The 72,089-nt window shown below is 36.0% G+C and overlaps 3 protein-coding genes across 3 annotated transcripts; 1 reads left to right on the top strand and 2 right to left on the bottom strand.

The window, feature by feature from the left end:
• The first annotated feature begins 10,783 nt into the window (after nt 1-10,783).
• On the top strand, nt 10,784-12,992 carry LOC127073274 (pectinesterase/pectinesterase inhibitor). The gene is made up of 2 exons (XM_051014423.1): nt 10,784-11,831; nt 11,935-12,992. The coding sequence occupies exons 1-2, from the start codon at nt 10,811-10,813 to the stop codon at nt 12,651-12,653; spliced, it is 1,740 nt and encodes a 579-aa protein (XP_050870380.1). The 5' UTR covers nt 10,784-10,810; the 3' UTR covers nt 12,654-12,992.
• Nucleotides 12,993-34,348: 21,356 nt separating this feature from the next.
• Nucleotides 34,349-35,711, bottom strand: LOC127073276 (RING-H2 finger protein ATL2). The gene has a single exon (XM_051014424.1). The coding sequence runs from the start codon at nt 35,501-35,503 to the stop codon at nt 34,691-34,693; it is 813 nt and encodes a 270-aa protein (XP_050870381.1). The 5' UTR covers nt 35,504-35,711; the 3' UTR covers nt 34,349-34,690.
• Nucleotides 35,712-63,213: 27,502 nt separating this feature from the next.
• LOC127135986 (uncharacterized) lies at nt 63,214-65,283 on the bottom strand. Its single transcript, XM_051062600.1, has 5 exons — nt 64,954-65,283; nt 64,604-64,806; nt 63,866-64,525; nt 63,346-63,673; nt 63,214-63,249 (listed from the first exon to the last, which is right to left on the bottom strand). The coding sequence occupies exons 1-5, from the start codon at nt 65,281-65,283 to the stop codon at nt 63,214-63,216; spliced, it is 1,557 nt and encodes a 518-aa protein (XP_050918557.1).
• Nucleotides 65,284-72,089: the final 6,806 nt, after the last annotated feature.

Genomic DNA, 72,089 nt, shown 5'->3' on the forward strand with positions numbered 1-72,089 from the left:
ACCAACTGATCCATCAAATCATCAATCCTCGGCAAAGGATACCGATTCTTGATCGTCACTTTATTCAGTTGCCTGTAGTCCACACACAACCTCATAGTACCTTCTTTCTTCTTAACTAACAACACTGGTGCACCCCACGGCGACACACTCGGACGAATAAATTTCTTATCCAACAGATCTTCCAACTGACTCTTCAATTCAGTTAACTCAACAGCAGACATACGGTACGGAGCCATCGATATCGGCCTAGTACTAGGTACCAATTCAATTGAGAACTCAACTTCACGCTCTGGCGGTAATTCATTTACTTCTTCAGGAAACACATCAGGAAAATCACACACCACGGCTAGATCGCAAATCACTAGTTTATCTTTAGCCTCCAAAGTCGCTAACAACATAAACAACTCTGCCCCATCTGCTACTGCTTCATTCACCTGCCTCGCTGATAGAAACAAACTCTTCCCTTCCTCAATCTCAGGAAAAATCACAGTCTTATCAAAATAATTGATATAGACTCGGTTAAACACCAACCAGTTCATACCCAGAATAACGTCAACCTGCACTAGTGGAAGACACATTAGGTCCATCCCAAAGTCTCTACCAAAAATACTCAAAGGACAATTTAAACAAACTGAAGTAGTAGTCACTGAACCCTTCGCAGGAGTATCAATCACCATACTTCCATGCATCTCAGATATCTCTAATTTAAGTTTCACCGCACAATCCAAAGATATAAAGGAATGAGTCGCACCTGTGTCAATAATAGCTACAAGAGGAAAGCCATTAATATAACACGTACCTCGGATCAAACGATCATCTGCAGAAGTCTCAGAACCCGATAAAGCAAAGACCTTGCCTCCCGACTGGTTCTCTCTCTTCGGCTTAGGACACTGTGGACTGATATGACCCACCTCTCCACAGTTGAAACAAGTCACAGTCTTCAACCGGCACTCTGCAGCCAAGTGACCACCTTTGCCACACTTGAAACACTTCTTCTCAGCACTGGTACACTCATGGACACGATGTCCAGCCTGACCACATCTGTAACACTTAGCAGGGGCACTAGAGTCTCCCCCACTAGGCCTCTTCATTCCACTCTGTCTCTGGAAACCTTTGCTAGCTGCATACGGTTTCCCACGATCATTCTGATTCTTGCCTTTCCTATCAACCCTCTGCTGATAGCTTTCCGCTCTGGCCTTGGTATCCTGTTCAAAAATCCTGCAACAGTCAACCAAGTCAGAAAACACTCTAATCCGCTGATACCCAATAGCCTGCTTGATCTCGGGACGTAACCCGTTCTCAAACTTCACACATTTCAAAAATTCCCCAGTAGCCTCGTTATAGGGAGTGTAATACTTCGACAGCTCTGTGAACTTAGCAGCATACTCAGTAACAGACCGGCTGCCCTGCTTCAATTCCAAGAACTCTATCTCTTTCTTTCCTCTGACATCCTCTGGAAAATACTTCCTCAGGAATCTCTCTCTGAACACAGCCCAAGTGATCTCAGCATTCCCAGCAGCTTCCAACTCAGTGCGGGTAGCAACCCACCAATCGTCTGCTTCCTCTGACAGCATATGCGTACCGAACCTGACCTTCTGGTTATCGGCACACTCAGTCACTCAGAAGATCCTCTCGATCTCCTTCAACCACTTCTGAGCACCATCTGGATCGTATGCTCCCTTGAACATTGGAGGATTGTTCTTCTGGAACTCACTCAGTTGACGAGCAGCTCCCATTCCCACAACATTCGGATTCCCTCCAAGTACTCCAGCTAGCATACCCAGAGCCTCAGCAATCGCAGCATCATCTCTACCTCTTCTAGCCATCTCTATTCTGAAAACCCAACAAGCTAAAACAATAAGTACTGATAGGGTTACACAACACCTATCCCGTACAGGGGAAACAGAATAATTACGACTCGACTCGACCGACTATGCTCTGATACCACTAATGTAACACCCTTCTAAAATACCCCAAATATTTAATTAAAATAGCAATACATCAATCAGAGTAATTATGCAATTAAGGGTGTCACACAATCATTTCACACCATTCACCATAATAACTGTCATGCTCTTTTATTAATTCAAAACATAAAGCATTTGCACAATACGCAGCGGATAGAAATCAATTCAATCATGCAAAACATGTAACATATTACATGTAAAATTATTCAACAAGGTAAAACATCCCGTCCCGATGTTACATCTATCAGAGCATGACCCACTAAGGAGACTACACTAGACTCCAAGCACTAGCTTCTACTCAATCACTGCTCGTTACCTGAAAAATAGTTGTAAGGGTGAGTTCCTCAATCGATATAATAAGCATTATAAAATATCATGTAATGCTAAGTAAATAACACATTAATCACCCTAATCATATCACACATTCGGTAACGGCACATCAACTCAAATGGCATACTCAATACCAACACAATTCATACTCATACCCAATGCCAACACAAACACACGTATAATATTGGAATACATCCATTCATATTATACGTCATACATACATTATGCAATGAGACTCCATGCATGCGGTACCGACTATTCGTGAACATATAGTTCACCTCACCGATCAAATCCAGATACGGCTACCAAGCCCACTAGTCCCACTCATTTGAGACCTAGTGACTCACTCACTAATTCCTCACCACGGAAATTAGCTACCACCAACTCACTAATTCCTCACTATGGGAATTAGCTACCACCATACAGACTACAATATGCATGCTAAATCACCTAGCAATGCAAAATCATCAACAATAATCCACAATGATTTACTCACTAATTCCTCACCATGGGAATTAGCTACCACCATAAAGGCCACAATATGCATGCTAATTCACCTAGCAATGCAACATCATTAACAACAATCCACAATGGACATATGCTCACACTCTAAGCCATAAAACAGTCCATTCACCAACACATGCATAATATATACGTTCAAAACATTATGCATATTTTCACACATCATCAGCACATGTATCAAAATATCGTATCATGTCAAATAATTAGTCACAGTATTAGCACACTCCACTAATACCTATACTGCTCAAAACAGCGGGAAATAATCCCTACTATATCACATACCGATATAGGCCAACCATCAAATATGTACACAACATTTAAATACCAATTTTCCCACTTTTCAACAGTGTTAACCGGTTAACGCCCTGGGTTAACCGGTTAACGCAGACCAAAACACGCTTCCTGGCAAAACTTAACAGTGTTAACCGGTTAACGCCCTGGGTTAACCGGTTAACGCAGACAGAACAGCAATTTCTCAGAAATCACAACAGGGTTAACCGGTTAACGCCCTGGGTTAACCGGTTAACGCAAGCAAAACAGCAATACTTCACAATTCCTAACAGTGTTAACCGGTTAACACCCTGGGTTAACCGGTTAACGCAAGACAGAAAGTTGTTCCTGCGCTAACACGAAGCAGAATGCAGAATTCTCCGCATTTTCCGCCGTTGGAGGACTTCCGGACCTCCGATTCCAATTCCGTAAAAAGCTACGTTTTCGGAAAATTACTACCCATCCAATTACAGATTCAATTTCAGTTTTAACACAACTTATCCAACACAATTTTTCAGCATTCAACATCCCAATTAGGGTCAATTCAACGGTTCATCACTACCCATTACATGTTAAACCATAATACCCATTAAACGACGATAAACCCCCCTTACCTGAGTTAATCCGGCAATCCTTTAGCCTCAAGCTCTTCTCTTCTCCAACCTTCTTCCTATTTCTCTGCCTCTTTGCCCTTTTCCTCTTTTTGAGCCGCTTCTCTGTTTTCACGTGAAAACTCTTTTTATCAAAATGGAACTCTTTTTCCTTATTTCCAACTTATATATTTTCCAATAATTATTATTCCAATAATAATAATAATAATAATAATAATAATAATCCAATAATTCCAATTATTTAATTAAATTAATAAATATAATATTAACTTAAATTAAATAATTATCTTATTTTTATCGGGGTGTTACAGCCATGGCGGTCGAATTCCGTAACCCGATGGCTGCTGGCTTTGGCAGATTCCTGCCTCATAAACTTCATGCAGGCATCACTATATACTTGACTCGTCTGCAACACTTCATGCCAACGCCTGCCTCTTGTTACGAACAACGTTGCCATCCGAAAATAGGTCGCACTCACCAATGCGGTTACCGGGAGGTTACGTATGCCCTTAAAGACGCCATTCATTGATTCCACAAGATTTGTTGTCATGTGGCCCCACCTCACCCCATCGTCGTATGATCTAGTCCACTTCGCTCTGTCGATATTATCGATCCACCTCCCTGCATCAGAATTTGCCAACACTATTTCCCGGCGGTAGTATTGGAATCCAGGTTGGTTTAATGCATACCCCGCGTTTATTAAATGTTGCTTCAAGAAGTTATCCTTGAACTCCCGCATAAAATTTTGAGCAATATGCCTGATGCAGTAGACATGGGTAGACGGGGGGTCATGCCAACCATTTGCTGGATTATTGTATGCACTGTCTATTGAAGCGTGCCTGTCAGAAATCACACAGATGCCAGCTTGTGGAGTCACGTGCGTTCGGAGATTCTTAAGGAAGAAACTCCAAGCAGCAGCCGTTTCTCCTTCTACCAATGCAAAGGCTATTGGGAAAATATTAGAATTTCCATCTTGCGCGACCGCCATCAGTAACGATCCTTTGTATTTCCCATACAGCCAAGTTCCATCGACTTGAACAAGTGGTTTGCAGAATGTAAAACCGATGATGCAGGGACGGAATGCCCAGAAAAGTCTATGGAATATTCCATTACCTTCTAGACGAGTTCCGTCAGGGGATTGTGCCGGCAAGGTCTCCATTATAGAAACCGTCCCAGGTGAATACAATCGTAGTGCAGCCAGGTAACGTGGTAGTTGTTTGTATGACTCCTCCCAGTTACCGTATACCAGTTCAATTGCATTGGTTTTCGCTAACCAAGCCTTTCTGTATGACGGTGTATATTTGAAAACAGCCACGCAATGGGAGATAATTGTTTTGACCTTCAGTGACGGGTCAACCTCAACTAGAGGTAATATGGAATGGCAGATCATATCATGGCTAAGTTTGCGATGATCCTGTGCCATGTTGGTGTTGACGCAAATGTGAGCTTGAGAAATGGACCCTATCACCCACGCATTATGTTTCTTCTTGTACGATGCCATCAACCTATACCCACACTCCGGATTTTTGCATACAATAACGTATCTTTCCGGATTTGATTTGATAACATCGTAGTCAACACAGTTTTTCAAGTGCCAGTTCTTTATTGCTAACAGACACTCTTCCTTGGTCCGAAATTGGTCACCCTTCTTTAAGTCCTCATCAGACCTCATATATGGGTTGTAGAACATATCTGATGAGGGCTCATCCTCGCCCAAGTTAAGTGTTGTGAAGTGCGCAGGCGGTGAGTAGCGTTGCGCTATAGGTATTTGAACTTGGTCTTCGTCTTCAGAATCACGGTTCACCAAGTCATCAACCACGTCTTCAGCATCATCAACCACATCGTCTTCAACGTGGTGCTCAACATCTTGTTCGTCATCAATCACAGGATCAATAACCTGTGACTGAATATTCTGAGTTGGTTGAAATTGTTCCAACACAATGTACAACACTATGTATTCGTAACCAGAATACTCATGGTTACGAAACATGTATTTTGTCTCCATGTCATTTTGAATCAATGACTTATAAAACTTGACAGAGTTGTTTTCTGAAAAAAAAAGGTTGTTGATAAAAAATTTGGGACACGTGTTGTCTTAGTTTGGACTCAATCTTTTTCTTCAGATAAGAGAAGTCAGCTCCTCTATTTAGACAAAAACGAGTGCATTCGGTGTTTCTAAATAGGAAGCCAGACATATCACATTCATAAGTCTCACCATTGACGTGAGCTTTGATTTTGTATTGTGATGAAGATGCCATGTTTTGTGAAGGTTTTGTGAAGATATTGTGATGGTTTTGTGAAGATATTGTGAAGGTTTTGTGAAGGTTTTGTGATGATATTGTGAAGGTTTTGTGAAGGTTTTGTGATGATATTGTGAAGGTTTTGTGAAGATTGTTGTGAAGATATTGTGAATACCTTTGTGAAAATGTGTGTGAATATTTATACTGCAAGATTCCGACACATCTTTGCATGCATGTCTTCAACCAAGCCTTCCCCAAGAGCAACGCATGCAAAAGTTGGACAACCTGATTATTCCCGCGCATGCCTGATTATTTTAAACAACCTCTTTTATTCAATTTTATTTAAGCTTAATTATTTATTTTAAACAACCTGATTATTTTAAACAACCTAACCTGATTATTTTCTGCAAGATTCCCACGCATGCCTTCCACGTGTCACACCTTTGCATCATCAGATTCCACCAAGTCTTCTCCAAGACAAGACAAGTGCAACCTAGTCTGCACCAATGCATGCCAACACTACCACCTAGCCTGCACCTATTCTGCAAGATTCTCACGCATGCCTTCCACTTGTCACATTTTTGCATCATCAGATTCCACCAAGTCTTCCCCATGACAAGACAAGTGCAACCTAGTCTGCACCAATGCATGCCAACACTACCACCTAGCCTGCACCTATTCTGCAAGATTCCCACGCATGCCTTACACGTGTCACACCTTTGAATGCAACACTCCCACCTAGTCTGTACCAATGCATGCCAACCTATCCACCTAGCCTCCACCTAGTCTGAACTTAGACTCAGAGATTCCCACGCATGCCTTACACTTGTCACATTTTTGCATCATCAGATTCCACCAAGTCTTCCCCAAGACAAGACAAGTCCCACCTAGTCTGCACCAATGCATGCCAACACTACCACCTAGCCTGCACCTATTCTGCAAGATTCCCACGCATGCCTTCCACTTGTCACACCTTTGCATATTCAGTCTACTTGAAAACGAGTATAAATAGAGGGTCATTCTTGCAAGTTTTCATCAACCACTAACACTTTTATTCAGAGAAATCCGGCGAAACTTCTCATCCACCAAGCTTCGTTCTACATTGCAGTCATGTCTCTTCTTACCATGGGCCAAGAACACAGAGGCACTAGGGCAAACATTGCCTCATTCGTAAGTTTTTCTTGAACATTGCCTCTTTCGTATGTTTGTAATTTGTTTTTTAAAAGTCCAATCTAATGATTGTTTATATTGTTTGTTTTTAAAGGATCCCAAGAAATTTCGTCAACGTTCACACCCTATGCCTTATCCAGACCCATGGTGCGTACCTTACATAGAGCGTGCGGGTTTCGGTCATGTTATGCATGTCGTAAATGCCACAATTGATGTCAAATTCATTTTGGCTCTGTGTGAACGTTGGAGACCTGAGACACACACTTTTCACCTACCAACTGGTGAATGTACCGTCACATTAGAGGACGTGTACATGCTTTTGGGTCTTAGAATAGATGGTAAGCCTGTGACCGGAAATGTTCAACAGCCTAACCAAATATGTGTTCAAATGTTGGGGGTAGATCTGGTCGAGGGTGAGGGATCTGCCAAAGCAAGGGGTCAGGGTATTAAATTATCTAGCCTACAATTGTACCACGACTCCATAACTTTGACTGAGGAATCCTCCGAACAAGAAAAAGTCATAAAAACCTGGGTTTACATTATGCTATTGTTTGGGAACTTGCTATTTCCCGAAGGGACGGGAAATAGCATAAACTTTATGTACTTGAGTTTGCTCGGGGACATTGATAGAATAAGCACATATAGTTGGGGTTCTGCTGTATTAGCATTCCTATATAGCTCTTTGTGTAAAAATGCACAAAATGAGCACTGTACATTTTCTGGATGTGCTTTTTTGCTCCAAACATGGGGGTGGTGGAGATTGCCGAGGCTAGCCCCAGAAAATCCTAATGTCTACTCCTTCCCCTACGCAACTAGGTAAATTTATGATGTTATTTCATTTTGTATATTTATTCTATAAATATTTGTAAATAATATTATTTATCTTTTTTTGTTTAGGTTCATTACAACCGGACTGGATTACAGTCTTACCCCCAAAAATAAAATTATATTTTATCGTCAACTCTTGGATCGTCTCCGAGCACAAGATGTATTACCACTAAATCAGTCAGCTTCTAACTGATTTATTAATATCATGCATTCTCGATAAATAACATATTTGCTTTTTTCTTTGCAGTTTATTTGGAGGCCATATTTGGGATTGGAACATCAACCCAACCCCAAAGATGCAGCTGTTTGGACAGCAAAAACGGCCATAATGCGGTTCACCACTGTGGAGATGCACCAAAGTGACCGTGTCAAGCTGCAATTCGGAATGCATCAAGAAATCCCAGGCCCCCCAATGTCTATGGAACCTTGGCATCTAAAAAAAGTCAGCCACCAGTGGTATGCCCAAAATTGGAAGGAATTTGCTAAGGAGTTTCGTAAAATGTGGAAAGACCGTGCCCACTATGTTCTACAATTTCCGGTGGCGCCCAACGAAATGAAGCCGACAAGGGAATATGTGGATTGGTATAGAGCAAATACAAATCCAGAAATGATTGTGTCTGACCAGTTCTATTTGGACGATCCCTGGATGCAACAGCCATATTTCCAACAACAACAACCACCACAATATTCCCAACAACAACAACCACCACCTTATTACCAACAACAACCACCACCACCATTTTACCAACAACAACCACCACCACCTTATTACCAACAATAACCACCACCACCATATTACCAACAACAACCACCACAACACATGTCCACCCCCCAACCAAATCAACAATACATACCACAAACTCAACCCCAATACCATGAAGACTACCAACACCAAACTCAACATTCCCACCACCATCAACAGTCCCAACACCTACCACAATATCAATCCCCCCACTTCCACCAATCCCAACACTTCCATCACGACAATGTCCCGAGCTCTTCCAGTCCTCCACCTAGCCCCGACACGGGTATACAAGAGGACTACCAACAAGACTACTACACACCACAACAAACATTGTACTTTGGCCAACCCGATTCAACCCTAAACTACCAAAGACCGCAATTCGAGGGCGCACCCAGCAGTAGTCAGTTTGTCCCACCGAGACAAAGCTTTAAGGGCGCAGAGGGGACCCGTCTTTCCTACAGCACTGAAGGGACTTCGACCCAACCACAACGGCAAACGGCAAGGGGACGCGTTAGGACTAGGGGTGGTAATAGGGAAGCACCACCACCACGTGAACCGTCTAGGCGAGTAATTAGACCTCCCCCGTGCGGATCGTACCAGGGACCGCATCATATGTGATTAATCATATCTTTGTAATATTTGTCTTGTCTATTATTTAAATAAAAATATTTTCTATTTATTATCTTTATATCTTTAACTTTTTCTTTAAAGATATTGTCTACCATATCTTTATATATATATATATATATATATATATATATATATATATATATATATATATATATATATATATATATATATATATATATATATATATATATATATATTAATTTACATGTGTATAAATATTTATTTACACTTATATAAATTAATTTTTTTTCCAAAAATTTACAAATAATATTAATTACTTATAAATTAAATTAATATATATATATATATATAAATTAATATATATATATATATAAATAATATATATATATATATATATATATATATATATATATATATATCTTGTAAATAATTTTATTTATATATATGTGTTAATATAAATTAATATAATTTATAAAAAATATAAATTTAAAAATTTAAAAAAAAATTAAAAAAAAAATATAAAACATATTAAAAAAAAAAAAAAAAAAGGGAATGGGTGTAGGCGCCACTCCTAGTGGCGACTTGCCCTACCCATTAAGGGTAGGCGCCAACTAGGGTGGCGCCTAGGTTAAATTTAGGGCCAAAAATGGCCATTTGTGTAATTTTTTTGAAAAATGGTGTATTTTTGAAATTTTTTTTAAATTTCTGGATATTTAAAAAAAAAATTCATAGTTAATTTGCAACATAAGAAGGTAGTTACTTATCAAACAAATAATTAACTAACTAATCACTTTAAACTTTAAACGTAGTCAAATTAAACATATATTCAACTCAATTAATCATAATATCATAGATGTAGGCAATATGGATGTATACCATGAATTACTCAATTTTTTATCCACTTAAGAGTTAAATATTGATAATTAACGCATATCATTTTCAATTATCCCAGTCCTAACAGTTCAATGTACCTTCAACCAATTACAAGATATCATTTAATTTTAACACATTTAACTATTCATTAACTAATATAATCTATTTTTTTTTTCAAAATACTTTACATTAAGGATACCCTTACCCAATTTTTCGAGTTGGTTAAATAAGAATTCACCTTAATAAGTTTAATAAATGGAACCAATTACACCAAAATCACAACCTCCAATTTTTCCATTTTGATATTAACCATTCCTTTATATGTCCATGATTCAAGGATCTCCTCTAAATTTAAACAATTAAACCATGATTTTCTCAAATTTAAATGGATCAAAATAGTCAACAACTCTATTCATATGAGCATTGCATGCCAAGTTTAGAAATTGTGTTACCACCTTTCATTTTTAACAACACTAATAATTTTCAGAGAACTCATGTCAATATAAATAGCATCACACATCTCAACACAATTCAAATCAAAATCGTAGTTTGCCCAGGGCATTGAATAAACATTGCCCAAGGGCTATTAAGTTTTGATATTCCTTAGAATTTTTATTTTTTAATATTAAAAAAAAATTAAAAAAAAATCATTATATCATAGGGATGACAGGAGCAATTGAAAACAAACAGCATGACCAAAAGAAGAGATTCGCCGTTCTCGGTGTGTCTTCGATCTTACTTATCGCAATGGTTGCCGCAGTGGCAGTCGGTGTTTCCAACGGCGGAGACGCGGGTGAGTTATTAGGAGGTGGTGACGACCAAATTGCACAATCACAAAGGAATGTTCAAGTACTTTGTGATGCAGCCGAGTACAAAACAACCTGTGAAAAGAGTCTCTCAAAAGCTTCAACGGAAACCTCAGACATGAAGGAACTGATCAAAGCAGCATTGAATGCCACAGCTGAAGAGTTTCTCAAACAAATTGATAACTCAACACTTTACCAGGAGTTAGCTACCAATAACATGACAAAACAAGCTATGGATATTTGCCATGAAGTCCTTGGTTATGCAGTCGATGATGTTCATCAATCTATCCATACATTGGATAAATTTGATCTGACTATGATGAATGAGTATGCTTATGATCTCAAGGTTTGGCTTGCAGGTACACTTTCTCATCAACAAACATGTTTAGATGGATTTGAGGAGACAGCAACAGAAGCTGGACAAACCATGGCTAGGGTTCTTAACGCCTCTTTGGAGCTAAGTTACAATGCTTTGGATATCATTAATGGAGTTTCCGGATTCATGAAAAGTCTTAACTTGAGCTCTTTTTCAAGTGCTGCTAACAGGAAGCTTTTGTCTGAAGATGGCTTCCCAATATGGGTTAGTCAGAGTCAAAGGAAGCTTCTTGTGGCTCCTGAGAGTATTAAACCTAATGTCATTGTTGCTCAAGATGGTACTGGACAGTTTAAGACTTTGACTGAGGCTCTTGAACTTGTTCCTAACAAGAACAAAACTCCTTTTGTTATTCATGTTAAAGCTGGTGTTTATAATGAGTATGTTTCTTTGGATAAACATAAGAGTCATGTTGTTATTATTGGTGATGGTCCTACAAAGACCAAATTCACTGGCAACAAAAACTATGTTGATGGTGTTCAGACCTACAACACTGCAACATTCGGTAATTATGTTTCGAATATTTTGTTATAAACATTAAATTTCGTGGATTCGACTGTCAAATTAGAGGTTTTTATTTAACCTATTGTAATTCTTTTTATTGATAGGTGTGAATGCTGCTCATTTTATGGCTATCAACGTCGGTTTCGAGAACTCAGCAGGAGCAGAGAAGCATCAAGCAGTTGCCCTCCGTGTCACCGCCGATCAAGCAGTGTTCTACAACTGTCAAATGGACGGTTTCCAAGATACACTCTACACACAATCCAAAAGACAATTCTACCGCGACTGCACGGTCTCTGGAACCATCGACTTCATCTTCGGTGACGCTGTCGGAGTTTTCCAAAACTGCAAACTCATTGTCAGGATGCCAATGGAGAGTCAACAATGCATGGTAACAGCCGGAGGAAGAACCAAAATCGACAGTCCATCAGGCCTTGTTTTCCAAAGCTGTCACTTCACCGGAGAACCCGAAGTTCTTACCTTGGACCCCAAGATAGCTTATTTGGGAAGACCGTGGAGAAATTTCTCTAAGGTTGTTATCATGGATTCTGACATTGATGATATCTTTGTACCAGAGGGTTATATGCCATGGATGGGAAGTCTTTACAAAGAAACATGCACTTATTATGAATACAACAACAAGGGTCTTGGTGCTAAGACTGACGAAAGAGTGAAATGGCCCGGTGTTAAAGCCATAGCTGCAAATGTTGCTGCTGATTATTATCCAGGAAAGTTTTTTGAACTTGCAAACTCAACTCTACGTGATGCTTGGATTGTTCAATCTGGAATTCCTTATTCAATTGGACCACTTGCAGCTACGGCATAAGCTACGTGTCACAAGTGCGACAAGTGACAGCAAGAGCAACTTCTATTATATATATAACTATAACTATATAGTGTATGTATAGCCATCCCTGCATGCATGCATGCTCAACGCTAAACATATTTTGACATTTTATAATATAATGTCTCTGATCAAGGAAAGTGATCATGCAGTATTGGTGTTTGTTAATGATTGAGTTTCTCTTCGATTTTTACTCAATTAGTTTTATTGCTTCAAATTATTTAGAGAATTCTAAATGACCAATTGTGGTCCTGAATTCTCCTTTTATTTTGACTCTTAATATTAGCTCTCCTTATGAATTTTACTTCCACATATGGAATTGAATCTGGTTATTCAAGATGAATCACAAGAGTAATAGAACAATATATGCATAAATTTCAAAAAAAAACTGAACAACAGCTTGTAAAATAACATAACTAACTCAACCAACTTGTTGCTTATAAAGCAAGTAACACACTGAAATCACTTATTTGAATTATATTTCAACATTCTCTCTTAATTCAAAGTATTTAAGCTAAGTACATTAAACATCGATCTTGCTCACTTTCCTTGATTTTTTTAATCTCCAAAGACTTGGTTAGAATATTTTCTACTTGATCAAGATGATCCCTGTATAAATGGAACTTGGTCTCTATGTGTTTTCTCCTCCCATAACCTATGGGATTTTCGGCAAATTCGATTGTTGATTTTTTTGTCTACCATATGTTCCACTTCTTATTCCTTGCAAATCTTCATTTCTCATAACAAAAATTGCAACTAAACACCTTGACATACTGCATTGCAAGATGAGATGTATTCTAGTTCACATGATAACAAAGCCACCATAGTTTTCTTCTTGCAACAACATCAGATTAGAAAATTGAAGAGTTTGAACACATCATCCTTTGTATTTTTCTTTTTCACTTTCTCTCCACACCAATTTGAATCTCAAAATTAATTAACTTTCCGCTTTCACCTTCATGTTTCAGACACACCATTATGGTTAATGGTGTCTTAAAGGTATGTCGTGATCCTTTTAATTGACGTTAACAATCCGGCATAATATTTTTACCACGCTTAAAGCATGAAATATGTCCACAGTTTATTTTAGTTTTTAAAAAAATAATTTTTTTTATATTTTTAAAAATGAATTTTACAAAAAATATTTTTTTAAAATATTACAAATTTTTTATATCAGTTTTTTCTAAATTAAAAGATTAATTTTGATATTCTATACATTATTGAAGATCAAAACATAGTCAAAATCACAATTTTTTTTAAAAAATTGTATTTTAAAAATTATTTTTATGAAAAGCTCTTTGAAATAACTTTAAAATTAAGTGTTTTTTTTATTTTGATATCCAAAAAAAGTTTCGATAAAATGATAAAATACTTAAAATAACATTTTAAGAATAATTATTCAAACCAAATTTAAAATTTGAAATTTTTATGAAAAATTTCTTTGTAATTATTTTTTACATCATAATATGTAACACTATAAAAATCATTTTTAAAAAAAGTCTAAACAAACAGACCCTAGAATTATCGATATACCTCAAGCATCCCACCATATATTCTCGTACAGAGTGGTGCCAAATGCCTTGTCATTTTCATCTTGAACTTAGCATAATTCAAATTTCTTCCAAAGAAGTACATGTTGAGTTAACATGTCAAATACTTTTAGGATATCAATTATGTACTTTCAATGATGGATTATCATTCCTTTTATAGTTTCAGCAAATTCAAGACTAAAAAAAATACATCGGTTCTCCTAAATCCTTAATCTCAAAACTAGTAATCATTTGATGTTAGAGATTCTCGATATCACTATGATTACTTCTATTTACAAGTAGATCATCCACATACAAGCACATTATGTTAAAATTGCCTTTATTCAAATCTTTGACATAAACTCTATGTTCCACTATGCATTTAGGATAACTAATGTGTTTGAGAGAAATTATTCAATTCTCTTATTCCAAACAATTAGAGCTTGTTTCAGGTTGAATAAAGTCTTATTAAGCTTCAAGAAAGAGGCAAGAATGTGACAATGATGATTACATTTGCATAGGTCATATTCTCAACGGTATGTCAAACTATTTGTTTGATATCTATCAAAACAGTCAATCCACAAAAGATCTATAGGATAAACTAGAGTCAAGGTTCATACAAGAAGATGCTACGAGTAAGAAATTTCTTGTTTTCCATTTCAATAATTATAAAATGGTAGATAATAAACCTGTTATGAAACAATTAAATGAAATTGAATGTATTCTCAATAATTACAAACAACTCAAAATGCACATGGATGAAACCATCATTGTGTCTTTCATAATAGGCAAACTCTCACCTTCGAGAAAAGATATAAAAAGGATCCTAAAACATAAAAAGGAGGATATATCTCTTGAGCAATTCGGTAATCACCTTTAATTAGAAGAAGAGTATCGTAAAGAAGAAGACAATAAATACCAATTTACTTATGAGAAAATACATGTTGTGGAAGATGGAAAATATAAAAGATCTAATGATAATATGAAAATAGATGGTGAAGATGTTCATGACAATAATGGAAATGGACAAAGGAAAAGAAAGAAAGAAAGTTGCTTTCACTGTGGCAAACCGGGACATTTTAAAAGTGAATGTAGGTTCTTGAAAAAGAAGAATAAAGAGAAGAATTCAAGTGCACAAAAGAATTATCTTGTTTCATAGAAGAAACTTCTAGAAATTATTCACTTTTAAAAATGTATATTTGATGTCGGAAAAAGTTATAATTAAGTTTGTGTTATAGGTAATAAAGTGTGGTTTTTTTTGGTTTGTATGTGTTTTGTGTGATATATTTATATGATAGTGAGATTTGTATTTATTTACAAAGAAATTTAATATGAAATTTTGTTGTTAATATTTTCATAAATATTGATCATAAAATATTGAATTTGTCTTTAATAAAATTTATGGCCTAAAAAATATACATATAATGAGTTTAACATATTTTAGATTAATGTCATTTGATTTATGTTAAAACGAAAAATATTGTGTTCTTTATTTTATTAAATATATTTAAGTGTTATGACTTAAAATTCAATCTTATGCCATTTAAGTTTAAAGTATAATGATTGATATTGTATAATAAATTTCAAGTGTATGCATGTATGTTTTGTATGTTATGCAAATGATAAAATTCTATTTAAGATAATTAAATTAATCTGACTACTTAAACTTAATTTTGATATGTGTTTATGCTTAACATGACTGAACTATCTTGATAAGAAAAATATTGAATATGATAATCTATGGTCATGATTGATTCGTGTATATAAATTTGATAAATCATGTTTATTGTTGTTTTACATGTTTCTTGTATTAAGTAAATTGTGTTGTGTGCTTATTGAAAAAAAAATTTAAATCATATTGCTTGTTATTAAATGATTTAATAACAAACGTTGAAGAACTTAAAATGTTAGTACCAGATACAAAATTAATTCAATGACTACATTATCATGGTTATGTCATGGTTTATTAAACTGTCAAAAATAAATAAAAGGCATAACTATGTGTTTGTTTGAATATTCAAAATTACTAAAATAGAAATGTCTTGCAATTATTTGACGAAATGATTGACAATGATATGATGTTGAAAGAATCGTGTAGGGATGTGATACAATTTCGTATCTAATTAATCACCAATAATGAAAACTTAACTAACACTTGATTAGCATCAAGTATTGAGTTCAATTATGAAAATACATTATTACAGTGATTGAAATATTTTACAGAAGATACACTCCAAGGGATAAAAGTACTTGAACCATAAGAATAAATATGGTAGAATGAGGTTTTCCTCTTAATAGACATATAACATATGTTTGTTGGAATGCATAAAGTAGGTCCGCTTCATAGAGTTAAATGATTTTACTATGGTACGTGACAGAAGCCTTATTAAATGTATCAATTTTTATAATGTTTTTTAGGGTATCAAAATTTCATGTGTAAATTATGTAGGCTTGTTCTAATGAATAATAACTCTTGTTTAGGGTTCAAAGTATGTCTACCAATCTATTCGGGAATGAGTGAAAATTTAATTTACTAAGTAATTGTTCAAATCGTAAGATACTATTATCTGAAACCATGATATTTGTAGAAATAATGAGATTTAGTTATATTTTATAAATGATGGGGGATTATAAGAGATTTCCAAAATATTGTTTGGAAGTTTGTATTTCTATAATTGCAAACAAGTTTGTGATATTGTGATTTGATGACCTACTGGTAAAGTGTGTTTTATTTTGTCATAATGGTGTTGGGTTTGATTCTGGAATGTGTCATTTTTTTAATAAATCATGTTTTGCTAACAATAAAAATAAAATAAAATGAACGGATGCAAGGATCAAAAACACAACCTGGTGGTTGCCAAAACTCACCATTATCAACTGAGTTGACGCATCAGTTTGTGATTATTTTGAATGCCAAACAATTTAAATGTTCATTACACATATGCATAATTCATTTTCAAAAGGTATTTGTGTTCGTCAAGTGGCATGAACTTTTCTATAAATAGAGACACTTGAGGAGTAGAAAACACACGAAAATAAAATTATATATATGACATACAACATTTTATAATTCATTTCTCTCACATTACAACTATTATAAGTCATTGCTTACTTTATTAATGCATGAATAAAGTGTAGAAAACATTTTTGTATAACCGGTGATCAAAAGATATGCTTAGTGTGTTTGTGCAATTCACATTAAAGAATTCAAAGTATCATGAATGAAATTAACTTTTAATCTCGATTGCATAAAATATAGTATAATTGGTGGGGAAGAATTAAACCTAAAGGTTAGTGGGAATTCACACGCTTTGAATTTTCAAGTGTAATCTTCATCAACACTTCTTTATTCTAGTGTTGTAACATCCATCCAACAACCACAAATATCCAACATTTTTCATGTATGAAACATTTCTCAGAAACTATTCTAATTACACAGGATACATTTAAATTTACTCACTCTTTAATAGACATTCATCATGTCTAAACATCAATTACCTTAATATCATTAAATTGGTTTTTATTATGATACTACTAACCATAAAATAGAAGAATCCTCTTGAGTATAATTAGTTTATTATGATATTGCAGTTGTGCGTCTTTATGCAAGTAAGTTTTCATTAACCATCTCTACCACCATAGAAGAGCATGAGCTAAATGGAATTCCTTGTATCTGTCTTTTATTGTATAAGTTGCAAGTTAAATACTTATGTACTATTATTGCACATGAGAGTTAACCCCAGAATTATTGCACAGTTATACACTTGGTTTCATAAGATTATTCTAGTTAAAAATGCCCGACTAATTTTCATATGTGAAACATCAACTTCATATTAAAGGAGTGTTAGACACAAACATAAAACCAATATGCTTGATTATAAACAATTCAATTTTCCCAAATTATTACTAGTGTGGGTGTGATAGTGTTGTGACAAAGAAATGTCTAATTAACCAATTTTAGGTATCAAATAAACATAAACTAGTGTCAAATTAACCAACAGAAATATTACCTCGGGTGTTAATTTAAAACTAACATGGCGCAACTATGTAAAATCAGCTCAATTAGAATTTAACTTAAAACTAACAAGACACGTATTGTTAGGAGGCTCAATTTATAAGCCCAAAAAGAAAAAGAAAAAGAAATTATCATAACTTAGATAATACTATCAATTTTAAAAGGGGTGTAACATAAGTTGTCTTTACAGTTTCTTTAGTGGTATTCTCTAAAAGTGACTCAGACTCATATATATCTAGAAAACTCTGACTATTTAAGTGTAATGGTGTTGACTTATCGGAGGTTAATGAAAATTCAGATGTTGTTCGTTTATGCATTTTTTTTCTTTGCTACCTAGATATAAAATATTAGCCCTAGCAATAAATAATCTACCATTCGTGATTTTATTACTTGATTCAATGTCTTGTAGACCTACAAACTCTTCCTCTAAGGAGTTAGATGATGTTATTCAAACTGCTCATAAATATATTGAAGATACAATCAACCACACTCATCATCAAATGGATGAACAATTTCATGAAGCAAGTTAAAATTTGGAATAGAAATTAGGGAACATAAACACTAGAATGGATAATCAGTAACAAATTTTGAATTTTTAGACATGAATCTATCATGAGAATTCTCACAAATTTGATGGCTCAAAGTGAACTGCTACAAACTACCAACAACTTCATCAGGTATAACTATCAACTTTCAATCTCCCATGGTTATGGACCTGTTATTTGAAGGATAAGAGCGATCCCAAACGCAGCGGAATTAAAAAAAATCTCCTTTAGTGATCCTTACGAATGGGCATGATCAGTGATAGAATCGTTACCTCTTGTGGCGATTGTAACCTTTGATGCAGATCTACGGAGCGATCACAAATGTTGAACGATGACAACGCCTCTACTCATTCCACACGAACGGATTCCTTCAATCTCAGTGTTAGCTGCTACGAATGAAGGCTTTGAGTGAGTGAGCGAGAGAGAGAGAGAGAGAGAGAGAGAGAGAGAAACGAAATTGCAACTGCACAAATGCTTCTGCACAAGGGTTCTATTTATAGAACTACTTGTGTGGATTGCAAGCTAAAAGGCCCACTTAAGTGTATGTGGCCCATATCTTATAATATGCCAAAATCACTTAAGCGCGTGGTACCTTACCATATTTCATATTCTACTTAAGTACACCGTACCTTACGATGTCCTACAATTCACTTAAGTGCACCGTACCTTACTCTATTCCTTAGTTACTCTATCTCTCATCAATCCGTCCTTTTGTGTGTGACCTTGTAGGTTTTCGCGGCATTAGTAATTATATTAAATCACGTATTTAACATAATAAACAGTGAGCGGTATCTAACAACACATCACTTCTACCAAAGATACGAAAATGTCATGTGATTTGAGAAATCCTTTTATGATAATACTTATGTGTACAATTACCCTTTTGCCCTTATGTCTATATTGAACACAAGGCATAGACTGTGTCATCCTTGTCCAGATCAATATTGGGCCCATAGACATTTATCCTGTTACGCAGGATGGGAAAATTCCATCTAGGTCACTCATATCCCTTAGCATGCTTAGTGGAGTACCCATCAACTGTCTTTATGGTCATCCAGTTACGGACAATGTTTGATCAGCAATAAGGCACTCGACTCTACATCTAGGGTCCATAGTGGTTTCAGGTCGAAGGGTGGTGTACACCATTATCACCATGAGAATAACTTATGACACTTTGCATAACATTCTATATAGTATTCTCATAGCGGGTCAATCCAGTATAAATATTACTCTTAATATTCATACCTATGTTTAAGACTTGATAACTCCTTATCCATGATCCATGAGATGTGATCATCAGTCTATATACATAATAGTCTTAATGCTTTAATGTTATCCCACTTCACAATAAGGCTCGACTATGGATACTTTAAGAATAATGTCCTTATGTTTAATGTGATCTCATGATTAAGTCACACTTGATACATTAAACGAACTAGTTATTCTAGGGACTTTATTAAACAACCATAATAAAGAAAAAACTTTTTATTATTAATAAATAATTCGATACAAGTACCAAAAGTATTGGCCTCTAGGGCTTACACCAACAATCTCCCACTAGCACTATAGCCAATCAGGCATACCCCTAATGCCCATAGATCTAGTATGGCCATCATGCTTCAGTTGCGCAAGAGGCTTTGTCAGTGGTTCAACAATATTGTCAAGTGTAGGTACTCTGCATATTTTCACATCTCCTCTATCTATTATCTCTCGAATAAGGTGATAACGCCTAAGTATGTGTTTGGATCGTTGGTGAGATCTAGGCTCCTTAGCTTGTGCGATAGCACCATTGTTATCACAATAGAGACCAATGGGATCCACAATGCTATGAACTATGCCAAGTTCACTAATGAACTTTTTGATCCAAACAACTTCCTTTGCTGCACTTGAGGAAGCAATATACTCGGCCTCGGTTATAGAATCACAATTGTATCTTGCTTTTGAACTTTTCCAGCTCACAGCGCCACCGTTTAAGCAAAACACATAACCAAATTGCAATTTAAAGTCATCCTTATCTGTCTAGAAGCTAGCATCGGTGTACCCAATTACTGCAAGCTCTTCCTGACCTCCATATATCAAGAATGAGTCCTTAGTCCTTCTCAAATACTTAAGGATATTCTTTACAGCTACCCAATGAGCATCATCGGGATCAGAATGGTACCTACTCGTTGCACTTAAAGCATACGAGACATCTAATCGAGTACATAACATGGCATACATGATAGATCCTATTGCATATGCATATGGAATCTTATTCATAAGATCCCTTTCTTCCTTGTTTGAAGGGGATTGTGTTTTTGATAGACATGGGCCATGTTACATAGGTATGAATCCTTTCTTGGAATCATGCATATTAAAGCGTCTCAACACTTTGTCTATGTATGTACTCTGACTTAGGCCAAGCAGTTTTTTGTGATCTATCTCTATAGATTTTGATTCCTAATATATAGGCTGCTTCACCTAGGTCCTTCATAGAAAAGCATTTCCCCAACCAAGACTTTACTTGTTGTAGGGTAGGGACATTGTTTCCAATGAGTAATATGTCATCTACATATAATACCAGGAAAACGATCATGCTCCCACTAACCTTCTTGTAGACACAAGACTCATCTTCATTCTTGATGAATCCATATTGTTTTACTGTTTCATCAAAATAAAGATTCTAGCTTCTGGAAGCTTGCTTCAATCCATAGATTGATCTTTGTAACTTACATATCTTTTGGGCTTCTTCTGGTATGTCAAATCCTTGAGGTTGTGTCATGTACACATCCTCAAGAAGATTCCCATTAAGGAAAACAGTTTTGACATCCATTTGCCATATTTCATAATCATGATATGCATCGATAGCAAGTAAAATCCGAACAAATTTAAGCATTGCAACTGGTGAAAAGGTTTCATCATAGTCAACCCCATGAATTTGTTTATATCCTTTTGCAACCAGTCTTTACTTATAGGTATGTACCTTACCATCCATGTCAGTCTTCTTTTTGAAGACCCACTTGCATCCTATAGGGTTAACTCCTATAGGAGGTTCTACCAAGGTCCAAACTTAGTTTGTCTACATGGAATCCATTTCATATTTCATGGCTTCTAGCCACTTCTCAGACTCGAGACCAGCTATGGCCTCTTGGTAGGTCACAGGCTCATCTTGATCCATGAGTAATACATCAGCTTGATCAATTATGAGATATCCATATCTCTCAGGTAGGTGACGTATCCTGCTTGACCTACGTTGTTCTTGTTCTACTTTAGCAGGTTGCTCTTCCATAACTACTTGTCTTTCCTGCTCTAATTCCTCCATAGGTGTATCAATGTTTTGTGATTCTTGAATTTCTTCAAGCTATACTTTCCTCCCACTGATTCCTTTGGAAATAAAATCCTTTTCTAGGAAAACTCCAGTTCGAGCGACAAACATTTTTCCCTCAGGAGGATTGTAGAAGTAATACCCTCTTGTTTCTTTAGGTACCCCACAAATAAGAATTTGTCAGATTTGGGCTCAAGCTTAGTTGAAATTTTTCGTTTCACATAAACTTCGCAACCCCAAATCTTCATGTAAGACATATGTGGTTTCTTACCACTCCATATCTCATATGGTGTTTTCTCAACCTTTTAGGATGGAACACGGTTAAGTGCGTAAGCGGCTGTCAATAATGCATGTCCACAAAAGGAGTTTGGAAGATCGGCGTGACTCATCATGGATCGGACCATGTCTAACAGGTTCCGATTTCTTCTCTCAGATACACCGTTCCATTGGGGTGTTCCAGGAGGAGTAAGTTGGGATAGGATCCCACACTCTTTCAGATGGTCATCAAACTCTAGGCTTAAATACTCACCACCTCGATCTGATCGGAGAGTTTTAATATTCTTACCTAGTTGGTTTTGTACTTCATTCTTGAATTCCTTGAACTTTTCAAAGGACTATGATTTGTGTTTCATTAAGTACACATAACCATATCTACTGAAATCATCAGTAAATATGATGAAGTACTGAAAACCTCCTCTGGCTGGTATGTTCAGTGGTCCACATACATCAGTATGTATGAGGGCCAAAAGATTATTAGCTCTTTCACCTTTTCCTGTGAATGGAGACTTTGTCATCTTTCCAATTAAACAAGATCTGTATGTCTCATATGATTCATAATCAAAAGAGTCCAAGAGTCAATCTTTATGGAGTTTGGAAATGTGTTTCTCATTTATGTGGCCTAATCGATAATGCCAAAGGTAAGTTGGATTTAACTCATTAGGTTTCATCCTTTTAGTATTAATGTTATAAATAGACATTTCAAGATCAAGGACATATAGTCCATTGTTTATTTGTGTAGTAGCATAGAATATATCATTCAAATAAATTGAGCAACAATTGTTCTTTATTACAAATGAAAAACCAAACTTGTCCAAACAAGAAACATAAATAATATTCCTGCTAATTGCAGGTACATAATAACAGTTCTTTAACTGAATTATTAAACCACTAGGTAAAGTCAATACATAAGTTCCTACTGCTAAAGCAGCAACCTTTGCTCCATTGCCAACTCGTAGGTCAACTTCACCTTTTGCCAAATCTCTACTCCTTTTTAGCCCCTGCACATTGGTACAAATATGAGAACCGCATCCATTATCTAATACCCATGATGCAAAAGTAGATAAATTAATTTCAATATCAAAAATACCTGAAGTTGATGTCTCTACTTCATTCTTCTTATCTTCCAGGTACTTTGGGCAGTTTCTCTTCCAGTGTCCGGTCTTACCGTAATGGAAGCAGGTGCCTTCCTTTGCTATGCCTCCACTAGGCTTCAAAACAGTAAGAATGGGTTTTGGTTTGGCAACTTCTTTGCTTTTCCCTTTATCACCCTGCTTGGTGGGTCTTTTGTTCTGTCTCTTTCCATTTCTGATCATCAGAATGGATTTTCCTTTTGAATTCAGATTCTGCTCAGCAGTTCTTAACATGGCTAGCAGTTCAGGAAGAGATTTGTCCATATCATTCATATTGAAATCAAGGACAAATTGACTGAACCTATCTGGCAACTATTGCAAGATCAAATCAGTCGCAAGTTCCTTTCCGAGGGGAAAACCCAACCTCTCAAGGTTTTCCACATACCCAATCATCTTGAGCACTTGGGGACCTACAGGGGCTCCCTCAGCTAACTTGCCTTGATAAATGGCTTTTGAAACTTCAAACCTTTCATGTCTTGCTTGCTCTTGATAAAGCATCTTCAAGTGTTCGATCATATCGAACACTGCCATATTCTTATGTTGCTTTTGCAACTCTGAGTTCATGGTAGCTAGCATGAGGCAAGCAGTTTCATTGGCATCATCGACATGCTTCTTATAAGCATCTCTTTCTGCCTTAGGTGCAGAACTAGGAGGTTCCTCTTCAGGAACAGGTTTCTCCAAGACATACAACTTTCATCATGTTTGAGGACAATCCTCAGATTTCGGTGTCAATCCATAAAATTTGTCCCAAACAATTTTTCCTTGTCAAGGATTGATCGCAAAATGTTGTTAGAGGTGTTTGTTGTCATGGTAATCTACATGGAAATAATGAAAATATAAGTATCAATAACATATTTAATTAGGCCTTTAATTAAATATGCTCCCACTATTTTACTCAAAATAAATGACTCTCACCATTTGATTCGGAAAATCCCGTTAGAAGATTTTCTAGTGGGTCAAGATCCACATTTCACTTTTTTTTAAGTCCGCGTAGGCGGATTACACAAAACTAGGTTATTTAGGTAGGAACTCCTTCCAATTGTATCTAATACAACTCTCGAATATTTTAGTTGGGTGAATAACTCTTTATTCCAATCCATCACATGAATCATTTCCAACTCTTGCTTCTAAACATATATAATCTTATTATAATTTGTTTAGTTATGTTTGACCCATTTTTTTAGCAATTGGATATTACAATTATCCCATCGCACCTTACTAATATAGAACATGCACCTCGCGTAGGCGAAACCTACATTATCCGATACTAGTCTTGATGAGTGTTAAAACTTGGAAAGCATAAACTTAATATTTAATTTGAGGGAATTTGCAATTATTCTGATCTCATCGGCTTATTTATCATATAAATAGTCTCTCACATGCATCAACGTACATTCACATGCATCAGCATACATAATGAAACAGTTATGTCCCCTAGCGCAATTGTTCTCCCAAGCCAATGAGAGAACCTAAGCTAACTTAATAACGATCTAAGCTTCTCCAAGCAAGATCTTCAAGGTTGTTCTCCTTTGATATTATATTCTTCTCTTTCTTCATAACATTACATTACATAAAAGAAACTCGTTTTACATACGAGGGAGTGAGATGAGAAAAGAAGTTACATTAAAAGACTAAAAGAGAGGCACGACACGCAGGTCGTATTTTAAAATCCCAAAACAAAATAAAGGAAAACTAAGGCCATAACCAATCACCACAAGACAATAATAATAAACACATTATTATTATTAATTTAAATTATGTTAGTTAATTAAAACCAAATTAAATTTCGGCGACCGATCACACTACGCAGAGTTTTCGACTCAAATTTTAATGAATAATTCATTTGAAATCGACGTTGTTTTTCGCATCAACACTTGATACTTTAAAGCACAACTCTTGCGCAGTTACAACCCTAATCGCATAACTCTTTGACAACACAACCCTTGTGCCGTCATTTACCCTAATGCACCAATTTCAGACCGTCAAGCACACCTCGATTGTTAATTCAGTATGATTGATCAACACGTCATTGCTTCACCATACTAATGTCGGATCAAGAAGCAAATGACCATTGATCGCTCAAAGGAAAAAACCATTAAGTGTTTGAATGAACGAAACAGAAACAATATATCATATATACCGTATTTTGCATCAGGATTACTTATATCATATATATAACTTGATCGATCTCAATTGCGTAACCTATGGACGATCGATGTATCACTGCTTCACCATACTAATGTCGGATTCCGAAGCATAGTCAACATCAACCATCCAAATCGTACACACATGATGCCAAATTTAATTACTCGTTTATTCTTTGATTCGTTCTGTCTTTTAATCATATTAATACGAAAAATACAGAAAATAAACAGCTATCAGATGCATGGTCTCGTAAGTGGCTCTGATACCACTGAAGGATAAGAGCGACCCAAAATGCAGCGAAATTAAAAAAAATCTCCTTTAGTGATCCTTACGAATGGGCATGATCAGTGATAGAATCGTTACCTCTTGTGGCGATTGTAACCTTTGATGCAGATCTACAGAGCAATCACGAATGTTGAACGATGACAACGCCTCTACTCATTCCACACGAACGGATTCCTTAAATCTCAGTGCTAGCTGCTACGAATGAAGGCTTTGAGTGAGTGAGTGAGAGAGAGAGAGAGAGAGAGAGAGAGAAATAAAATTGCAACTGCACAAATGCTTATGCACAAGGGTTCTATTTATAGAACTACTTGTGTGGGCTGCAAGCTAAAAGGCCCACTTAAGTGTATGTGGCCCATATCTTATAATATGCCAAAATCACTTAAGCGTGTGGTACCTTACCATATTTCATATTCTACTTAAGTACACCATACCTTACCATGTCCTACAATTCACTTAAGTGCACCGTACCTTACGGTGCTCCTTAGTTACTCCATCTCTCATCAATCCGTCCTTTTGTGTGTGACCCTGTAGGTTTTCGTGGCATTGGCAATTATATTAAATCACATATTTAACATGATAAACAGTGAGCGGTATCTAGCAACACATCACTGCTACCCAAGACACGAAAATGTCATGTGATTTGACAAATCCTTTTGTGATAATACTTATGTGTACAATTACCCTTTTACCCTTATGTCTATATTGAACACAAGGCATAGATCGTGTCATCCTTGTCCAGTTCAATATTAGGCTCATAGACATTTATCCTGTTACGCAGGATGGGAAAATTCCATCTAGGTCACTCATATCCCTTAGCATGCTTCGTGAAGTACTCATCAACTGTCTTTATGGCCATCCAGTTACGGACAATGTTTGATCAGTAATAAGGCACTCAACTCTACATCTAGGGTCCATAGTGGTTTCAGGTCGAAGGGCGGTGTACACCATTATCACCATGAGAATAACTTATGACACTTTGCGTAACATTCTATATAGTATTCTCATAGCGGGTCAATCCAGTATAAATATTACTCTTAATATTCATACCTATGTTTAAGACTTGATAACTCCTTACCCATGATCCATGAGATGTGATCATCAGTCAATATACATAATAGTCTTAATGCTTTAATGTTATCCCACTTCACAATAAGGCTCGACTACGGATACTTTAAGAATAGTGTCCTTATGTTTAATGTGATCTCATGATTAACTCACACTTGATACATTAAACGGACTAGCTATTCTAGGGACTTTATTAAACAACCATAATAAAGAAAAAGCCTTTTATTATTAATAAATAATTCGATACAAGTACCAAAAGTATTGGCCTCTATGGCTTACACCAACATTATTACACATGCTCTCTCCCTTCTACCCCTATTTTTACCCATACTAGTTTTATCCATATCCATAATGCTTCACTTTCTAATAATCACATTCAACCTAATTTTCCTGCTACTATGAGAATCATATAAGCACAACCACCATCACCACCAAGGCAACTTAAATTTCTCTCATATTTGAGCCCTAATATCTCATCAAAGAGAGGTTAGAGGTCTAGGATTTTAGTCTCTTCAATAGGATGGGTTTCTTGTTTGTATTATTATATATGAATGATGTTATCCTCTAACGTTTGGTTATGGTGACGTAAGTTATCAGTGGCAACATGCATTTCTGCAATGGCATTCTCATTATCACCAATTGGATGGAGTTGTTACCTTCTTATTCACCATGCAAGGTAGAATATTTAGAGACGTCAGTAACAGTCTAGTTGAACAATACTACAAATAATATATTTCACGATAATGATTCCACCTCACGTACCAAAAAACTGAGGTATAATTCCTGGATGCGCCCTGTTTTTTTTTCTTAAAAAAAATATACAATATATTTTGTCGGTTATTTGAAAAACCGAGGGATAAACTTATTCAATGTACATGCTTCGAATCCCAGCAACTTCAGTTTATGTTTTTATCTTATTAAAAGTGACGCCTTCTTGAATATTTTCTTTTAAATCTAAAAATATGTCAGTTTTCATCTCACACTACGCCAAATAAGGGAAAAGAGGGCGCTTTTTTTGGCCTATAACAGCGCTTTAAAGCGCCTTCTAATCTGGCGCTGGTATAGGTAAAGACAGCGCTTTTTTTCCTGGTGAAAGCGCTCTCTAAAGTGGCTGTTTAAGATCTTTAAGGGCCACTTTAGAGGGCGCTTTTTAAAGAAAGCGCCCTCTAAAGTGGAAACTTTTAAGGGTTTAGAGGGCGCTTTTACTGGAAAGCGCCCTCTAAAGTGGAAATTTAAAGGGTTTAGAGGGCGCTTATTTTGGAAAGCGCCCTCTAAAGTGGGTGGTTATTTAATTATTTTTTTTAAAAAGCGCTATATTTATTTATTTATTTTAGACAACCTGTATATTGAAGCAGTACACCTAAAACTGTATAATTTGAAGCCCTTTTTCACACATTGCATTCAACAAGTCTTATATACAACAATCCATACATATACAACAATCCACTGATATATAATCGTTTAACTTCTAAAGATTCTAAATATACAACCAATTCATAACTTAAAAAGAAATAAAACTAAGTAGCAAAAGCATCTCTGAGATGTATGTTTTTTTTGCTAGCCGCAGTCTTCTTAGCAACAACCTCTTTTTGTTCAATATCAATAGCATGAACCTAAAATATCATAAAATTAGTTAGGTGAAGTATAAGATCAAGAATTAACATTTTCTATGCATAAATATCATATAATTGTGTTTATACCTTTTTTTTTTATGCAACTGACTCGATTTGCTGTAATAAAAGCCATTTTACCTGTAATAAAGAAAACAATTAAAATCATTTGACCTGTACCTTTTTCACTAAGTTCTCTTTCTTTTCTTGGTTGGAATATGTTCTACATGTCTCTTAACAACACGGACGGTTGGATTGATCCAAATACCCTCATTATGATCATTTCTAATATATGAATCATTTGATATAATATTCTCATCTTGATCATTTCTGGTAAACGATTCAATCTCAACATCAATATCACCTTGATCTCCAGTGTTTTCATCAATTACTTTGTTGGAAAAAAGAACTATAGACCATTTCGTACTTTTCGGATCATTGACATAGAACACTTGTCTAGCTTGAGTGGCTAGAATAAAAGACTCATCTTTGTATCCCACCCTATTAAGATCCACATGCAAAAATCCTGACTTATCCATTCGAATGCCGTTATTATTTTCAACCCACTTGCAACCAAATATAGGAATCTGAAACTTCTCATAATCAAACACCCAAATGCGCTCGATAACACCAAAATACGACAGATTTGCAAATTTGGGGTTTAAGTCCTTCACACTTGATATGTGCATTGCTTCAGCATAGACAACATCATGTACTTACGATTAAGGGCTTCAAGTACACGTCTATGTTATTCCCTGGTTGTTTAGGTCCAGAAATCAACATAGACAGCATCATGTACTTACGCTTCATACATAGCCATGGAGGTAGGTTATAAATCATAATAATCACAGGCCATGTATTGTGTGAGATACTCTGGATACCGTGTGGGTTCATTCCATCAGTAGATAATGCCAAGCGAAGGTTTCTTGATTCTTCTCCAAATTCAGGATAATCATTATCAATTTTCAACCACTGTGGTGAATCTGCCGGATGTCGATACTTTCCATCTATAATTCTTTCATCTGCATGCCAGGTCAAGTGTCTTGAATCGGTTTCACTACGAAACATGCGTCTAAATCTCGGAATAACAGGAAAATACCACAAGACTTTTGCTGGAGACAACTTGTTCTTATATCGCGAGACACCGCATTTAGGACACTCATTTAACGATGCATACTCATTTCGAAACAAAACGCAATCGTTTGGACATGCATGTATCTTATCATAGCTCATGCCAATAGAGCACAACATCTTTTTGGTCTCATATGTTCGATTGGGAAGAACATTATCCTCAGGAAGCATATCTTTCAAAAGGGCTAATAACTCTGTGAAACTTTTATCCGACCATCCATATAATTTTTACAAAAGATAAACATTGACTAGAAAATATATATGTAGAATTGTATAATGGTCTAACTGAAAGCTAACAGAAGAATAGTCGACTCTAATTTACTCTATCAAATAACATCCATACCTAAACTTCTTAAGTTACTAGCTACGCTATGTATGCTAGAATAAATACATTCATAAGCTGCATAATGTATCTTTGATTGGTAGAAGGTGTTTTAGATATTGCTGCCTCTTTTTTCTACATCGAGAAACAAATGGAATAGTTGGTGAAATTTAACCCATAATGCCTAGTCTCCATTGCTAGCATTGCAACACAATAATTATTGTTGAGAATACTCAATAAATGTATGAACCAAGAAAAATGAAACCAAAAATGAACAATAGCGAACGTCAGAAGAGAAACCAAGTAATATGAAGATTAGAAAAATATCTATGGTGTCAAAATCGAACAGCTAACAACGAATTAATAGAAGGAGGAAACGTCGTAGATCTAACAGAGGTGGAAGGAGAACGCCTTAGAAGTAGCGAAAATCGTAGCAATGAGAACCCTAACGTCAAAAAGAACGAAAATAACAGAGAGTGAAATAACAAAACGCGCAGTATGTTATAATTTTAATGTTTACTAAAGGGGACCTTAGAGGGCGCTTGTGGAAAAAAAGCGCCCTCTAAAGGGGGCCTAAGAGGGCGCTTATGAAAGCGCTCTCTAAGGCTTTCCAAAAGCGCTTTATAAACTGGAAATGCACATGGACTTATAGAGCGCTTTTTTAAAAGCGCCCTCTAAGGGTAACCTTAGAGGGCGCTTTCTAAAAAGCGCCCTGTATTGTTGTCCCTCTATCTCCTCCTTATTTTTTCGCTTCACCTTAGAGGGCGCTTTATTACAAAAGCGCCCTCTAAAGTGCGCTGTCTATTCCAGTTGTTTGCTCCTTATTTTTTCGCTTCACTTTAGAGTGCGCTTTTGTAATAAAGCGCCCTCTAAGGTGCGCTGTCTATTCCAGTTTTTGGCGTAGTGTCAGTTTTCTTTCCAACCGAGGTGAATATGTTTCTCTGGTATATATATATATATATATATATATATATATATATATATATATAGTTTGTAGCATTCAGTTTCACTTGTCTAAACACACAAACAGAATCTTAACGAAAAGTCTTTAACAAAAATGTCATAAACAACGAGATCCATAAACACATATCATCTTCAATACAAAGATGTTATGTGTTTAGTACTCTTGTTTATTCTTCAGAGATCCAAATATTTTTCTTGTACTTCTTCTTCAGATATCTGGTATGTCAAACATCATTACTCATATTGTTGTCATATTGTTATTGTTGTTGTTGTTGTTGGTGTGTTATTGTTGAGATCTGAAACCCACTACTACGAAAAACGCCTCTCATAACTATTGGAAAAGGGATACAACCAAGTCTGACCAACCGTTGTGAGGTAATGTATGATTGTATGTATGATTCTTTCCATCACAGTCATGCGACCATGATTATAAGCTAAGTAGCACGCAACCTGTCACACCAGTTACTTTAAACAACCGTTATTGTATGTTTCAACCTATCACAACACTTACTTTAAAAAACCGTTGTTGTATGTCTTCTAATTAAATAAAATAAATACAGTAGTAGAACAACAACAACAACAACAAAAACAACAAGAATAACAAGAAAAAAACCAAGAACAACAAGGATACAAAGAATAACAAGAACAACAACAAAAACAACAACAAAAACAACAACAATAACAACAACAAGAATAACAAGAACAATAACAACTACTACAACAATAACAACAACAACAACAATAAAAACAACAACAACAATAACAACAACAACAACAACAACAACAAAAACAACAACAAAAACAACAACAATAACAACAACAAGAATAACAAGAACAACAACTACTACTACAACAATAACAACAACAACAACAATAAAAACAACAACAACAATAACAACAACAACAAGAACAACAACAAGAACAACAAGAATAACAACAAGAACAACAAGAACGAGAACAAGAAGAAGAAGAAGAAGAACAACAACAACAACAAGAAAAAGAACAATAAGAGAAATAACAAGAACAACAACAACTAATATTGATAACTTGAATCCATGTTTTCCTTGTCTCATTCAAGTTGGAGAAGAGGTGGTGGAGTTGTGAAATTTATTAATGAAAGAAATGATGTTTTCGAGTTTTGTTTATGGAACAAATGATGTTTTCGTGCTTTGTTTAGCAGAGAAATACAATGTCGTAAATGGAAGAGGATGTTTGGAAGTAGAATATGAAGTTCGTATAAGTTAGAAGTTCATCTAAGTTTTAGGTTTCATGCAGATCACTAATGGTAGTGTCTTGAGTGTTGATACCCATTAAATGAATAACAAATATTTGTGTAAGAACGATGAAGAAACTCAATAAATACGCTTAGGTTTCCCCATGACCCTGAGTGAATTTTCACCACAGTTGCAAGTTTCAACCGTGGTAAAAAGTGGCTTAAAAATAAATAAAAACAAAACTGTAGGTGTTAGGATTCGAACTCATGATCATGCGCCACTTTTCACAACCGTGGTAAAAAATAACTTTAAAATAAATAAATAAAAGCAGTAGATGCTAGAATTTGAACTCATGACCATGTTCTACTTTTCACCACGGTTGGAAGTTTCAACCATGGTAAAAAGTGGCTTAAAAATAAATAAAAAACAAAACTGTAGGTGCTAGGATTCGAACTCATGATCAGACGCCACTTTTCACCACGGTTGGAAGTTCCAAACGTGGTGAAAGTGACTTAAAATGAAAATAAAAGGAAAGCACCTAAGTGAATAGATTCTACCACGGTGGATACTTTGGCCGAGGTGAAATGGCGTTAGGAAAGGTACTTTTCGGAGTAGTGACCCTAGAGACTTTCTTGTTGTTTTTGTTGTTGTTATTGATGTTGCTTTTGTCGATGTTGTTATTCATGTTGTTGAAACCCTAAACCCTAGAGGTTGTTTATTGACGTTGTTGTTCTTGATGTTGTTGTTGTTTGTGTTGTTATTGACATTGTTGCTCTTAATGTTTTTATTGTTGTTGTTTTTGTGCAGCTCCCATCTTGTTCCGTCGAGTGAAGTTTATTATATCTAATGTGGATTATTTATTTCACTAACCCCTCTTTGAACATATAACATATTAAATTTATTTTTTAAATAATCATATGAAAAATTATGTTGTATCTGAACCTTATCTTACATTGATTAATTATTTTCTAACATTCTACAACTCATCATTTATCTCATGTTGTTTTATCGTTAAAATCTCTGAAATACTTCTAAATTCGTTCAATCTTCTTTCATATTTGTTCATTTTTCAAAGCATCAAATTTTATGCTTTCAAGAATGAATTAGTAGAAAAAGAAGTGTTGAATAAAGAATTTGAAGCATTGAAGATATTTTAACCATAAAAGAGCGTGAGATGAATGATGAGTTGCAGAATGCTTCAAAGTCACTAATCAATGTAAATTGTTCTTCAAATATAACACAATTGTTCATATAATTATTTTCCTAACCAATTTTAAGAAGTTATATGTTCAATATAGGATTTAGTGAAATAAGCAATCAACATTAGATCTAACAAACTCAAAAATTGTTTTATCCATCAATTTTATGAGATAATTGAGATGAAAATGTGGTATATCCGTCGGTGAAATGTCAAAACCGAGTGACATGTGTTTTCTCCATTTTAGAATTTCAAAAAGGTCTCCATGGTGATCGAATCCATGACCTTTACACAATACTCGTCTATTTTTTTAAAACCGAGAGGTAAAGTGTGAACTTTTCATGACGCCCTTCGTTAACTCGCCTCTGAAATCGAGTTAAGACCTCTTTTTCAACCGATGTCAAATGCGTTTTTGTAGTAGCAGAATATTATGGTGGTGGCCCAAGCCAGTTTTATCGAGTCACGCAGTGGGCGTCAATTATATTTGCTAAAAGTACAATGCGTGACACCCCCTTGTGGAGTAAGTCTATCAGAGGTTTTTAGGATTGTTACATAGTCAAAGCAACCTCATGCGAGGTGAAGATAAGCTTTGTATAAAAATCTTTTACATATGAAATTGAATATTTCTCTCAACCTCAAGTTTGAGGTATTTATAAATAAAAAATTAGGATTGAATCTTAGACTTCAAGAAAATAACCTCGTACTTTTCACTTCGGAGAGTATGGAAAGGAGGTAGTTGTTTTCCATATGTCTTTAGAGAACATGGCTTCCTCCTTTTAACTCTTTACCCCATACCATTATGAATAGAGACATATTACCTTCACATATATGTTAGAAGGGCGGGTGATAGAGAAAATGAGCTATATAACCAAATGATAGATGCTCATTCCAATAAATAAATCGATAGAAAACTATCAAAAACAATATATTACATCATCACCTCTTAGAGACATTCCTACGTCGTCAATTGTATGACTTATATGAATTTACTAATAGAAAGAACTTTCAACTTTCCAATATTTAACCATAAAATTTTAATTAATAAACTTCTAGAAGAAAAAAAGAGACATCAAGATTACTTACTACCTGAGTAGCAATACCTAGGTATTTTCCAACATTGATTTATCAATACATTTTCCTAAAATTATATCAAATTCTGTATAAAAAAAATGTGATTGAAAAAATATATTTGTTCTGTCACCTACAAGGCCTACTAGAATCATCCTCATCATTGCCATGTCACGCCACTTCGAGTCATCTCCTAGCACCGTTATCACAATCAACTCAGTGAGTCTCCTCCCTTCCACCTCGTTCTGCATCTAACTCCACTACACAGTCCGACGTAGCAGAAACGCTCGATTTCCTCTCTCTGCTAAGAACTCTCGTGAACGACAACACACGACTCAACGGCGACCGAAAAGACGAAGACGACGGCTTACACTCGCTCGTTCCCGGAACTTCAACTGTCACGCCAACTAACGAAGATTGCTTCTCAGGAGAATACGAAGATGTAAACTCCGGTACAACCCGGTCGGATTCTTCCCCAAAACTCGAACCCAAAACCAGTTCCGGTTCACCCACATCCATAGTCACTTCCGGTTCCGGTTCAGTTTGATGAACCGGAAGAAGCTCCACTGATTTTCTACAAAGCGGACACGTAGAATGAGTATGAAACCACATATCAATGCAATCAACATGAAAACTATGATTACACTTCGGCAAAACCCGACCCGTTTCTCCTTCCTCGAACTCCGACAAGCAAACAGCGCAATCCACCGGCGGTTCCTCAGAAGAATACTTAAACACCGGGAGAGACGAGATGACAGAGGGATCGAGGCCGCGAGAGACATCAAGCCTAAGTGAGGAAGGAATGTCGTGCTCGAAGTAGAAAACAAACGACCGACGTCGAATGTGGCGTGTCCGGCTAAGGTTGTGTTGACGGTCGCGATTACGGAGAAGGTACCATCGGATAAGGAGGTGAAGAGAGAGGAGTGTGACGGTGATGATGAAGAGAATGATGACGGTGGATAGCATTATCTTTCCGCCCTGTGCATAGTAGTATTGGGATTCTCTATCGTCTTCCATGCCCGAATCCATTGGAAATGGGTTGGCTTGATTTGTTGAAGATGAAGTGACTTGGTTTTATTTTTGAAGCTGGGTTTTGTTATTGTAGTACTTCATCAGTTCCTTAATCGTTTCTTGCAAGGTTTTAGGAACAGATTTAAAATCTACTGTTTACGCGGTTTAAATAAAATGAGGTTTCCTACCCATTTTGGTAATTTTGATTTTGCGGTTACTTCTGTTGATGACTCCATCACAGTTTTTAATTTGGTGATGGTTGAATATATCCTGTTTATACATTGGATTGACTCTCTTTAAAGCATTCTCTAGAATTCCATGTTAAATAAATTGTTTATTTTCCATAAAAATTATCTTACTCTAGTCTCTATTCAATGTTTTTAAAGTTTATTTATTATATATTTATTTTTCCATTTTAAACTTTTATTTATGATTTTGACCGTATAATAAAAATGGTCAAAATAAATAAATATACAACTTATAATTATATGTTATTTTGGAAAAAAATGACTTTATTATTTTAGAAAACATTATAATTATATGAGATTAATTATTATGTCCCGTCAATCGTAAAACTTCTTACACGATCAATACATCAAAAAAATTAATTCTTTGTGTTATTTTACATGTGATTATAATAAAAGTCAAATTTCTATAGCAAATTAATGATTGTGATTAACTTTTACATTATTACTATATTTCAAGTAAATTCTAATTTTAATTCTTTTTACCAAATGAGAAAATGGGATATACATTAAAAAAAAACTTTACACTCTCAACTAATCACCAACATTATCATGCCACGTTAAAATGTAATTTTTAAACTAATGATATGACTTGGCTTAATAATGAACGCTACAAAAAAAACAGTCATTTGCGATGTAATTTTCACACCACAAAGGTGAATATCACATCACAAAGCCAAATTAGTATCGTAGATTTTCACGAGACGGTAGCTGGTGTCGCAACTTTTTTGCCACATGAAAATCATATCACAAAGTTGCATCGTGATTTTCATGTCACAAACATTTGCCACGTGATTTTAACGTCACAAACTTCTGCTGCACAACAGGTTTGTTGGTCAGACTTGCAGGTTTGCCACGTGAAATTCATGACATTAATATCATTTTTGCATCGTGTTTTCCACGCCACTAAATTGAAAAATTAGAAATGATTAGCGTCGTGTTTTCCATGTCATAAATTAATTTTTTATTAAGAAAATATTTAATAAATAATTAAAATATGAAATTAATAACTAAAAAATTATAAATTTATTTACAATAATAAAAATTAATTTCAAATAATAATTAAAAAATACTAATATTTTCAAATAATAATTAGAAATATAAATTTCAATTAAAATGATTAAATTCAAAATAATTCCAAATATTTTACAAAAATTAATATCTAAAAGTAAAATACCAATAAAAAAATCAATCAACATCATCTTCATCGTCATCCATAACTTCGTCCAGATCATCATCATCCACATCACCGTCCATTGAATTATTTGTTTGGTTTCCTTATTGTTAGAGCAATTGTTGCATTATTGCCTCCGTCTTAATTTGTCTCTTCTTCATTTCCTTCATTTGAGCATTATCGTCGCCTCACGTTCTGTCTCCTCGCGTCTCGTCTCAGTTAGCGCCAATTGTCGCACAATTTCCGTCATTTGAGGTATCAATTATTATGGACGTGACGATCCTTCCACATCCGCAATTCTTTCAAATAATGCTTTATTCCCTAGTTTGTAGTTCCCGACCAAAGATCCAGCACCAAATAAACACCCGTTAGATCATTTTCCGCCAATTACTAAATTCTGAATATAAAGATCAACACGATCATCAATCGGGTTTGAACCTATCAAAATATACTGAGGATTTTGAACTAAAAATTATGCGAGTAATGTGTCATAGTCCTTCTGCACACATAAGAAACAAATTTAAATTAAATATAATTTAAACAATATATAAGAATTAAATTAAATTAAATAATGAAATATAGCAACGTGATTTTCACGCTACAAACATTAAATTAGTTTCCACAAGAAAATCATGTCACAACTTTGGCATTAGATGTTAAAAAAACTTAAACAATTAATTCATATACAAAAATTAATTTAAATAAAATAATACAATATAAATAACTTATCAAAGCTAATTTGGTACGTTGGTCAATAAATTCCCCCGATTTTTTGGTACGAGCCTTTGCAACCAGCTCATTTATTTGTGGGTGTCTCCCCAAATCCTTAGACTAATTAATAAAATTAATTTGATTTTAAAATATATAGTAAATCAAAATATAACTTAAAGAAGTAGTTATAATTACCATGCATCGAGCATCATCGACGATACTGATGCTTCCAATTGTACTGAGGTGACCCCCTTTTCAGATGCTCTTATTTTCTTTGCATTTTCAGATCTTGCCTTAAAGCTAGGTGAATCCCAATAGACAAGAAGTTCTTCAAAAAATTCCTTGTCTATCCAGTTAAGACGAATGCATTGCTCTTTTCAACCATGTCTAACACGTTGCTGCATGTTAGAAAGTCGGACTGCTGTTGTGCCTTTCCAATTTTTTCCAATCCTAGCCTCGTCAATTTTATTCCATATTTTCCTTCAGTGTTGTATAACATTCAAATTAATTGTTAGATAAATATAATTAAAAAAAAGTAATTGAAATAACACTAACTTAAAATAAATTCATAATACTTTAAATTTGCTAAACCGGGCATCTTTATCATTTTTGGAAAGTTCTCAAAATCTCTTCAAAATATTTTTTATACATTTGTTGAATAGCATAACTTATACATTGGGCAACAATCCGACTCGACTCAAAACTAAATAATAAAAATTTGAATAAGTATTATTAAATTTAAAAAAAGGCAACATGTTTACTTAAATTAAAATTTTATGAATTAGAAACTTACGATTTTCCATTGGGTCAAATGTAGTATCTTCCATTAATAATATCATACTCACTTGAATGTGTAGCACGATCATGCTCTTGATGGTCGTCCTCATCCTGCCCCTGATGATCGTCATCGTCCTCCCCCTCATGATTCTCCTCATGCGCAGGTATGTGTGTTCTAGGTGAGGTGTAGGATCCCTCATGATACATGGATGAGGAAGGTATATGTATGGTAGGTGAGGTGCGAGATTCCCCAACCTGCATGGATGATGATGGTATGCATGAGGGATGTGGGGTGCGGGATCCTCTAGGCTGGATGGATGGTGAGGGTATATGTGAGGGATGTGGGGTGCGAGATCCCCTAGATTGCATGGATGGTGAGGGTATGTGTGAGGGATATGGGGTGTGGATGAATGGTGAGTATATGTGTGAGGGATGATGAGGGTATGGAAAGCTAGACACCTCAGTTTGCTGGTGTGGAAATCTAGACACCCAAGTCTGCTAGTATGGAAAGTTAAATCCACCAATCTGCTGGAATGGAAAGATAGATCCCCTAGATGGACTAATAAAAGTTGGGGGCCCATATGGGAACATATTATAGTCATGAGGGGAAAGTATTAACATAAGAGATTGAGAACTAGACATAGACATCAGATCTACCTAACTGTGTGGGGGAGGACACATAACCAACTGAGGTGCCTCACATATGATTACCTTCGGGCGTTGGCGATGATGCTGGGTCTTACCCTTACCCTTATCAGTTCAAGGTGACATTTTATCTATTTTGAGAGAATATACATATAATAAATTAACACAACATATACAACTAGTTCATCAACACAATTAATAAATCAACAAAACATATTATTTTCTATAAATCATTAAGTAAAATTTAAAAAACAATCAATTCAAACTCTTAATGCTCTTCATCCATATCATTTTCATCATCTAATCTGATATTATCCTCGGATCCAAACTCATCATTCTCTTTATCCACATTGTTTTCTTCCAACAATATAAATGCACCAACTTGATGACCCTCAACCACTGTATCACTCAAACTTATAATTTGTTCAACTTCAATCACATCATTAATTTGAGAAATTTCATTAACTTGGTAAGCAACGTCTTCCACTAGTTTATCAATTTAAATATGACCCAATGGTTTTGTTTTGATTATAACACATCACCCTCATTTACGTGGCACAATTAAAGGATAAGGAACGTAATAAACTTGCCTAACAATATGTGACATTATGAAAGGGTCATACTCTTTGAACCTTTTATCCATTCTAATCTCAACAGTATTATATTTCTTATCTATCTTTGTGCCTTTGTTAGATGGATCATACCAATTACAATAAAACAAGACAAATTTATTTTCCAAGTCCAAGTAATTATATAGCAACTCGTAGATATCTGTAACAATGCCATATAAGTCATCTTCACCATCACATGTAACTTCTTTTACAAATACACCACTATTTATGTTTTTTTTCCTTCAGTCCATGTCTCAGTGTGAAATTTATATCCGTTCACAAAGTATGTGTGAAATTTATTTGCGCTTTGAGCAGGTCCTTCAGATAAGTTTCTCAAATGGAGTATTTCTTGATTCGATGCAACAATGCATGACAATTGCTCCTTGAACCATGCTGAAAAATATGCATGAATGTGATTGGTACTTGCTTGTTCACTAGTGCTATGAAAATAGGAGGTGTTAAACGCCTTATAAAGAAACACATTATAAGTTTGAATGTAATAAGTTTTATATTCATAATGTAAAGATAAATAGGTAGTTGGGTATACTTACTCAAGATATGGTTTAACTTCAGCGTAATTAATCAAGACATGAACATGCGCAAATTACATTTCTTTTTGGGTCAGCCAATGCACATTCTTCTTTCTATAGGGACGAACTGGAAGACCTAACTATGCTAAGGTAAATTGAATTCTTCCGTTAACATTTATTTCATTCCTTATGACTCTTTTAGTTTACATCAAGTGATTTAAATAATGACTGCAAAAATGTGATGTTTCCTGATGCAAGTAATGTGCACATATTGATCCTTCAACTTTGGTTTTATTTTTCACTGACCGCTTTGAATCACCCATGAACCATACATCCACCTATATTATACAGGGCCGCCAAGATAAACTTCATATGTAAGATGCACAATTAGATGTTCTATAGAGTCAAAAAAACCAGGCGGAAATACTTGTTCCAACTTACAAAGAATGACTGGAATATTTTAGACCAACTTAATGATGTCATCCACTCTTAAAGTTGACGCAAAAGTATCTCTAAAAAATAGACTAATTTCAGTTAGTGGATTAAGCACATGTTTGAGTAGTAAACCAAACGCAATTGGAAGCAATCGTTCCATGAAAACATGACAATCATGACTTTTCATTCCATGTAACTTTCCAGTGTTGGGGTCGGCACACCTTGCTAAGTTTGAAGCATAACCATCAAGTATTCTCAATTCATTTAACGATCGACAAACTGCTTTAGCTTCTTGGGAAGTTAGACTATAAGTAGCCTTGGGTTTTAATAATTTTTCATTCGGTTGAGGCTTCAACTCCAACTCTTTTCAATTACACCGACCTTCCATGTCTTTTCTAGCATTCTCATTATCTTTTGTTTTGCCTTGAACATCCATCACTGTGTTAAATACATTATCAAAAAAATTCTTCTTGATATACATAACATTAAGGTTATGTCGCATCAAATTATCCTTCCAATATGGGAGGTCCCAAAATATACTTCTTTTTGTCCAATTGTGTGTGACCCCATATCCTTGAATTATGCATGCTTTACCATTATCTATAAATTTTGACAATTCACAAACTCAGTTCTATACTTCACCTGGTAGTTCACCAGCCTCTTTGCATCATAAAAACTTGAAGGCATGTTGTCTTTTGTAGGAGTCACATTCAGCATCATATTTGCAAAAAACTCCAAACACTGATTAGGAATGTTCCAATTTAACATGGCGACCAATAATCTTATACACATTGATGATTTTGATTCCGACGAACCCTCAAACAACGGCATATTCATTTCTTTCAACAACTGATATTTTACTCCTCCTTCGCTTCGACAATATTCTTGAGCAAATTCCCACGTGATAAAGCCTTTAACTCCTGCCTCAAAATTTGGTTTAATTATACGTTTTCCTGGATACGCCCTATCGTACATTCAACTATGATAGTATCGATAATATTCCATACTGGACATTTTTACAATCATTACCATTTAAATTTAAAATGTGATTTTAATATATGCGAAATAATGTAATTTCTTTTCACATTTCATATATATATATATATATATATATATATATATATATATATATATATATATATATATATATATATATATATATATATATATATATATATACTTACTAAATAATATTTACTTAAAAAAAATATATACTTAATATATATTACTTAACAATATTTTTACTTATTAAATAATATTTTTACTTACTTAATAATACTCTTTAAAAAATATATACTTACTCAAATTGTATTTATTTACTTATTTAAAAAATATATACTTACTCAAATTTTATTTACTTAATATATAATAATTTAAAGAATATATATTTATTTACTGATTCATATATATTACTTAATAATATTTTTACTTACTTAATAATATTTAATTTAAAATATATATACCTACTCAAATTTTATTTATTTACTTATCTAAAAAATATATATACTTACTTATATAAATATATTGCTTCATACATATATTCTTAAAAATAGTTTACTTACTTATATTAAAATATTATTTAATAAATATAAAAAAAATTACTAATCAATATGTTATGTTTAATATAGTCTATGTTTTATAAAATATTAAATAAATCTAATAAAATTTAATAATATATTAAATTCAGAAAAAAAATAAAAACCTATTAACAAACTATTTAATATATTCTTTTTATTTTTCTATAACTGTTTAATATTTTCTAAAAAATAAAAACCTAATATATTTTGTTAAAATAATTTATTTTCTATAACTATTTAATATATTATAAAAAATATTAAATAAATCTATTAATTTATTTCTCTATAATTTTAATATATTATATTAAAATAATATATTATGAAAACTAAAAAACTAAAATATATATCTAAACAAACATATATGTACATATATGAATGTTAACATATGAATCTAAAAAATAAATTTAAAGAAACACCAAAACCCAATAATTTATATATATGAATTTCTGGAAAAAAATAAAAACATAATTGCCAAAATACCTCAATGAAGCAACAAAATATATTTTGTGGAGAATTAATTTCTTAAATGAATCTGTTAATAACCTAAAATAAAAAACAAAAAAATTAAAAAAATATTAATAACAAAACAAAATTCAATTAAACAAATATCTAATAAAATAAAAATAAAATAAATAATTTCTTACCTTTGAACTAATTGGATGATGGTGAGAAAATTGAATTTTAAGATTTAAGGTTGGAAGAGAGAAGGATGAATTGTATGAGATTGGAAGAGAGAAATTAGGGAGCAGAGAGAATGAGAATGAGTTGTGAAGAAGTGTTTTTGTGCACGGGATGAATTAAAGAACGTTGAAATTATATATTAAAGCCAACGTCGTGGAAATCATGTCGCAACTCAGCAACGTGAAAATCACGTGTGAAGCTATCGAAAATATACCCAAACGCATCACACACTTTAACATACAACAGAGTCGCTATCGAACTTTATTTATTCCCGAAGAAAAGGGAAAACATTAATAAAACCCGGGGGAAAGAGATAATTGGGCAAGGAAGTCGGTTATGCAATGGGAAGGTATTAATGTAACACCCCGATAATAATATAATAATTATTTAAATTAAGTTAATAATATGTTTATTAATTTAATTAGATAATTGAATTATTATTATTATTATTTTGGAATAATAATTATTGGGATAATTATTTATTGGAATATATAAGTTGGAATAATAAAAAGTCCCATTTTTGGTAAAAAGGGTTGCACGTGAAAAGGAAAACACAGAGAAGCGGTTGAAAGTGGAAAAAGGGCAAAAAGGCAGAACAAGAGAAGAGGAAAAGCTTGGAGCTCAGAGATTGCTGGATTAACTCAGGTAAGGGGGGTTTATCATCGATTAACGGGTATTATGGGATAGTATGTGATGGGTAGTGAGAAACCATTGAAATTGCCTCTGATTGAATGATATATGTGATGAACTTGTGACTTATTGATGAACGAATTTGGGTGATGATTGATGAGAAATTCGTAGGAATTAGAGGTGGAAAGGTTAACAAATTGTGAAATCGAAAATGTATGATTCGTGTTAGATGTTATGTGTAATATTGTGTGAAATTTGGACTGTGGAAGGGTAAATTGGATAGATCCCGTAGCAGAGAAAGCCATTGCAGATCTGAGAATTCTGGTTTCTGGTCATACGCGTATGGCACTAGGCAATACGCGTATGAGATGGCTGGTACGCGTATGGCACTAGGCAATACGCGTATGGATGAGGAAGATGATGTTTTGAACGTGTTTTGGTCTCTGTTGGTACGCGTATGGGAATGTGATACGCGTAGCATACGCGTATGGGAGTGGGCAATACGCGTATGGGTTTGGTCAGGCGTGGGCAATACGCGTATGGGCATAGGCAATACGCGTATGGGCAGAATTGTGATTTTTCTGTGCTGTTGTTGTGCAGTTTTTGGTTGTTTAGGCTGAGTGATGTACTTAGCTGATGTATGATGTAGCAGGGATCATTTCCCGTTGTTTTGAGTGGTATAGGTATTAGTAGAGTGTGCTAATACTGTATTTGATTATGTGGCAGGATGTGATATGTTTTCGTGATAAAATGTATTAATGATGTGTGATGATAAGCATGATGCTGTAAATGTATCAGTTATGTATGCATTTGTGAATAGACTGTTTTATGGCTTAGAGTGTGAGCTTATGTCTATTCTTGAATTGTTGCTGTTGTTGTTGCATTTCTAGGTGAGTAGCATGCTTATTCTAGCCTTTGGGGCTGTAGCTAATTCCCATGGTGAGGAATTGGTGAGTGAATCATTGTGGATTTGTTGTTGATGTTTGCATGCTAGATGATTAGCTTGCATAGTCTAGCCTTCGGGGCTGTAGCTAATTCCCACGGTGAGGAATTAGTGAGTGAGTCATTAGATCTCAAATGAGTGGGACTAGTGAGCTTAGTAGCCGCATCTGGATTGATCGGTGAGCTTGAACTGTATGTTCAAGAATAGTCGGTACCGCATATGTTGAGTCTCATTGCATAATGAGTGTATGGCATATAATATGAATGGAGGTATTCCAGTATTATATGGTTATTATGTGTTGTGATGTTGATGATTGAGTATGGTTGAGATTATACATATGCTATATGTTACTGTTGAATATGATGTTTGAACGGATATTGCCGTTGCTGAGTGCGTAGTCTGATTAGGGTGAATTGATGTGTTATTTACTTAGCATTACATGTTGTTCTATAATGCTTATTATATTGATTGAGGAACTCACCCTTACGTCTATTTTTCAGGTAACGAGCAGTGAGTTGAGTAGAAGCTAGTGCTATGGAGTCTAGTGTCGTCCTTAGTGGGTCATGCTCTGGTAGATGTAACATCGGGAGGGAATGTTTGACTATGTTTTAATTTAGTTGTTGATTCAACTTTACATGTAATGTGGTACATGATTTGAATGTCGATGTTTTATACCCGCTGCGAATTATGCAAAGGAGTCTTATTTTGATTTAATAAATGAGCATGACAGGATATTTTGATAATTGTTGTGAAATGATTGTGTGACACCCTTCGGGGCATAATTACTCTGATTGATATGTTATTATTTTAATTAAATATTTTGGGGTATTTAGAAGGGTGTTACATTAGTGGTATCAGAGCATAGTCGGTCGAGTTGAGTCGTAATTATTCTGTTTCCCCTGTACGGTATAGGTGTTGTGTAACCTATCAGTACTTATTGTTTTAGTTGTTTGGGTTTTCAGAATAGAGATGGCTGGAAGAGGTAGAGATGATGCTGCGATTGCTGAGGCTCTGGGTATGCTAGCTGGAGTACTTGGAGGAAATCAGAATGTTGTGGGAATGGGAGCTGCTCGTCAACTGAGTGAGTTCCAGAAGAACAATCCTCCAATGTTCAAGGGAGCATACGATCCAGATGGTGCTCAGAAGTGGTTGAAGGAGATAGAGAGAATCTTCAGAGTGACTGAGTGTGCCGATAACCAGAAGGTCAGGTTCGGTACGCATATGCTGACAGAGGAAGCTGATGATTGGTGGGTTGCTACCCGCACTGAGTTGGAAACTGCTGGGAATGCTGAGATTACTTGGGCAGTGTTCAGAGAGAGATTTCTGAGGAAGTACTTTCCAGAGGATGTCAGAGGGAAGAAAGAAATAGAATTCTTGGAATTGAAGCAGGGTAACCGGTCTGTTACTGAGTATGCTGCTAAGTTCACAGAACTGTCAAAGTATTATACTCCCTATAGTGAGGCTACTGGGGAATTTTCCAAATGCGTGAAGTTTGAGAACGGGTTGCGTCCCGAGATCAAGCAGGCGATTGGATATCAGCGGATCAGGGTGTTTTCTGATTTGGTTGACTGTTGCAGGATTTTCGAACAGGATTCCAAGGCTAGAGCAGAGAGCTATCAGCAAAGGGTTGATAGGAAAGGTAAGAACCAGAACGATCGTGGAAAACCGTATGCAGCTGGCAAAGGTTTTCAGAGACAGAGTGGGATGAAGAGGCCTAGTGGGGGAGACTCTAGTGCTCCTGTTAAGTGTTATAGATGTGGTCGGGCTGGACATCGTGTCCATGAGTGTACCAGTGCTGAGATGAAATGTTTCAAGTGTGGTAAAGGTGGTCACTTGGCTGCAGAGTGCCGGTTGAAGACTGTAACTTGTTTCAACTGTGGAGAGTTGGGTCATATCAGTCCACAGTGTCCTAAGCCGAAGAAAGAGAATCAGTCAGGAGGCAAGGTCTTTGCTTTATCGGGTTCTGAGACTTCTGCAGATGATCGTTTGATCCGAGGTACGTGTTATATTAATGGCTTTTCTCTTGTAGCTATTATTGACACAGGTGCTACTCATTCTTTTATATCTTTGGATTGTGCTGTGAAACTTAAGTTAGAGATATCTGAGATGCGTGGTAGTATGGTGATTGATACTCCTGCGCAGGGTTCAGTGACTACTACTTCGGTTTGTTTGAATTGTCCTTTGAGTATTTTTGGTAGAGACTTTAGAATGGATCTTGTGTGTCTTCCACTAGTACAGGTTGATGTTATCCTGGGTATGAACTGGTTAGTGTTTAACCGAGTCTATATCAACTGTTTTGATAAGACTGTGATTTTTCCGGAGATTGAGGGAGGAAAGAATTTGTTCCTATCTGCAAGACAGGTGAATGAGGCAGTAGTAGATGGGGCAGAGTTGTTTATGCTGTTAGCGACTATGGAAGCTAAAGATAAACTGGTGATTGGTGATCTAGCTGTGGTGTGTGATTTTCCTGATGTGTTTCCGGAAGAGGTGAATGAATTGCCGCCAGAGCGTGAAGTTGAGTTCTCGATTGATTTGGTACCTGGTACTAGACCGATATCGATGGCTCCATATCGTATGTCTGCTGTTGAGTTAGCTGAATTGAAGAGTCAGCTGGAAGATCTGTTGGATAAGAAATTTATTCGTCCGAGTGTGTCACCGTGGGGTGCACCAGTGTTATTGGTTAAGAAGAAAGAAGGTACTATGAGGTTGTGTGTGGACTACAGGCAACTGAATAAAGTGACGATCAAGAATCGGTATCCTTTGCCGAGGATTGATGATTTGATGGATCAGTTGATTGGTGCAAGTGTGTTCAGCAAGATAGATTTGAGGTCTGGGTATCATCAGATATGTGTGAAAACTGAGGACATTCAGAAGACTGCTTTCAGAACAAGGTATGGACATTATGAGTATTCTGTAATGCCTTTTGGTGTGACTAATGCGCCTGGAGTATTTATGGAGTATATGAATAGGATTTTCCATCCGTACCTAGACAAGTTTGTGGTGGTGTTTATTGATGACATTTTGGTGTATTCGAAATCTGAAGAAGAGCATGCTGAGCATTTGAGAGTGGTTTTAGAAGTTCTACGAGAAAAGAAGTTATTTGCTAAACTCTCTAAATGTGGATTTTGGTTAGAAGAGGTTAGTTTTCTTGGTCATGTGATTTCAAGAGGTGGTATTGCTGTTGATCCTTCTAAGATAGAAGCGGTATCTAAGTGGGAAGCTCCGAAGTCAGTTTCTGAGATAAGGAGTTTTCTTGGACTTGCAGGTTATTATAGAAAATTCATTGAGGGATTTTCCAAGTTGGCGTTACCGTTGACGATGTTGACTAGAAAGGGGCAAGCGTTTGTTTGGGATTCAAAATGTGAAGAAGGTTTCCAAGAGTTAAAGAAAAGGTTGACTACTGCTCCTATTCTGATATTACCGAGTTCGTCGGAACCATTTGAGGTTTACTGTGATGCTTCATTGTTGGGTTTGGGTGGTGTGTTGATGCAGAACAAGCAGGTTATAGCTTATGCTTCGAGGCAACTGAGAGTTCATGAAAGGAACTATCCGACACATGATTTAGAGTTGGCAGCTGTGGTTTTTGTTCTGAAGTTGTGGAGGCATTATTTGTACGGATCAAGATTTGAGGTTTTCAGTGATCATAAAAGTTTGAAGTATTTGTTTGATCAGAAAGAGCTAAATATGAGACAGAGGAGATGGTTAGAATTTCTGAAGGATTATGACTTTGGTTTGAATTACCATCCGGGTAAAGCAAACGTAGTAGCTGATGCATTGAGTCGGAAATCATTGCATATGTCTATGTTAATGGTTAAAGAATTGGATTTAATTGAGCAGTTTAGAGATTTGAGTTTGGTGTGTGAGAGTACTCACAATAGTGTTAAATTGGGAATGTTGAAGTTAACGAGTAATATTTTGGATGAGATCAGAGAGGGTCAGAAATCCGATATGCTTTTGGTTGATAAGTTGACTTTAGTGAATCAAGGTCAAGGTGGTGAATTCAGAGTTGATGAGAATGGTGTTTTGAGATTTGGTAATCGGGTGTGTATTCCGGATGTTACTAAGCTTAAGAAGAGCATTCTTGAAGAAGGACATCGTAGTGGTTTGAGTATTCATCCTGGAGCTACGAAGATGTATCATGATTTGAAAAAGTTATTTTGGTGGCCGGGAATGAAGAAAGAAATTGCGAGTTTTGTTTATTCCTGTTTGACTTGTCAGAAGTCAAAGATTGAGCATCAGAAGCCGTCTGGGCTAATGCAACCGTTGGCTATTCCAGAGTGGAAGTGGGATAGTATCAGTATGGATTTCGTTTCTGGTTTGCCGAGGACAAGTAAGAATTTTGAGGCTATTTGGGTGATTGTGGATAGATTGACGAAGTCGGCTCATTTCATTCCGATCAGAATGGATTATCCGTTAGAGATTAGCCGAGTTGTATATTGAGAAGATTGTAAGTTTGCATGGTATTCCGTCGAGTATTGTTTCGGACAGAGATCCTAGATTTACATCGAAGTTTTGGGAGGGTTTGCAGAAGGCTTTGGGAACTAAGCTGAGATTGAGTTCTGCATATCATCCGCAGACTGATGGTCAGACTGAGAGGACGATTCAGTCATTAGAGGATCTTTTGAGAGCTTGTGTTTTGGAAAAGGGAGGTGCTTGGGATTGTTATTTGCCTTTGATTGAGTTTACCTACAACAATAGTTTTCATTCGAGCATTGGTATGGCACCGTTTGAAGCCTTGTATGGTAGGAGATGTCGGACACCTTTATGTTGGTATGAGTCCGGTGAGAGTGTTGTGGTTGGACCGGAGATTGTTCAACAAACTACGGAAAAGATTAAGATGATTCAGGAGAAAATGAGAATTGCTCAGAGTCGTCAGAAGAGTTATCATGATAAGAGGAGGAAGTCACTTGAGTTCCAAGAGGGAGATCATGTGTTTCTTCGTGTTACTCCGATAACTGGTGTTGGTCGAGCTTTGAAGTCGAAGAAGTTGACACCTCGTTTTATTGGTCCTTATCAGATTTTGGAGAGGATAGGAGAGGTGGCCTATCGTATCGCTTTACCGCCGTCGCTTGCGAATTTGCATGAGGTTTTTCATGTGTCTCAGTTGAGGAGGTACATTCATGATCCGTCACATGTAGTCCAAGTAGATGATGTACAGGTGAGAGATAACCTGACTGTTGAAACATCACCTATGAGAATCGAGGATCGAGAGTTGAAGCAATTGCGGGGTAAAGAGATCGCCTTGGTGAAGGTAGCTTGGGGAGGACCAGCAGGTGGCAATGTGACTTGGGAACTTGAGAGTCAGATGAAGGAGTCTTATCCGGAGTTGTTCGCTTGAGGTATGTTTTCGAGGACGAAAACTCTTTTAGTGGGGGAGAGTTGTAACACCCCGATAATAATATAATAATTATTTAAATTAAGTTAATAATATGTTTATTAATTTAATTAGATAATTGAATTATTATTATTATTATTTTGGAATAATAATTATTGGGATAATTATTTATTGAAATATATAAGTTGGAATAATAAAAAGTCCCATTTTTGGTAAAAAGGGTTGCACGTGAAAAGGAAAACACAGAGAAGCGGTTGAAAGTGGAAAAAGGGCAAAAAGGCAGAACAAGAGAAGAGGAAAAGCTTGGAGCTCAGAGATTGCTAGATTAACTCAGGTAAGGGGGGTTTATCATCGATTAACGGGTATTATGGGATAGTATGTGATGGGTAGTGAGAAACCATTGAAATTGCCTCTGATTGAATGATATATGTGATGAACTTGTGACTTATTGATGAACGAATTTGGGTGATGATTGATGAGAAATTCGTAGGAATTAGAGGTGGAAAGGTTAACAAATTGTGAAATCGAAAATGTATGATTCGTGTTAGATGTTATGTGTAATATTGTGTGAAATTTGGACTGTGGAAGGGTAAATTGGATAGATCCCGTAGCAGAGAAAGCCATTGCAGATCTGAGAATTCTGGTTTCTGGTCATACGCGTATGGCACTAGGCAATACGCGTATGAGATGGCTGGTACGCGTATGGCACTAGGCAATACGCGTATGGATGAGGAAGATGATGTTTTGAACGTGTTTTGGTCTCTGTTGGTACACGTATGGGAATGTGATACGCGTAGCATACGCGTATGGGAGTGGGCAATACGCGTATGGGTTTGGTCAGGCGTGGGCAATACGCGTATGGGCATAGGCAATACGCGTATGGGCAGAATTGTGATTTTTTTGTGCTGTTGTTGTGCAGTTTTTGGTTGTTTAGGCTGAGTGATGTACTTAGCTGATGTATGATGTAGCAGGGATCATTTCCCGTTGTTTTGAGTGGTATAGGTATTAGTAGAGTGTGCTAATACTGTATTTGATTATGTGGCAGGATGTGATATGTTTTCGTGATAAAATGTATTAATGATGTGTGATGATAAGCATGATGCTGTAAATGTATCAGTTATGTATGCATTTGTGAATAGACTGTTTTATGGCTTAGAGTGTGAGCTTATGTCTATTCTTGAATTGTTGCTGTTGTTGTTGCATTTCTAGGTGAGTAGCATGCTTATTCTAGCCTTTGGGGCTGTAGCTAATTCCCATGGTGAGGAATTGGTGAGTGAATCATTGTGGATTTGTTGTTGATGTTTGCATGCTAGATGATTAGCTTGCATAGTCTAGCCTTCGGGGCTGTAGCTAATTCCCACGGTGAGGAATTAGTGAGTGAGTCATTAGATCTCAAATGAGTGGGACTAGTGAGCTTAGTAGCCGCATCTGGATTGATCGGTGAGCTTGAACTGTATGTTCAAGAATAGTCGGTACCGCATATGTTGAGTCTCATTGCATAATGAGTGTATGGCATATAATATGAATGGAGGTATTCCAGTATTATATGGTTATTATGTGTTGTGATGTTGATGATTGAGTATGGTTGAGATTATACATATGCTATATGTTACTGTTGAATATGATGTTTGAACGGATATTGCCGTTGCTGAGTGCGTAGTCTGATTAGGGTGAATTGATGTGTTATTTACTTAGCATTACATGTTGTTCTATAATGCTTATTATATTGATTGAGGAACTCACCCTTACGTCTATTTTTCAGGTAACGAGCAGTGAGTTGAGTAGAAGCTAGTGCTATGGAGTCTAGTGTCGTCCTTAGTGGGTCATGCTCTGGTAGATGTAACATCGGGAGGGAATGTTTGACTATGTTTTAATTTAGTTGTTGATTCAACTTTACATGTAATGTGGTACATGATTTGAATGTCGATGTTTTATACCCGCTGCGAATTATGCAAAGGAGTCTTATTTTGATTTAATAAATGAGCATGACAGGATATTTTGATAATTGTTGTGAAATGATTGTGTGACACCCTTCGGGGCATAATTACTCTGATTGATATGTTATTATTTTAATTAAATATTTTGGGGTATTTAGAAGGGTGTTACAATTAACACCCCTTATATCCATTATACTTTGTAGCGGTAAATTCATGATCATCAAGCTATGGATAAGCTAGAGATCAAATAACAAGAGTCGTCACTGCGCTTTTATTGTTTCCAAGGGAAAAGGGAAAAAGTACGAACAAAACCCAAAAAGTAAGAAGTTTTCAAATCAAAACTAATAAAATATCAGAGATTACAGGTAAGGGGGTTGGTTACACAGAGGGAAGATGTTATCACCCAAAGTGTCCTAGGTACTCCTAGGGAGCCCTTTTTGTGTGCATATGTATTTGGTACAAAGTGATGTTTACAAACAAATAGAATGGGGGATGAGAAAAGAATTCATTAATTATATTTTTGTATTTGGCAAGATCTTCGGTCTTGTGTCTACGTACCAACATAAAAATGAGGGATCAAAACCTCGTAGTTCGTGATACAAATTTCAAAGTGGATGCATTGCTTTTAACAAAAATTAAGTTTGAAAGGCACAAAGGCCTAAAAATGGTTTGAATGAGTTAGTTCTTTTTGGCTTTTTGAAAGTTTAAGTCAAATATAGTTAAGTTTATTTATAAGTTTGATTTAAGAAAAGAAGTTTGAAAATGCAATGACATAAGGCTAAAGTTTCTATCTTTTTTACAAAGTGGTCAAAGTTTAGAACAAAATAAGTTCAATCAAAGAAGGTTTTGAAAAAGGAGGGAGATGTTTTGAAATTAAAGAAATGGGAAGAAGATGAAGAGACTAATCCTATGTACAAAATTAAAAGTTAAGAGTTGAAAAGATCTGACCAAATGGGTAGCAATCCAATAAACAAGAATGTCAATAGAAACCCAGAATTCCCTTGGACTTTTAGAATTAAGCAACACACAAATGCACAATTATATTATCTTGAAGAGCAAGACATCAAATAAATATGGCCATATTCAAGCTTATCCATTCCATGATCTTTTTCAAGGTAGCCCATGTAACAGATGAATTCCACAAGTCACAGTTTCAAAATAACAACTTCACAATGATCATGTTGCAGATGAACTTAGAGAGATCTTGAATGATGTATCAGATGAAGTTTCAAATTGCAAGCACTTGGTTTATCAATAAGTTGGCATTGGCCAAGTCCTTTAGCATAGGAATGTTGCATAAGTTCTAAGTCCATTTGTCCAAGATCAAGCCAACAGTCCACGCAAAAGTTTTTTAGGGTTTTTTGTTGTTATTATGTACATTAATGGTCAAAGACCACACAGACAAGCAAAGCACAAACAAAATATATCACACAATATGATCCAAATGGACAAAGTGAAAATTGCATTAACATAAACAATTAGAATGGTATGAACAACGGCAAATGTATAAAATCTAGAATTAAATGACATTAAAGTAAAGGGCTTGAAATTAAAAGTTAGTAGTTAACATGTTAGAAGTTAGTATTGTTTTGTTTTTGCTTTTCATTCTTAGACATTCTTTGGAGAACACTCAACCCACTTATCACAAGCATGGATCCTTGAACCAAGATATCTTCCAAAGGAAGGAAAAAAGACAAAGTTTCCACACAATACCATGAAAAGGGGAGACTTACAATCTCATTAACTAGAATGCCATGCCTTTTATGTCACAAATTTAGCACTATGTTAAGCAATCGTAATTGGACTTACGTAGAAGTCACAACTATTTGAGGCTGGGCAATAGAATTTTGCTGTTAATGCATGTTAGAGACATAGTATTATGAACTATGCTCATGAAACATACCACACACAAAAAGAATATGCAAAAGGTGTGGCCTAATCTCATCCATACTCATGTTAATTTTTCAATCAACTAGCCTTAGGACTTTAAGATATCATAGGCCAAATGAGATGAATGCATAAAGAAGGGGAATGAGATGAAGTGGGAGGGGAATAAATGAAATCTCAAATTGATCAAAGGAGGACTTTTACCAAATTAATACCATTCATTCATTTTGGAAGATGGAATGTACATTCCATCAATCCCCTAAATCCAATTATATTAATTTGACAAGGTCAAATCAACCTTGATCAAGGTCCAACAACAAGAGTCAAACACCAACAAGTCATCACAATTGGCCAACAAAATTATTTGGCATTTATTCCAATTAAAAATACTAAAATAATGCATTTAAATTAAATATGGTTTGTCAAATTCCTAAAACCTCATCAAAACACCAAATAAATGGCCATGAGATTTATCATAGGTCAAACAAGGTCAAAGGACCTTGGATAAAAAAATTCAGATTTTTTGAAGACTTAAAAGTATTTTTAAACAATTAAAAACAAATGAAAAATAAATTAAATCATGAAAAATATTAATAATGATCCAAAAAAATAATTTTAATTCAGAATATGAAAGAGGAAAATATTTGAAATTTTTTGGTGAAACTCTCATATTTTTTGGATCAATATTAAAATTAATATGAATTAATTAAAATAAAGCAATTAAAATGAAATTCAAATAATCAGAAAAAACGTGGACCACTTGACCTTCCTCATTAATTGAGGTGGCAGATCAAGTGGCCACCAGTGCACGTTCCATGGTGCGCTTGAGTCAAACGTCCACACGCTTGGTAATTAAAACGTACGCTCATGATTAAAACAATTTGAACTCATCTAATGGTCCAGGACCACGCCACATCATTGTCGGAGCAAAGCGTCAATCGTCTTCTCAGGCAACCTTGGTCGGACTGGTCCATTCATCACCACATCATAAATGAAAAAGAAGGACATGATCTGAAAGGAAAAATGGTATAGATCACGAATATCACCTCAATTTTAACTAACTCCTCACATATAGAAAGATATGAGGATTTGAAATTTGAGGTATGTCACCTGAGTTGCTTCGATTTGACCTCTAAGCAACTCAATTTTCTTGCCTACATTGGTAGGACTTCAGACAACCAAAGAATCAAGAGAATTGAGCAAGATTGATAGAGAATCGAAGAGATGAAATTTTCTGGAAAATACCTTCAATGTAGGTCTAGATTCAACTGCTCTTGCCTTTGCTCGTGCTTGGTCTCACTCAGAATGCTTGCAGAAGTATAATGTAATGCACAAAAGGTCTTCGATCCCTGGAGTTTTGAATCTCAAAATAGTGAGATTCAAACTCAATTTCAAGTTGAAATTCTCAGGATTATCCTCTCAAATGGAAGGGTTAGGGGTTTAGGATCAAAGTTGGCGCGAATGTCTCTTTAATTCTGATGCTAGAGGGCTCTATTTATAGTTGCAGCTCATGATATTTGCACCTCCAAATTCACTTTCCAAAATTGGCAAATGATGATGCATGGGTGCATGGGCGTGTACAGGCCCATGAGATCATTGCTTAATGTTCACATATGAATGTGGGAGAGTCTGAAATCAACTTGGATTGCAAGGCAAGTGTGTGTGAAGATTTTAAGTTTGATCTTTGCCACATGATGCTACCATGTTCATGCCATGCGTAGCCTTATCAATTCTTGTCCAAAATGGATGAAATTGGACTTTTTGGAAATGTTGGATCACGATGAACAACTTTCATGTTCAACACTTTTCCAATTGAAACTTGTATCATGATGAATATTGAGGTGGAAGTTTGGAAATTTCAACATGTTGAAATTTTTTCTAAGTGTCAAGCCATATATCTCAATATTCCACCTTGCTGAACTTTTTATGTGAGCTTCAAATGAGAAAAGTGTATTCATCAAAGTTGTATCTCTTTCAGAGACCTTCAAAATGGTCACCAATTTCATGTCATTTGGATTTGATCTTGTTTCCTGCACTGGTAGGACTTCAGCCAACCACAAATCAATCAAAATTATGGAGAAATGAGCGAGAATCGAAGACTTGAAGTTTGAGAAATTTCACCTTCAGGTGATGAATTCTGAGCTAGATCTCAATGCAAATTGAATTGGCCTTGCTTGCAGGAGATGATTAGAATAAAAATGGCTTCAAATCCTTAGAGTTTTAGTTCAAAAATAGAAGGAGAACTAAAACTCGATTACAAGTGAAACCTTCAAGGTATTCTTTCAATAAAGGTTTAGGATTGAGCAACAAATCTTGGGCAAGGGTCCTCCTTCATTTTGAGGCCAATGAGCTCATTATATAGGCAATGCAAAGTGATAATCCCACCTTTCTAATTTGAATCCAAAAATAGCAAGTGATGTGCATGGGCAGGAATTTAGGCCCAAATGATGATTGCAACAGGTCCAAATTTGTGCACAATTGATGTTGAGATCACTTCACGAAGCCATGCAAAGTTGTTTGAAAATTGAGTTCAAAAATTTACAAATCGGGCCATGCAAAGGAACCATGCGCAAGTCCCTCAATTTTAATCCAAATTCCATGATCTTGGACTCTTTGGAAAGCTAGCATGAAGGGGAACAACTATGATGTTGGAACGTTTTCCATTTGAAGCTTGTATCATGATGAATTTTTGTTTGGAAGTTGGAGGAATCAAACATACTTGAAAATTTTCTAAGTTAAAAGTCAAACGACCCATTTTTCCACCTTGAATAACTCTTGCTATGAGCTTAAAATGACTTTGGTTCCTTATTCAAAGTTGTATCTATTTCAATTCTATTAAATTTGGTCATAAATTTGACACCATTTGGATCTACCATGATGGAATTATGGATTTTAGAAGTTGAGGAGAATAATTTGTTCAATGGTGATGGCCCAAAATGACCTATAATATTTCCTCTTAGTACATGCCCTTGCAAGTGAAATTTGATCTTTATCAAAGAAGCAAATTTGGATAAGACATCTTGAAATTGATCATGAAACTTGGATGATCTTCATATCATAAAATATGAGCAAGTTATAGTTTTTGGAAGTTGACCTTCTATCTAGGGCACAGACAAAATGACCTATAATCTTTCACCATTAAAAATGACTTTCCAAAATCGAAGAAGTAAATTACCTTTTATCGATTATTGGGTAAATCACAGGTAAAGTACTCAACATCAAGAAGGATATTATCGGTTGCTGGGTAGTAAACTCTTGGGGACCAAAAGATCTATCTAGGTAAGAACTAGAAAGAAACGGGCAAACAAGACTTAACCCATTGAGGATATAACTCAAGGGGAGCGGTTCCATCTAGATAATGAACTAGGGAGGACACAAAAATAATGGTCATCCACGAGGAAATAACTCAGTGGGGAAGGAGAAAGGATAAACTCTTTTTGCTTAAGGGGATGACACTATATATTGAAAGAGGACAAACACATCAAATCTGCATGGGGAAATGATATCACCAAAGAAGGGGATCAGAAAAAGAGGTCAAATGCGTAAAATGCCAATGAAAAATCTAATTATATGTTTATGCATGTGTGTGCATGAGTATGCATATGATTATGCTGACAAACGAGCATAAAGGATACAAACATGAAGGTCCAATCATCACAACTAGATACCCGACTAATCTCAACAAGATGGGAACACCAACTGGAGAGCCTACTAGGGATGAGAATGAATCATCGAGGATATAAATCTTAACTTTGTTCAATTCCTTGGGGATGTCACACAACCAAGTGCTCAAGGAAGACCGGGGAGATCACAATACAAATCAAAGCTCAACTTTGGTTGGGGAAGGACATGGAGAACATGCATCCGACTAAAAACTATTGAAGACTCAATGCTTAAAGGAAACAAAGAATATATCTATATCAATAGCAATCATATAGATCAAAATAGATCCAACTAAAAACTCAACTCTCTAGAGAGGAGGAGACAATATTAGGGGATAAGCCAAGATTGACAAAGATCTTGCTTAAAACTCAACTCTTTGGAAGAGGAGAAAATACATCTTGACAACTTCGTCAGGGGACAAAAGCACTGCTAAGAAAATTAACCAACATGCTGAGGATAAGAGAGATCTGTTGAGGATCTACATCTTCAAGCTGAGCGATATATATATATATATATATATATATATATATATATATATATATATATATATATATATATATATATATATATATATATATATATATATATATATATATATATATATATATATATATATATATATATATATATATATATATATATATATATATATATATATATATATATATATTTCAAAGCAAAAGGTCAACATTGCGGGGAATTTTAGGTCAACACCATATCAAATGGGAGATAACCCTATAGGGGATGACTACATTAAGTACTTCTCAAAATCAAACACCGTCTGAAATGAGAAGATCTTCCATCATCATAAGAGGAAACTCCGTTGGGGATCCATGTCACAACAAGAGGTAAAACTCTAAATGGGGAATCAAACAATTTCCTGGGAATTCTAACAAATATCAACTCTGTGAGGGACTTCACTAGGGATTCAAAATTCTCCAGGACAAATCAAAGTCCACACGAGGATGTAAATCAGCAATAAATTCCTCAAAAGGAAAACAACAGTCACAAGACTCTTCTTGGAGATTGAGAAATAAACCAATTCTTATGTACAAAAAGTATGAACCAGATCTGCAGACTCTCACAGGGGAAAAACTGCCACAACTATGAAACAAAATAAAGGTGTTAGGGATCTGAAAACCAAATAAAGGTTTCACCGAAGATCCAAGGTTCATTCACAAATGCCATTTGAGGATGAAAATCAAGAAAACCTCAGCTGGGGAAGGATGAACTACAAAGAGAATAACACATCAGTTCTACCGGGGATAAATGATAAATTGCTTGGGGAGAAACTCATCAACCTGCTGGGGATGAACGATGAACTGTTAGGGAGATTAAATCACCAACAACTGCTTGGGGAAAACAATAATGCTTCATACATCAAGACTTATCGTTCTTAGTTTGTTGTTAACATTCCTTTTTGAATTCAATGTTCTTAAAGTAAATGCATTATTATATTAGAAAAATGATTATTCATTGATTTATTTATTTCAAAAATTATCATCATAAAATTTCAATTTTATTTAAACAGAAACAAGTAAGAGTAACAAATAATTGGATAAAAGCTCAATTTTATTTAATAGAATGGTAGTCCGCAAATGGCAAGACTCCATGGATCTCTACAAAGCTTGAAAATGGTAATTTACATGGAAAAGCGCTATATTGAATACAATGACCACTACTCCCCCTACCAACTTTGAAATCCATTGTGTCTGTCTTCGATTGAGAAATGATGAATCACAACCAAATGACCTTTCCAAAATTGCTTCAAAGATCAAGACTAGTCGGACGTAATTACTTGCCATAATCCCTAATTTTTGCCTAGATTTCCCCAAGATGGGGTACTCAATCTACCAGGATGATTTTTCTGTTTTATGTCTCTAACTTTTTCCTGGATCACCCTTTCGGATTTTCAATCCACCAGACGCTCATTTTTTCCTAAGTCTCCCTTTCGGATTTTCAACTTAGCGAGTTGTTCTTTTCTTTTTTAGGCAAAGTATTTCTTGGCTGCATTGGCATTCACAGGACAAGTGAACTCTTCACCATCCATAGTTGTAAGAATCAATGCAACACCTGAGAAGGCTCTCTTAACAACATATGGGCCTTCATAATTAGAAGTCTATTTCCCCCTAGAATCAGGCTTGAAAGATAAAATCTTCTTGAGCATGAGGTCACCTTCTCGAAACACACGAGGCTTGACCTTCTTATCAAAAGCTTTCTTCATTCTTTGCTGATATAACTGACCATGACACATGGCAGTCAATCTCTTCTCTTCAATCAAATTCAGTTGATCGAACCTGGTCTTACACCATTCAGCTTCAGTCAACTTGGCTTCCATCAATACACACAATGATGGGATCTCAACCTCTACGAGGAGTACAACTTCCATGCCATAAACAAGAGAGAAGAGGTGTTTGCCCTATTGAAGTACAGACGGATGTATGGTATCCATGAAAAGAAAATGGGAGCATCCCATGCCAATATTTGTACGTCACAACCATCTTCTGGATAATCTTCTTGATGTTCTTGTTCGCAGCTTCGATAACCCCGTTCATCTTGGGTATGTAGGGAAAAGAATTATGATGTGATATTTTGAAGTATTTGCAAATAGCTTCCACCGCATTGTTATTCAAGTTTGATCCATTATCAGTAATGATCTTACTTGGCACACCATAATGGAATATAATATGATTCTTGATGAACCTTACAACAACTTGCTTGGTCACATTTGCATATGATTCCACTTCAGCCCACTTTGTGAAGTAATCAATAGCCACTAAAATGAAACGATGTCCATTCGAAGCTTTGGTCTCAATCATGCCAATCATATCAATTCCCCACATGGATAAGGGTCATGGAGAGGAAATGACATTCAAAAGTTTCGGAGGAACATGGATCTTATATGTATAAATTTGACACATGTGGCATTTCTTCACAAACTTGCAACAGTAAGATTACATTGTCAGTCAATAGTAACCTGCTCTCAACATCTTCTTTGCCATGGCATGTCCATTGGAATGAGTACCAAAGGAACCTTCATGGACTTTTGTCATCAACAGGTCTACTTTGTGTCTATCTGCGCATCTGAGCAAAACCATATCAAAATTCCTCTTGTAAAGAACATCACCATTCAGGTAGAAGTTTCCAGCTAATTTTCTCAAAGTTTTCTTATCTTACAAAGACGCCCCAGACGGGTAAATCTAACTTTGGAGGAAACATTTGATATCATGGTACCATGGCTTGTCATCTTTGATTTCTTCAATAGCAAACACATGAGTTAGCCTATAAAGATGCGTCACAGTCAAATTAGGAACTTCATTCCAAAACATCACCACGATCATGGAAGCCAATGTTGCAAGAGCATTTGCCATCCAGTTTTCATCTCGAGGGATATGATGAAACTCAACCTTTGTAAAGAAAGTTGATATCCTCCTCGCATAATCTCTATACGGTATCAAACCTGGTTGATTCATCTCTCATTCACCTTTGATCTGATTAACCATCAAAGCTGAATCTCCATAGACGTCAAGATATTTGATTCTAAGATTAATGGCTTATTCTAGCCCCATAATACAAGCTTCACACTCATCCATATTATTTGTACATTTGAAGGTCAATCTAGCTGTAAATGGAAAATGAGTGCCTTGAGGAGTAATAATCATTGCCCCAATGCCATTACCATATGAATTAGCAGCTCCACCAAATACCATGCCCCAATGGGAACCAGGTTTCGACCCTTCTTCAAGCAATGGTTCATCACAATCTTTCATTTTCAAATACAAAATCTCTTCATCAGAAAAATCATATTGCACTGATTGATAATCATCAATAGGTTGGTGAGCCAAATGGTCAGCCAAGATACTACCTTTAATAGCTTTCAGAGCTTGTTATTCAATATCATACTCAGATAACAACATCTGCCAACGGGAAATCCTCCCAGTTAAAGCAGGATTTTCAAAAATGTACTTGATTGGATCCATCTTGGATATCAACCAGTATGATTCAACATATACTGGCGCAAACGCTTAGCATCCCAAGCCAAAGCACATCATGTCTTCTCAAGCATAGAATACCGAGACTCATAATCGGTGAACTTATTATCGAGGTAGTAAAAAGAATATTCTTTCTTACCATATTCGTCTTGCTGAACAAGAACAAAAAACATACTCTCTTCAAGCACAGTCACATACATGATCAAAAGTCTTCCTTCAATAGGCGGAGACAGAATCAGAGGCTCAAGAAGATACTCCTTGATACTGTCAAAAGCTTTATGGAAATCCTCGGTCTAATCATAAGACTGATATTTCCGAAGGAGCTTGAATATAGGCGCACATGTGGCAATCATATGCGAATAAATCTTGAGATATAATTCAAGGAGCCGAAAAAACCTCTGACTTGCTTCTTAGTTTTGGGTGCAGGCATTTCTTGTATTGCTTTGACCTTGGAAGGATCAACTTCAATACCCTTCTCGCTGACAATAAAACCCAACAACTTACTAGAGTGAACACCAAAAGTACACTTATTGGGATTCAAGTGGAGTTTATACTTCCTCAAACGCTGGAATAGCTTCAATAAATGCTCAACATGCTCTTCTTCAGTCCTTGATTTAGAAATCATATCATCAATATAGACCTCAATATCTTTATGCATCATATCATGAAAAAGAGTGGTCATGGCTCTCTGGTACATTCCACCATCATTCTTCAAACCGAAAGGTATCACTCGATAACAGTATGTTCCCCAAGGTGTAATGAGTATGGTCTTCTCCATATATTCGGGCGCCATCTTAATTTGATTATAACTGGAAAATCCGTCCATAAAAGAGAAGACATTGAACTTCGCGGTATTGTCTACCAACATATCAATGTGTGACAGAGGAAAATCATCCTTCGGACTAGCTTTATTCAATTATCTATAATCAACACACATGCGTACTTTTCCGTCTTTCTTAGGAACATGCAGAATATTGGCTACCCATTGCAGATACTCGAAGGTAACAAGGAAACCAACACCAATCTGCTTCTGCACTTCCTTTTTAATCTTCACGTCCATATCAGAATGAGTTCTTCTCAATTTCTGCTTGATCGACGGGCATTCTGGCTTCAACGGTAATCTATGCTCCACAATATCAGTATCAAGACTTGGCATATCTTGATAGGACCAAGAAAACACATCAGAGTATTCTCGAAGAAGATCAACCAACCTCTTCTTAACCTCTGGACAAAGCCGTGACCCAATCTTGACTTCCTTAATATCATCCTCGGAGCCCAAGTTAACCAACTCAATTTTCTCTTCGAATGACGGAATAGTTCTTTCCTCTTGCTCAAGCAAACAAGATAACTCATCAGGCACTTCTTCATCATCATTTTCTTCCTCGGCTTCAAACACAGGGAAATCCAAGTTTGGAGAAGTAGTAGGATCATTATATTCAATAGGTTTGAGAAGCAACCTGCATAATGATTTGATATTTTGATTTTAGACGTTTGAAGTGCAAACAAATGTTATGCAGATATGGGAAAATTATTTCTTATTTATGTTTTTTGTGATTACCATTTTTTCAAAAGCAAAAAGCAAAAAGTAAAAACATCATAGATGTGGATGAATAAAATTGTATTTTATTGATGATAAATTTGAAAATGCCCAATAATGTTTCACTTCTCCCTTAGGCATAGGAGAAGGATTTTTCTTTTGATAATAAAACAAATTACTCTGAACGGTGCATAACTACAGGACTGTCTACTGCAACCCAATTGTTGCAAGTCTGGCCATGTGTCACAAAGTTGGCACAAGCTTCGTCTTCATCGTCATCTTCAATAATTGCAGCTGAGTGTTATTCATCTTTATGAATGAACCTTCCATTATGGAAAACTTCTTGCATATCTTCGACGTCGCCTTTGAACGGCCTTTGCTAAAATCCCAAACCAGCCATGTTCTTGTTCTCGACTACTTATACAACGCGACCCCACTTGTCGGTGCCACCAGCCTGAACAATTTCACATGCATCTTTTAGAGAAGACATGGATGCCCCAATCTTCTGAATCTCATCAGCAATAGATAAAGCTTGGAACGGTGTTCCAACTTCTTCTTCAGCTTCTACATATGTGAAGGATGATAAATCGTTGACCAACAACGCTTTCTCTCCACCAACAATGACGAGCTTGCCATTCTTAACAAATTTTAACTTCTGATGCAAAGTAGATGTGACAACACCAACCTCATGAATCCATGGCCTTCCCAGTAAACAGTTATAGGCCGGATGAATGTCCATTACTAGGAAAGTAATCTGAAATTCACTCACACCAATCTTGACTGGAAGGTCCACCTCTCCAATGACATTTTTACGAGAACCTTCAAACGCTTTTACCACCACACTGATGTACCTCATAGGTGCGCCTTGATAAGATAACCTTGTCAAAGTTAATTTCGGTAGCACATTCAATGACGAACTAGTATCCACCAAAACATTGGACATAATGTCCTCTTTACAATTCATGGATATGTGGAGTGCCAAGTTGTAATCTCTGCCTTCCTCAGGAAGCTCTTCATCACAAAAGCTCAAATTGTTGCAAGAAATGATATTGGCAACAATGTGATCAAACTGATCCACTATGACATCATTCTCTACATATGTTTGCTCCAACACTTTTTGGAAAGCTTCTTTATACGCTTCGGAGTTCATCAATAAAGATAACACATAAATATTTGATGGCGTTTGGAGCAGCTGCTCCACAATGTTGAACTCACTCTTTTTGATTAAATGAAAAACTTCATCATTATCATTATCTTTAACCTTTAACCCGCTAGATTCACCAGACTGACAACCTGGAGCGTTAACAAGATCAACTGAAGGAACATTTGCCTTCTTAGAAACATCTTCCGTGACCTTAGGAGATACTAAGCCAAATACACGACCGCTATGGGTCACCTTGATGACATATGCAATGCTCACTACTGAATTTGAAGTGGGAAGAGGAACCTCTTGCCCATTCTCAATCATAGTAGCATTGTATTTATAAGGTATAACTTTAGCGGATGAATACAGGACGGGGCCCACTAACCGTATTACCAATGACAATATCGATCTATTGTCATTCTTGCTATTGTCATATTGGATAACTACTCGCTCAGGAGCTTTAAACACTGGCACGATAACATTTACATCATTATCCATATGTCTAGATTGCTGGCTCTGAATTACACCTTCATCTATCAACTTCTGAATATCCCTCTTGGCAATCACACATCCTCGAGGGTTGACACTGCAGATAACATAACCATCATGGTCATGTTCATAATCATTGATTAAGCACAGAGTTCTATGGATCTCTACCAAATACTGGCGAATATGACGAACATCAAAAACCCTAAAATTCCCAAGATAGCCATCTACCATATTCACAGAAGCATTTCCATGAGCGGGCAACAGATTAGCTTTGACACTAGGCGCGCAGTCCTCAAAGGACACCATACCACTCTTGATAAATTTTTGGACCTCATGCTTCAAAGGATAGTAATTTTCAATGTCATGGCCAGGGGCTCCCTAATGAAAAGCACAATCCAGATCAGGCTTGAACCATCATGGCAAAGGTTCAGGTGTAAGTGGAGGGTTTCTTGGTTGAATCAAATTCTCGACAACCAAAGAAGGATATAATTTTGTGTAAGTCATCGGAATAGGGTAAAAGGTGACCTTCTTCCTCTCAAAATTTTGTTGATTATTATTGTAGTGATTGTTGTAGGCATGTTGTTGTTGATGATGTTGTTGCGGAACAGGTACTGATTGATTTGCTGGATTGTTGGTAAAAATAGGAGTAACTGACGATACCTGATGATGATGCTGGCGAGGTCTGACATTCTTCCTCATAGGAGGCCTCATTTTCCTCCCTACAGGCACTGCATTGGTTTCCCCTTCCTTCTTCTTGGAGAAATTACCGCCATATTTCTTACTCGTAGACGTCTCTTCTTTAGATAATCGACCCTCTCGGACACCATCTTCTAACTGCATCCCCATGTTCACCATTTCGGTGAAATCATTAGGGGCACTAGAAATCATACTTTCATAATAAAATGAACTCAGAGTCTTCAAAAAGATCTTGATCATCTCTTTCTCCTCCAAGGGTGGGCTAATTTGAGCAGAAAGTTCTCTTCATCTCTGTGTGTACTCCTTGAATATCTCCTTATCTTTCTGAGACATCGACCGTAACTGCTCACGATCGGGAGACATATCAAAGTTGTACTTGTATTGCTTGATGAAGGCCTCGCCTAAGTCATTGAAAGTACAAACACTTGCACTGTCCAAACCCATATACCACCGAAGTGCAACACCAGTTAAACTGTCTTGGAAGTAGTGGATGAGTAGTTGATCGTTGTCTCTCTGAGTATACACTTGAGGGCATACATTACAAGATGACTCAGAGGACATGTATTTCCCTTATACTTTTCAAAGTCCGGGACCTTGAATTTGACAAAGATTTTGACGTTGGGCACCAAGCATAACTTAGCAGAACTCTTACCGAACATATCTTTACCCCTCAGGGTCTTCAATTCCTTTCTCAACTCAAGAAATTGGTCTTTCATCTCGTCCATCTTCTCATAAACATTGTGTCTCTCAGACGGCTTGGAATTATAGATGGTTTCCTCGACAAGAGGCAAGGTATACACGACAGGAGGAGGAACAAACATGACCGGGCTAGATGCCGGCATAAAAACAAAGGTTGGAGGATATCCTTCAGGCATAAAGTTTGGAGGCATTCACCACGAGAATCCAGCAGGCATAGCTGGTGCAAACTGGCTAGCAGGAACTATAGGCACTAGTGCAGAAATAACTTCAAAGATAACAGTCCTCTGAGGAGGAGTTACAGGAGGCGGAGATGGTTGGTTCTGAGAAGCAATGTTAGACTCCATCAAAGTAGTGAGCCTAGCAATCTCTTCCTTAAGCTCTCGATTATCTTGTTCTAGATGATCCATTCTTCTCTAGAGATTAGCTCGAGTATGGTAGTGATGAGTCATCTTGTCTAATACAAAGAGGAAGAACAATAAGGCATCTGGCCGAAGGCTGGAATGCAAGAATCCTGCTATGCAAATGATGCATGAAATGCAATATTTTTTTAATTAATTTTAATTTCAAGGAACATACAAAGTCCTACTTGTAAATATTTTAATAATCAATAATAATAATCAGTAATAACAATTTTTTACCATAAAAATCTCTCATTTTATTCATAAATTTTTGGAAGGATTACACTTAGTACAATTTCAGAAACCAAAAAGTACAAATACAAGAGGAAAGGAGAGTCTCATCCTAAGGATCCCTAGCAATTGAATTAGATGAACTAGCCAAGGGTGTATACTTCCTTCGGATGCGTCTGATCTCTGACTCAAAAGCTATCTTCATCTGAGCTTTCTCGAGGACGAGTTGATCAACAACCTTCTTCCAAGCACCTGAAGGTTGAGGAATACTAGAGGAAAATAAATCCCTTGGCTCTCTCTGTCTCTTTACTATACGCTTTTTAAGAACCTCAATGAAAACATCTTTGTCTTTCAACTCAAGTTGCAACTCTACATGCTTTCAGTGCAAAGCATGGAACTCTCTTCCCACATATCCCTTTCTTGCTTCATCTTGGCGAGTACATCTTCCAACTCCTCTACAACTTGGATGGGAAGAGTTGATGGCTCAGCCACAACCATAGACATAGGTCTTTCGCAGGCGTATGACATCTTAAGATCCAAAGCTCTCTTCTACACCCAAGTAGTGTAAGCTTTTAAAGCTACACAATTACGCGGACCAAGCTCGACTCTTCCCTCCTATGAATATTATGCCAAGTGTAGCGGTGTATTCGTCACTTTATGATTTATTGACTAAATCAAAAGCAAAGCATACAAAGATAGAGTCGCCACCACACTTCTATTTATCCAAAGGAATGGCTAGAAAGCGAACAAAAGCCTAAGAAGTTTTACACAGAGAAAACTAATAAAAGGTCAGAGATCTGGGTAAGGGGGTAATTATGCAAAGGGAAGGTGTTAGGCACCCAATGCATCCTAGGTACTCCTAGGGAACCTCTTTTCACAACTTGTTGTAAAATTATTTGTTTATGAAATATTTTTGTGCAAACATTGATTGAAGGGATGAGAGAAGAATATACAATTTTTATTATTTTTGTGTTTGGATGGATGAACCCATTGCCTACGTACCTTTACAGGATCAAAACCTCGTAGTTCGGCTAAAAGATTTCCAAAAAGTGAGTGGATTGATTTTAAACAAAAGCCCTAAGGTCTTTCATTGTCCACGGGAGAAAACTCAACCTATACAACCACAAGTCCACCATGTGAGAACAGCTTCAACTTGCTAGTGAGGGACCATGCCCTATAATAAGCAAGGAAGTCTTACAATTCAATCACTAAGGACAAAAGGTGAGATTCACATCAACCACTAAGATAATTGAGATCTATGGCTAATGTATGAAAACTTATCAAGAAGTGGACAAGGGCCACAAAAGCAATTGAGTGAGTGAAATTAACTAATTATGAGTATTCACAAAGATGGTTAAAGTTGACATTAGATTCAATTCAGAAGAAGTATTGTGAAAATGAAGTTTGAAAATCAGAGGCTTAAGGCCTAGGTTTCTAGTTTTGAAAACAAGTGAGAATGTTTGTACAAAATTTTCTGGTTTGGGTTAACATGCAAATGGAGGTTTAAAGAAATAAAAGGTGGGAGGGTGAGGAAATAAAACTTCTTAGGAATTCCTCTCTTGAGATCATATGTAGATGATCCAAGTAAGTACCATCCTTTGGAGTAGGCAACAAGCAAAGCAAACAAACAAGGTTCAAAAAGAAATAAAGATGGAAACAGATGGCCAATAAATGGTCTTATATCCAACCCCACAACAAGAAACAAAATAGGAAACAAGTTGCCAATCAATGGTCTTATACCTGACTCCACAAAATGATCACGGGAAACAGATAGCCAATCAATGGTCTTACATCTGACTCCTCACAAGACAAAATAAAATAGGAAATGGAGTGCCAATCAATGGTCTTATGTCCATCTCCACAAAACAAAGATGGAAACCAGATGCCAATCAATGGACTTACACTAGCCTCACAAAGCAAAGAAAACAAATGCAATAAGCAAGAGGAAACAAGTTGCCAATAAATGGTCTTACACTCGACTCCAAGGAAATGGAATGCCAATCAATGGTCTTAGTTCCAACTCCTACCAGATCACAGGAAACAAATGCCAATAGTTGGACTTACAATTGACTCCTCAATGGACAAAAACAAAATGTCACAAAGTATGAACAATGATCATGAAATGATATACAATTAATACTCAAAGATGAAAACAATGCACAGAGACACACACAAACAATTATGCACATATGGACAAATAAGCACACATTATACACAAGCAATGGGCTCAAGCAAGGTTGGGCTTTAGTCAAGGGGTCATATCGACCTTGACAAACAAGCCAAATACTGGAATGGATGGTCAGGCTCTTAACCTCTAACATTGAGAGTTAGGGTGAGCAAATGAAATGGGAGATGAGGGTTATGCCTCATAGCTCTTAACCCGGGCCTGGGTGAGCTTGAATCAAAGAATGTGTGGGAGTCCAGAATGAGGAACTCTATTCCACAATGACTGACTCTATATACAAGATTTTGGGTTTTTTATTCAAAATGCATCAACACATGGTGTGAGCAAGATGAAGGACACAACTGAATAGCAAGGGATAGATTACATATCCCTTTTATCTGCCAATTGCCTCTTAAGAGGACTTAACCTGCTTGGTACAACATTAAACAAACAAAGACATGGCCTCTTAAGGAGGGCTTCAGACAGGTGCCTGCCAATAACAGCAGGTCTTCCAGACTACATGGAGATCAAGGAAAATACCTAAGTGGTATGCCAACCACAAGAAAAGCAAAGCAACTCAAATAATGAGTTAAAGCGGCTAAAGTACCTGTAAGAAAAGCTAAACCAGTCAATATTTACATTCAGACAGATCAAACAAACAACAACAGTCAGACAACCAATCATCAGACAACAATGGTGCAAGGCATAAGGTGCAAGCAAACTAAATTGATTCATCATCCAAAAGACCTACAAAACAGCAAGGTTAGTCAACCAAAATAACTTGTATCTCAAGTGATATCAACCAATGTGGCTAATTGCTTGTGAAACCTGAAATGCACAGCTCAAATTGTGAGAACAAACCACTAGCTCAAAGGCTAGGGTCAAAAGTGAAACTAAAAGCCAAAACAAAAGCTAAAACTCAACATGAATCATCTTTGAACAATCATAAACATGTCCTAAATCGGACCAAGTCAAAATCATCAAGCAAAGCCATGTAATAAGCAAGAGAAGTCAAAGATAATTTCAAAGCATACATTTGGACATTAGGAATCAAAATTCTATATCAAAACAGAAATGACTCAAACAATTTTGGAAATTTTTATGTGCATACAACATTTCCAATACAATCATCATACCAAAAATCATAAACAGAGAAGCTCATTTGATATGGAAATGAAAATGCACAAGTTGATCATCCAATTGTGTGACACACATTGTCACACCATACAATCATGTGTATAAAACAGAAATGGCAAATGAGAAAAATGCACAATCAAGCCTCAAACATCCATCAACATGTTAAGAATCATCATGCAAAATTTCATGGCAATTGGATCAATATCAAGCATTTCACAATAGGAAGAATGGAGCAAGGTCACAAAAGCATACATGTTCAATCAAACAGTCATAATTCAAAATCCAGCCATGCACAATTTCAGAAATCAACACCATAAAATTCTAGACATTTCAAGGATCAAGTAGCAAAAAACCAGGAATTATTTGGATCATTTTTCAATTTAATATTAATTTTCAAAGTTGACAAAAAAAAATTGAAATAAAATGAAATAAGCATATGTCAAAATGGAGGGAAAAGGAAGAAATGGAAATGAAATTTAAAAAAATGCCATATGCTGGAATCGAACCAGGTAGCATTTCAAATGAGACGCGCCACTTACTGAAACGCTGGCGTTTCATTAATTGACCTGGCGCTCGGTCAGCCAAACAATGCATATGTGGCGCAGTCAACGAAACAAGGTCCAATCATTTTGCCACAAGGCGCTCGCGTGGACGCTGACTCACCAAACCCTAGCGCCAGCAACATAAGTTGCAGACGGAGGCGCTTGCAGTCACGCACGGTGGAAAACACTGTCTTCCTCGCGAAGACGGTGATGAACAGTTATGGAGCTCAATTTTTTTTTTGCAGAATCAACCAAATTTTACATCAATCGAACCGTTATTCCAAGCACAAACCAAATCTAACATCCAATAATCATAACAGGCCATGGATTAAGAGATACGAGCAAAAACATTTTGATGCAACAAACTTTAATCAAGCACATCTCTCTCAATAATTCATCATTTTCAATTCTAAAAGCATCAGCAACCTCAGCATTCCAAGATCTACACTAACATGTCCATGGATTAAAGGATTATGAGATTCAAAAAATTAACCTCTTGAAGAGCAGCTTCTGGAAACGCACGATTCAAGACTCCAAACGATCCAAATCAACTCCTGAGATGTTATCTTGAAGCTTTGTGCAGTAATTGAGGCTTGTAATGGCTTAGATCCATCTCAACAATCAACTTCCATCTTCACCTTCATGAACTTGCCATGCTTGATTTCCACACAAATTCAACAATCCAAAGCTTGATCTGCACTAAATCCACACCAGAGAACAAGGATATGGAAGAATATAGCAAGGTTATGTGAAGATTTTTGAATTTTTGGTTGAGAGAAAAAAAAATGGAGGGAAGAAGAATTTTGAGATCTAGATCTAGAATCCTTCAAATTCTGTTATGATTATGAATATATATGAAGTCCTAATCATACTGAAAATGTTAATTAGCAATGGTTAATTGGAATTAACAAAAATAAGGTGTTTTGAAAAAAATATGAAAATTGGTGGTGCATGGAGTAATCTCACGTGAACAGTTCCAATTGCATGGTTAAATTCACTTAAAAACATTTTTCAAACACAATGGCAATGGTAAATAGTTCCCATGATGCACCAATTTCAAATTTTCAACATTCCCTCCAAAATGGGCATGGAATAGCAAATGATCATATGATGGAAATTCATGCAATGTGATGAATGTTTTGAAAAGTTCATGTCATGACAAGCATTTTGGAAAAAGAGGCACCAAATTTGGAGTTATGAATCAAAAGTTATGGCCTTTTGAAGTTCCATGCACGCTTGGCAATGATTTGACCATATCTCCTCAACCATTCATTATATGCTCATGATCTTGGACTTTTTGGAAATGGGAGATAGAGACCTTCAACTTTCATGTTGGACAAAAATTCATTTGAAGCTTATTCGTTGTTGGAAAGTCAAGTTGAAGTTGGTCCAAAAACTTGCCATTTTTGGAAACTTGAAATTACAGGTCACTTTCCATTTTTGGAAACTTTTGCTTTGACTTCAAATTCTTCAACATTGATGTTTGACATGATGAATAAGCATTGTTGGAACATGAATGGGATGAAGAAACTCAATTTCATACTTCAAAGCCTTCAGTTGACTTTTCAGTTGACTGCATTGGCCCTCAGATGACCTGAAAATGTTCTGATGAATTTGAGCTTCAACCACTTGGGGAATTTGCTCCAAATGAACTTCTAGCTCACATAAGCTCAAAATAATGGTCACATGATCCATATCTCAAATGGAAAACCTCATCTCTTGCACAAAGGATTCACTTGAATGCCTTGACCTGTTGACTGCTTAAGCTGCAAGTAACAAAGGTTAATGATATAT

Source organism: Lathyrus oleraceus, chromosome 4, assembly GCF_024323335.1.
Source record: "Lathyrus oleraceus cultivar Zhongwan6 chromosome 4, CAAS_Psat_ZW6_1.0, whole genome shotgun sequence".
NCBI classification, from domain to species: domain Eukaryota; kingdom Viridiplantae; phylum Streptophyta; class Magnoliopsida; order Fabales; family Fabaceae; genus Lathyrus; species Lathyrus oleraceus.

What these genes read in the sequence shown, in the direction of transcription:
- LOC127073276 (XM_051014424.1), bottom strand. Translation starts at nt 35,503, where the DNA reads ATGGATTCGGGCATGGAAGACGATAGAGAATCCCAATACTACTATGCA.
- LOC127073274 (XM_051014423.1), top strand. Translation starts at nt 10,811, where the DNA reads ATGACAGGAGCAATTGAAAACAAACAGCATGACCAAAAGAAGAGATTC. An exon ending in CTACAACACTGCAACATTCG is followed by an intron (nt 11,832 to 11,934) that starts GTAATTATGTTT and finishes TTTTATTGATAG; the next exon opens with GTGTGAATGCTGCTCATTTT.
- LOC127135986 (XM_051062600.1), bottom strand. Translation starts at nt 65,283, where the DNA reads ATGGTGAACATGGGGATGCAGTTAGAAGATGGTGTCCGAGAGGGTCGA. An exon ending in GATGTTCGTCATATTCGCCA is followed by an intron (nt 64,526 to 64,603) that starts GTATTTGGTAGA and finishes TGTTATCTGCAG; the next exon opens with TGTCAACCCTCGAGGATGTG. An exon ending in ATGTAGAAGCTGAAGAAGAA is followed by an intron (nt 63,250 to 63,345) that starts GTTGGAACACCG and finishes GAAATTGTTCAG; the next exon opens with GCTGGTGGCACCGACAAGTG.